Source organism: Salmo trutta, unplaced genomic scaffold (assembly GCF_901001165.1).
Source record: "Salmo trutta unplaced genomic scaffold, fSalTru1.1, whole genome shotgun sequence".
NCBI classification, from domain to species: domain Eukaryota; kingdom Metazoa; phylum Chordata; class Actinopteri; order Salmoniformes; family Salmonidae; genus Salmo; species Salmo trutta.
In genome coordinates, this window is record NW_021822911.1 from 8,794,946 (window position 1) to 8,867,034 (window position 72,089).

Genomic DNA, 72,089 nt, shown 5'->3' on the forward strand with positions numbered 1-72,089 from the left:
CTTCTCACCAAGCCACTTGGCGATGGTCGTGTAGCCCATTCCAGCCTTGTGTAGGTCTACAATCTTGTCCCTGACATCCTTGGAGAGCTCTTTGGTCTTGGCCATGGTGGAGAGTTTGGAATCTGATTGATTGATTGCTTCTGTGGACAGGTGTCTTTTATACAGGTAACAAGCTGTGGTTAGGAGCGCTCCCTTTAAGAGTGTGCTCCTAATCTCAGCTCGTTACCTGTATAAAAGACATCTGGGAGCCAGAAATGTTTCTGATTGAGAGGGGGTCAAATACTTATTTCCCTCATTAAAATGCAAATCAATTTATAACATTTCTGACATGAGTTTTTCTGGATGTTTTTGTTGTTATTCTGTCTCTCACTGTTCAAATAAACCTACTATTAAAATTATAGACTGCTCCTTTCTTTGTCAGTGGGCAAACGTACAAAATCAGCAGGGGATCAAATACTTTTTCCCCCCACTGTATATGGGGCTTTGGTGACAAAACGGATGGCACTGTGATAGACTGCATCCAGTTTTCTGAGTAGGGTATTGGAGGCTATTTTGTAAATGACATTGCCGAAGTCGAGGATCGGTAGGATGGTCAGTTTTATAAGGGTATGTTTGGCAGCATGAGTGAAGGATGCTATGTTGCGAAATAGGAAGCCAATTCTAGATTTAACTTTGGATTGGAGATGCTTATAGTGAGTCTGGAAGGAGAGTTTACAGTCTAACCAGACACCTAGGTATTTGTAGTTGTCCACATATTCTAAGTCAGAACCGTCCAGAGAAGTGATGCTGGACAGGCGGGCAGGTGCAGGCAGCGATCGGTTGAAGAGCATTTAGTTTTACTTGTATTTAAGAGCAGTTGGAGGCCACGGAAGGAGTGTTGTATGGCATTGAAGCTCGTCTGGAGGTTAGTTAACACAGTGTCCAAAGAAGGGCCAGAAGTATACAGAATAATACCAATAACAGAGGGGGTCTGATCTTTGTGCCTCTATAAATTTCTCATTCATCATCATTCTCGATTCATTCTTATTCTTACTGACAATACAAGTAAAGTGACTCCAAAATGACAGGACATTATTCACCATTCAGTTTCTATTAGGAAAAACATAATCCAAAACACAACCAAGACAAACTGCAAATGCATTCAACAAGTTTGTAGAATCACAAGCTTGATGTAATCACTGCAGGCATGGAATATGGGACTAAATACTAAACTTATGACAACTTTAATACAATACAAGTGAATTTCTCCGAATATGTACAACTTTTTCAAATGGGAGAACTAAATACATAAAGTGCTTTCCTTTCTTAACAGTAACACAGCTATGTATGAAAATACCCTCAAATAAAAGGTGACATTCTGTAATCTCACCTAATATGAAACATTCTATCTCAAATCCAAAATGCTGGAGCATAGCACCACATTTAAAACTGTAAGCTTCACTGTCCAAACACATATGGTGTGGACTATGTGTGCCTGGTAAACACATGTGGATCTGGTGAACATTTATCACTTGTTGACCAACTACAGGAATACTGACCTCAGAGTCTCCAGTTTACAGTGTGGATCCTCCAGTCCAGCAGAGAGCAGCTCCACTCCTGAATCCTTCAGGTCATTGTTACTCAGGTCCAGCTCTCTCAGGTGTGAGGGGTTTGACCTCAGAGCTGAGACCAGAGAAGCACAGCCTTTCTCTGTGACTCCACAGCCTGACAGCCTGCAAAGAGTCAAATCATATTAAAATCACACTGCTATGCTTTGGTGGTGAAAATAGTGGCAGTATCATTTTTCAACATATTCAGATATCAGTGTCCTGAAACCTTCCATATATATTCGTAAATGAATGTATCATCATTAAAAATGACAAATGATCAAAGTTTTGCCTGCAGACAGAAACATGTAAAGGACAAATATTTGAGTAGACTGACCAGACCAGTTTAAAAGCAGTATCAGTCAAAAGACAGACAGTGAGGTATCAGATTTAGATTGTATTGAGTATACAGTCCACAGCATATCTATTTTGACAGTGAAGCTAACATTTTAAATGTGGCTCTAAACTCCAACATTTTGGATTTCAGATCAAATGTTTCATATGAGGTGACAGTATATAATGTCACCTTTTATTAGAGGATATTTTAATACATACAGTTGAAGTCAGAAGTTTACATACACCTTAGCCAAATGCATTTCAACTCAATTTTTACAATTCCTGACATTTAATCATAGTAAAAATTCCCTGGCTTAGGTCAGTTAGGATCACCACTTTATTTTAAGAATGTGAAATGTCAGAATAATAGTAGAGAGAATGATTTATTTCAGCTTTTATTTCTTTCATCCCATTCCCAGTGGGTCAGAAGTTTACATACACTCAATTAGTATTTGGTAGCATTGCCTTTAAATGGTTTAACTTGGGTTAAACGTGTCGGGTAGCCTTCCACAAGCTTCCCACAATAAGTTGGGTGAATTTTAGCCCATTCCTCCTGACAGAGCTGGTGTAACTGAGTCAGGTTTGTAGGCCTCCTTTTCTACAGGATTGAGGTCAGGCTTTTGTGATGGCCACTCCAATACCTTGACTTTGTTGTCCTTAATCCATTTTGCCACAACTTTGGAAGTATGCTTGGGGTCATTGTCCATTTGGAAGACCCATTTGTGACCAAGCTTTAACTTCCTGACTGATGTCTTGAGATGTTGCTTCAATATATCCACAATTTTTCTGCCTCATGATTCCATCTATTTTGTGAAGTGCACCAGTCCCTCCTGCAGCAAAGCACCCCCACAACATGATGCTGCCACCGCCGTGCTTCACAGTTGGGATGGTATGACGGCAGTGTGGTCCCATGGTGTTTAGACTTGCGTACTATTGATTGAACAGATGAACGTGTTACCTTCAGGCGTTTGGAAATTGTTCCCAAGGATGAAGCAGACTTGTGGAGGTCTACAATTTTTTTCTGAGATCTTGGCTGATTCCTTTTCATTTTCCCATGATGTCAAGCATAGAGGCACTGAGTTTGAAGGTAGGCCTTGAAATACATCCAAATGATGTCAATTAGTCTATCAGATGCTTCTAAAGCCATGACATATTTTTCTGGAATTTTCCAAGCTGTTTAAAGGCACAGTCAACTTAGTGTATGTAAACTTCTGACCCACTGGAATTGTGATACAGTGAATTATAAGTGAAATAATCTGTCTGTAAACAATTGTTTCAAAAATTACTTGTGTCATGCACAAAGTAGATGTCCTAACCGACTTGTCAAAACTATAGTTTGTTAACAAGAAATTTGTGGAGTGGTTGAAAAACACGTTTTAATGACTCCAACCTAAGTGTATGTAAACTTCCGACTTCAACTGTATGTGTTTCACGATTAAAAACGAAATTCTGATGATGCCATGATTAAGAAGAATCATGAATGAATCATAATGAGTGAGAAAGTTACAGAGGATACAACAAAACATACTAACCTCTCACCATTACCAATAACAGAGGCTACAACAAAACATGCTAACCTCACCATTACCAATAACAGAGGCTACAACAAAACATGCTAACCTCTCACCATTACCAATAACAGAGGTTACAACAAAACATACTAACCTCTCACCATTACCAATAACAGAGGCTACAACAAAACATGCTAACCTCTCACCATTACCAATAACAGAGGCTACAACAAAACATGCTAACCTCTCACCATTACCAATAACAGAGGCTACAACAAAACATGCTAACCTCTCACCATTACCAATAACAGAGGATACAACAAAACATGCTAACCTCTCACCATTACCAATAACAGAGGCTACAACAAAACATGCTAACCTCTCACCATTACCAATAACAGAGGCTACAACAAAACATGCTAACCTCTCACCATTACCAATAACAGAGGCTACAACAAAACATGCTAACCTCTCACCATTACCAATAACAGAGGATACAACAAAACATGCTAACCTCTCACCATTACCAATAACAGAGGATACAACAAAACATACTAACCTCTCACCATTACCAATAACAGAGGCTACAACAAAACATGCTAACCTCTCACCATTACCAATAACAGAGGTTACAACAAAACATACTAACCTCTCACCATTACCAATAACAGAGGCTACAACAAAACATGCTAACCTCTCACCATTACCAATAACAGAGGCTACAACAAAACATGCTAACCTCTCACCATTACCAATAACAGAGGCTACAACAAAACATGCTAACCGCTAACCTCTCACCATTACCAATTTATTTATTTATTTCACCTTTATTTTAAAAGAAATAAAAAAATAATAATCCCCAATGAGTCGTGCACAACCCGTGTCCAAATTAAGCACCTCACATTGTGGTTACTCATGACTTGGTAGATATACCCTCAGCGAAGTATGGCAGTTCCATGAAGGTATCCTCACAAAGTCCATGGCAACACAGCTCCCCATGCAGACAGTCCTCCTTAGTAACCGATATCCCCATGGCAGCACAGCTACCCATGCAGACAGTACTCCTTAGCCCTAACCGATATCCCCATGGCAACACGAACTCGTTAAGCTTCCCAAGCAATTATCTCCCAGTGTCACACGATGCTAGGCTAACCTCTAGGCTGGCTAATACCTCCACGACGAGACGGTAGCTTCAGTCTTTACTAAGTTTTAACTAAATTATAACAACTCTTTTATTAAATAAAACATGTATTTCCCTTCATGTCTTAGTAGCTATGGGTTTTGTTGTAGTTCTGTCGTCTTCTTTTATAATTTTTCTTCACCAATCGTCCTGAGGTAAAACGACCATCCTTTCATCAACGTCTTTTTCCCTCCCGTTAACCAGGTCAACTCCCATTGGCCACAACTTAACAAGCGACCTTATTGGTCAAAACTTAAACTTCAAAGTAAAACAAACTATTCACTTATACATTAAATAAATATTTCTTCAAAAAGCATAATGCATTAACAACATTACAGTTTAGGAGCAATTCAATCATCTTTTAAATATAATACCAATTAATTATAACAAATAAACTCAATACTTGGTTCAAACAAGGGTATTACACAAACATACAGTCAATAATACAGTAGAAAAATAAGTCTATATACAATGTGAGCAAATGAAGTGAAATAAAGGAGGTAAAGGCAAAAAAAGACCATGGTGGCAAAGTAAATACAATATAGCAAGTAAAACACTGAAATGGTAGATATGCAGTGGAAGAAAGTGCAAAGTAGAAATAATGGGGTGCAAAGGAGCTAAATAAATAAATACAGTAGGGGAAGAGGTAGTTGGGCTAAATTATAGATGGGCTATGTACAGGTGCAGTAATCTGTGAGCTGCTCTGACAGCTGGTGCTTAAAGCTAGTGAGGGAGATAAGTGTTTCCAGTTTTAGAGATTTTTGTAGTTGGTTCCAGTCATTGGCAGCAGAGAACTGGAAGAAGAGGCGGCCGAAGGAGGAATTGGCTTTGGGGGTGACCAGAGAGATATACCTGCTGGAGTGCGTGCTACAGGTGGGTGCTGCTATGGTGACCAGCGAGATGAGATAAGGGGGGACTTTACCTAGCAGGGTCTTGTAGATGACCTGGAGCCAGTGGGTTTGGCGACGAGTATGAAGCGAGGGCCAGACAACGAGAGCGTACAGGTTGCAGTGGTGGGTAGTACAGTGGGGGAAAAAAGTATTTGATCCCCTGCTGATTTTGTATGTTTGCCCACTTACAAAGAAATGATCAGTCTATAATTTTAATGGTAGGTTTATTTGAACAGTGAGAGACAGAATAACAGCAAAAAAATCCTGAAAAACGCATGTCAAAAATGTTATACAATTATTTGCATTTTAATGAGGGAAATAAGTATTTGACCCCTCTGCAAAACATGACTTAGTACTTGGTGGCAAAACCCTTGTTGGCAATCATAGAGGTTAGACGTTTCTTGTAGTTGGCCACCAGGTTTGCACACATCTCAGGAGGGATTTTGTCCCACTCCTCTTTGCAGATCTTCTCCAAGTCATTAAGGTTTCAAGGCTGACGTTTGGCAACTCGAACCTTCAGCTCCCTCCACAGATTTTCTATGGGATTAAGGTCTGGAGACTGGCTAGGCCACTCCAGGACCTTAATGTGCTTCTTCTTGAGCCACTCCTTTGTTGCCTTGGCCGTGTGTTTTGGGTCATTGTCATGCTGGAATACCCATCCACAACCCATTTTCAATGCCCTGGCTGAGGGAAGGAGGTTCTCACCCAAGATTTGACGATACATGGCCCCGTCCATCGTCCCTGTGATGCAGTGAAGTTGTCCTGTCCCCTTAGCAGAAAAACACCCCCAAAGCATAATGTTTCCACCTCCATGTTTGACGGTGGGGATGGTGTTCTTGGGGTCATAGGCAGCATTCCTCCTCCTCCAAACACGGCGAGTTGATGCCAAAGAGCTCCATTTTGGTCTCATCTGAACACAACACTTTCACCAGTTGTCCTCTGAGTCATTCAGATTTTCATTGGCAAACTTCAGACGGGCATGTATATGTATTCTTGAGCAGGGGGACCTTGCGGGCGCTGCAGGATTTCAGTCCTTCACGGCGTTGTGTGTTACCAATTGTTTTCTTGGTGACGATGGTCCCAGCTGCCTTAAGATCATTGACAAGATCCTCCCGTGTAGTTCTGGGCTGATTCCTCACCGTTCAAATGATCATTGCAACTCCACGAGGTGAGATCTTGCATGGAGCCCCAGGCCGAGGGATATTGACAGTTCTTTTGTAATTCTTCCATTTGCAAATAATCGCACCAAATGTTGTCACCTTCTCACCAAGCTGCTTGGCGATGGTCGTGTAGCCCATTCCAGCCTTGTGTAGGTCTACAATCTTGTCCCTGACATCCTTGGAGAGCTCTTTGGTCTTGGCCATGGTGGAGAGTTTGGAATCTGATTGATTGATTGCTTCTGTGGACAGGTGTCTTTTTTACAGGTAACAAGTTGCGGTTAGGAGCACTCCCTTTAAGAGTGTGCTCCTAATCTCAGCTCGTTACCTGTATAAAAGACACCTGAGAGCCAGAAATCTTTCTGATTGAGAGGGGGTCAAATACTTATTTCCCTCATTAAAATGCAAATCAATTTATAACATTTATGACATGAGTTTTTCTGGATGTTTCTGTTGTTATTCTGTCTCTCACTGTTCAAATAAACCTACCATTCAAATTATAGACTGATCCTTTCTTTGTCAGTGGGCAAATGTATAAAATCAGCAGGGGATCAAATACTTTTTTCCCCCACTGTATATGGGGCTTTGGTGACAAAACGGATGGCACTGTGATAGACTGCATCCAATTTATTGAGTAGGGTATTGGAGGCTATTTAGTAAATGACATCGCCGAAGTCGAGGATCGGTAGGATAGTCAGTTTTATAAGGGTATGTTTGGCAGCATGAGTGAAGGATGCTTTGTTGCGAAATAGGAAGCCGATTCTAGATTTAACTTTGGATTGGAGATGCTTATAGTGAGTCTGGAAGGAGAGTTTACAGTCTAACCAGACACCTAGGTATTTGTAGTTGTCCACATATTCTAAGTCAGAACCGCCCAGAGTAGTGATGCTGGACGGGTGGGCAGGTGCAGGCAGCGATCGGTTGAAGAGCATGCATTTAGTTTTACTTGTATTTAAGAGCAGTTGGAGGCCACGGAAGGAGAGCTGTATGGCATTGAAGCTCATCTGGAGGTTAGTTAATACAGTGTCCAAAGAAGGGCCAGAAGTATACACAATAATACCAATAACAGAGGGGGTCTGATCTTTGTGCCTCTGTAAATTTCTCATTCATCATCATTAACGATTCATTCATGATTATTCATAATCATGGTAGCATCCACATTAATGTACAAGTGTTCAGAAACATCTTCTATTCTTACTGACAATACAAGTGAAGTGACTCCAAAATGACAGGGCATTATTCACCATTTAGTTTCTATTAGGAAAAACATAATCCAAAACACAACCAAGACAAACTGCAAATGCATTCAACAAGTTTGTAGAATCACAAGCTTGATGTAATCACTGCAGGCATGGAACATGGTACTAAATACTAAACTTATGGCTACTTTAATACAATATAAGTGAATTTGTCTGAATATGTACAACTTTTTCAAATGGGAGAACTAAATACATAAAGTGCTTTCCTTTCTTAACAGTAACACAGCTATGTATGAAAATACCCTCAAATAAAATGTGACATTCTGTACTGTCACCTAATATGAAACATTGTATCTCAAATCCAAAATGCTGGAGCATAGCACCACATTTAAAACTGTAAGCTTCACTGTCCAAACACATATGGTGTGGACTATGTGTGTCTGGTAAACACATGTGGATCTGGTGAACAGTTATCACTTGTTGACCAACTACAGGAATACAGACCTCAGAGTCTCCAGTCTGCAGTGGGGATTCCCCAGTCCAGCAGAGAGCAGCTTCACTCCTGAATCCTTCAGGTCATTGTTACTCAGGTCCAGCTCTCTCAGGTGTGAGGGGTTTAAACTGAGAACTGAGGCCAACACTTCACAGAATGAGTCTGTGAGTTTACAGCCAGCTAGTCTGCCAACACAGAAGAAATACAATGCCAGACAGGTTGTATTAAAAATTATTCTCAGCTTTCCTAGCTTACACAGTTATGGTGCACGAATAATGTACACGCTGTGCATTCATGGCTCAATGCTACAACTTTACTGATCAGTTTGTATTATAGTTTAAGAGTTTTCAGCTGATAGAAAGTTTAGTCAGCCAATGAAAATACTGTTGTTCCTACATACAGTAAAGTTTGTTCCGAGGGATAGTTACATGGGTACTTAGAGCCAGTCAGCCAATGAAAATACTGCTATAATTACAATTTATTTTGGTGTGTGTTATTTACATGAATACTTACAGAGCTTTCCTGCAGCGCTTCACAGCTGGGAGCAGTCTCCTACGACCCTCCTCTGATGTCTTGTATTCCTTTGGGTTAAACACATCCAGAACCTCCTCTGATATCTGCAGCATGTAGGCCAGCGCTGAACACTGAGCATGTGTGAGGTTTTTGGATCTGTTCTCTGACCTCAAGTACTCTTGGATTTCCTCCTGTACTGAATGTTCTTTCATCTCTATCAGACAGTGGAAAAGATTGATGCACCTCTCAGGGGAGATGTTCTTCCTCTTTGTCACCTTAAGAGATCGGATTGTTTCCTTGACACTCTCTGGACTGCTTTCTGTCTGTGTCACCAGACCTCGTAGGAGTTTCTGATTGGACTCCAGTGACATGCCATGAAGGAAGCGGACAAAAAGGTCCAGGTGTCCATTCTTACTCTCCAAGGCTTTATCCACGGTACTCTTCAGCAGCTCATGCAAGGTTAGCTCTTCAGACGCACCTCTAAACTTTCTCTTGAGGAAGGGCTTCAGTGCATCCATGTTCCTGGTTGTGTAACAATGGTACATGTAGACAGCTGAGAGAAACTCCTGAATGCTCAGATGAACAAAGCAGTACACCACTCTCTGAAATAACACAGACTCTTCTTTAAAGATTTGTGTGCACACTCCTGAGTACACTGAGGCTTCTTTGACATCAAGGCCAGCCTCTTTCAGGTCTTCTTCATAGAACATGAGATTACCCTTCTCCAGATTGTCAAACGCCAGCTTCCCCAGCTTCAGAAGAATTTCCTTATCTGACTCCATGAGCTCCTCTTGATCCATCTCATCTCTTCCATGATATTTCTGGTTCTTCAGGCTGGTCTGAATGAGCAGGAAGTGTATGGACATCTCAGTCAGAGTCGTGGGCATCTCTCTCCTTTTGTCTGTACTCAACATGTGTTCAAGGACTATTGCAGAAATCCAACAGAACACCGGCATGTGGCACATGATGTGGAGGCTCCTTGATGTCTTTATGTGTGAGATGATTCTGTTGGCCAGGTCCTCATCACTGAATCTCTTCCTGAAGTACTCCTCCTTCTGTGGGTCATTAAACCCTCGTACCTCTGTCACCTGGTCAATACACTTAGGGGGGATCTGATTGGTTGCTGCTGGTCGGGAGGTTATCCATAGGAGAGCAGAGGGAAGCAGATTCCCCTTGATGAGGTTTGTCAGCAGAACATCAACAGATGATGTCTGGGTGACATCAGACACCTTTTCATTGTGCTGGAAATCCAAAGGAAGTCTGCTTTCATCCAAACCATCAAAGATGAACATAGCTTTACAGGCAGTGAGTTTCTTTGCATTGCCTATGTCTAGTTCTGTGTGGAAGTCATTTAAAAGTCTGAGAAGACTGTACTGGAGATCTTTGATCAAGTTCAGCTCCCGGAAAGGAAGCACAAATATGATCTCCACATCTTGGTTTGCCTTCCCTTCAGCCCAGTCTAGGATGAACTTCTGCACAGAGACTGTTTTTCCGATGCCAGCGATGCCCTTCGTCAGCACAGTTCTGATGCTTCTCTCTTGGCCAGGTAAGGGTTTAAAGATGTCATTGCAGTGGATTGCTGTGTCATGTGAGGTTGGTGTCCTGGATGCTGTCTCTAGCTGCCACACCTCATGTTCATTGTTAACACCTTCACTCTCTCCTTCTGTGATGTAGAGCTCTGTGTAAATCCTGTTGAGGGGAGTTTGGTTCCCTGCTGTTTCCATGCCTTCTATCACACATTCATACCTCCTTTTCAGACTGGCTTTATGGTTTACTATGGCTCTCTGCAGGCTGTCATCCACTACAAGGGAAGTGTAAAAGGATGTAGGGATGTGTATCAGACACATTCATTGACAGGATGAAAAGTGGATCTTCCACAACTACAGTAATTTATATTATCTCATATTATTGTAGTTAACTACATTTAAATCATATTGAGGTATTGACTTAGCACAGGTCTGCAAGTGTTCTTACTGTTTTCAGAGCCTCTTGCATCATTGGGTTCCCTCAGGTTCTGTAGTACAGGAAGTGTTCTGGATCTCTTTCTACACTGAGGACAGTCATAGTCTCCTGAAGGAGCAGGTTTCTCCCAGTAACTGGTGATGCACTGTCTGCAGAACCTGTGTCCACAGGTGATAGAGACTGGATCCCTCAGCACCTGCTGACACACTGCACACCTGGACTGATCCTCTGGCAGAGTAGACCATCCACTACAGAGATAAAGGAGAGAGAGATACTGATCCTCTAACAGAGTAGACCATCCACTACAGAGATAAAGGAGAGAGAGAGAGATACTGATCCTCTAACAGAGTAGACCATCCACTACAGAGATAAAGGAGAGAGAGAGAGATACTGATCCTCTAACAGAGTAGACCATCCACTACAGAGATAAAGGAGAGAGAGATACTGATCCTCTAACAGAGTAGACCATCCACTACAGAGATAAAGGAGAGAGAGATACTGATCCTCTAACAGAGTAGACCATCCACTACAGAGATAAAGGAGAGAGAGATACTGATCCTCTAACAGAGTAGACCATCCACTACAGAGATAAAGGAGAGAGAGATACTGATCCTCTAACAGAGTAGACCATCCACTACAGAGATAAAGGAGAGAGAGATACTGATCCTCTCACAGAGTAGACCATCCACTACAGAGATAAAGGAGAGAGAGATACTGATCCTCTAACAGAGTAGACCATCCACTACAGAGATAAAGGAGAGAGAGATACTGATCCTCTAACAGAGTAGACCATCCACTACAGAGATAAAGGAGAGAGAGATACTGATCCTCTGACAGAGTAGACCATCCACTACAGAGATAAAGGAGAGAGAGATACTGATCCTCTAACAGAGTAGACCATCCACTACAGAGATAAAGGAGAGAGAGATACTGATCCTCTAACAGAGTAGACCATCCACTACAGAGATAAAGGAGAGATACTGATCCTCTAACAGAGTAGACCATCCACTACAGAGATAAAGGAGAGAGAGAGATACTGATCCTCTAACAGAGTAGACCATCCACTACAGAGATAAAGGAGAGAGAGAGATACTGATCCTCTAACAGAGTAGACCATCCACTACAGAGATAAAGGAGAGAGAGAGATACTGATCCTCTAACAGAGTAGACCATCCACTACAGAGATAAAGGAGAGAGAGATACTGATCCTCTAACAGAGTAGACCATCCACTACAGAGATAAAGGAGAGAGAGATACTGATCCTCTAACAGAGTAGACCATCCACTACAGAGATAAAGGAGAGAGAGATACCGATCCTCTAACAGAGTAAACCATGCACTACAGAGATAAAGGAGAGAGAGATACCGATCCTCTAACAGAGTAGACCATCCACTACAGAGATAAAGGAGAGAGAGATACTGATCCTCTAACAGAGTAGACCATCCACTACAGAGATAAAGGAGAGAGAGATACTGATCCTCTAACAGAGTAGACCATCCACTACAGAGATAAAGGAGAGAGAGAGATACTGATCCTCTAACAGAGTAGACCATCCACTACAGAGATAAAGGAGAGAGAGATACTGATCCTCTAACAGAGTAGACCATCCACTACAGAGATAAAGGAGAGAGAGATACTGATCCTCTAACAGAGTAGACCATATACTACAGAGATAAAGGAGAGAGAGATACTGATCCTCTAACAGAGTAGACCATCCACTACAGAGATAAAGGAGAGAGAGATACTGATCCTCTAACAGAGTAGACCATCCACTACAGAGATAAAGGAGAGAGAGAGAGATACTGATCCACTAACAGAGTAGACCATCCACTACAGAGATAAAGGAGAGATACTGATCCTCTGGCAGAGTAGACCATCCACTACAGAGATAAAGGAGAGAGAGAGATACTGATCCTCTGACAGAGTAGACCATCCACTACAGAGATAAAGGAGAGAGAGATACTGATCCTCTAACAGAGTAGACCATCCACTACAGAGATAAAGGAGAGAGAGAGAGATACTGATCCTCTAACAGAGTAGACCATCCACTACAGAGATAAAGGAGAGAGAGATACTGATCCTCTAACAGAGTAGACCATCCACTACAGAGATAAAGGAGAGAGAGATACTGATCCTCTAACAGAGTAGACCATCCACTACAGAGATAAAGGAGAGAGAGATACTGATCCTCTAACAGAGTAGACCATCCACTACAGAGATAAAGGAGAGAGATACTGATCCTCTAACAGAGTAGACCATCCACTACAGAGATAAAGGAGAGAGAGAGATACTGATCCTCTAACAGAGTAGACCATCCACTACAGAGATAAAGGAGAGAGAGATACTGATCCTCTAACAGAGTAGACCATCCACTACAGAGATAAAGGAGAGAGAGATACTGATCCTCTAACAGAGTAGACCATCCACTACAGAGATAAAGGAGAGAGAGATACCGATCCTCTAACAGAGTAAACCATGCACTACAGAGATAAAGGAGAGAGAGATACTGATCCTCTAACAGAGTAGACCATCCACTACAGAGATAAAGGAGAGAGAGATACTGATCCTCTAACAGAGTAGACCATCCACTACAGAGATAAAGGAGAGAGAGATACTGATCCTCTAACAGAGTAGACCATCCACTACAGAGATAAAGGAGAGAGAGATACTGATCCTCTAACAGAGTAGACCATCCACTACAGAGATAAAGGAGAGAGAGATACTGATCCTCTAACAGAGTAGACCATCCACTACAGAGATAAAGGAGAGAGAGATACTGATCCTCTAACAGAGTAGACCATCCACTACAGAGATAAAGGAGAGAGAGATACTGATCCTCTAACAGAGTAGACCATCCACTACAGCGATAAAGGAGAGATAGATACTGATCCTCTAACAGAGTAGACCATCCACTACAGAGATAAAGGAGAGAGAGAGATACTGATCCTCTAACAGAGTAGACCATCCACTACAGAGATAAAGGAGAGAGAGATACTGATCCTCTAACAGAGTAGACCATCCACTACAGAGATAAAGGAGAGAGAGATACTGATCCTCTGGCAGAGTAGACCATCCACTACAGAGATAAAGGAGAGAGAGATACTGATCCGCTAACAGAGTAGACCATCCACTACAGAGATAAAGGAGAGAGAGATACTGATCCTCTAACAGAGTAGACCATCCACTACAGAGATAAAGGAGAGAGAGATACTGATCCTCTAACAGAGTAGACCATCCACTACAGAGATAAAGGAGAGAGAGATACTGATCCTCTAACAGAGTAGACCATCCACTACAGAGATAAAGGAGAGAGAGAGATACTGATCCACTAACAGAGTAGACCATCCACTACAGAGATAAAGGAGAGATACTGATCCTCTGGCAGAGTAGACCATCCACTACAGAGATAAAGGAGAGAGAGATACTGATCCTCTGACAGAGTAGACCATCCACTACAGAGATAAAGGAGAGAGAGATACTGATCCTCTAACAGAGTAGACCATCCACTACAGAGATAAAGGAGAGAGAGAGAGATACTGATCCTCTAACAGAGTAGACCATCCACTACAGAGATAAAGGAGAGAGAGAGATACTGATCCTCTAACAGAGTAGACCATCCACTACAGAGATAAAGGAGAGAGAGATACTGATCCTCTAACAGAGTAGACCATCCACTACAGAGATAAAAGAAAGAGAGATACTGATCCACTAACAGAGTAGACCATCCACTACAGAGATAAAGGAGAGAGAGATACTGATCCTCTAACAGAGTAGACCATCCACTACAGAGATAAAGGAGAGAGAGAGATACTGATCCTCTAACAGAGTAGACCATCCACTACAGAGATATAAGAGAGAGAGAGAGAGAGATACTGATCCACTAACAGAGTAGACCATCCACTACAGAGATAAAGGAGAGAGAGATACTGATCCTCTAACAGAGTAGACCATCCACTACAGAGATAAAGGAGAGAGAGATACTGATCCTCTAACAGAGTAGACCATCCACTACAGAGATAAAGGAGAGAGAGATACTGATCCTCTAACAGAGTAGACCATCCACTACAGAGATAAAGGAGAGAGAGATACTGATCCTCTAACAGAGTAGACCATCCACTACAGAGATAAAGGAGAGAGATACTGATCCTCTAACAGAGTAGACCATCCACTACAGAGATAAAGGAGAGAGAGATACTGATCCTCTAACAGAGTAGACCATCCACTACAGAGATAAAGGAGAGAGAGATACTGATCCTCTAACAGAGTAGACCATCCACTACAGAGATAAAGGAGAGAGAGATACTGATCCTCTAACAGAGTAGACCATCCACTACAGAGATAAAGGAGAGAGAGAGATACTGATCCTCTAACAGAGTAGACCATCCACTACAGAGATAAAGGAGAGAGAGATACTGATCCTCTAACAGAGTAGACCATCCACTACAGAGATAAAGGAAAGAGAGATACTGATCCACTAACAGAGTAGACCATCCACTACAGAGATAAAGGAGAGAGAGATACTGATCCTCTAACAGAGTAGACCATCCACTACAGAGATAAAGGAGAGAGAGAGATACTGATCCTCTAACAGAGTAGACCATCCACTACAGAGATATAAGAGAGAGAGAGAGAGAGATACTGATCCACTAACAGAGTAGACCATCCACTACAGAGATAAAGGAGAGAGAGATACTGATCCTCTAACAGAGTAGACCATCCACTACAGAGATAAAGGAGAGAGAGATACTGATCCTCTAACAGAGTAGACCATCCACTACAGAGATAAAGGAGAGAGAGATACTGATCCTCTAACAGAGTAGACCATCCACTACAGAGATAAAGGAGAGAGAGATACTGATCCTCTAACAGAGTAGACCATCCACTACAGAGATAAAGGAGAGAGATACTGATCCTCTAACAGAGTAGACCATCCACTACAGAGATAAAGGAGAGAGAGATACTGATCCTCTAACAGAGTAGACCATCCACTACAGAGATAAAGGAGAGAGAGATACTGATCCTCTAACAGAGTAGACCATCCACTACAGAGATAAAGGAGAGAGAGATACTGATCCTCTAACAGAGTAGACCATCCACTACAGAGATAAAGGAGAGAGAGAGACTGATCCTCTAACAGAGTAGACCATCCACTACAGAGATAAAGGAGAGAGAGATACTGATCCTCTAACAGAGTAGACCATCCACTACAGAGATAAAGGAGAGAGAGATACTGATCCTCTAACAGAGTAGACCATCCACTACAGAGATAAAGGAGAGAGAGATACTGATCCTCTAACAGAGTAGACCATCCACTACAGAGATAAAGGAGAGAGAGATACTGATCCTCTCACAGAGTAGACCATCCACTACAGAGATAAAGGAGAGAGAGATACTGATCCTCTAACAGAGTAGACCATCCACTACAGAGATAAAGGAGAGAGAGATACTGATCCTCTAACAGAGTAGACCATCCACTACAGAGATAAAGGAGAGAGAGATACTGATCCTCTAACAGAGTAGACCATCCACTACAGAGATAAAGGAGAGAGAGAGATACTGATCCTCTAACAGAGTAGACCATCCACTACAGAGATAAAGGAGAGAGAGATACTGATCCTCTAACAGAGTAGACCATCCACTACAGAGATATAAGAGAGAGAGAGAGAGAGATACTGATCCACTAACAGAGTAGACCATCCACTACAGAGATAAAGGAGAGAGAGATACTGATCCTCTAACAGAGTAGACCATCCACTACAGAGATAAAGGAGAGAGAGATACTGATCCTCTAACAGAGTAGACCATCCACTACAGAGATAAAGGAGAGAGAGATACTGATCCTCTAACAGAGTAGACCATCCACTACAGAGATATAAGAGAGAGAGAGAGAGAGATACTGATCCACTAACAGAGTAGACCATCCACTACAGAGATAAAGGAGAGAGAGAGATACTGATCCTCTAACAGAGTAGACCATCCACTACAGAGATAAAGGAGAGAGAGAGACTGATCCTCTAACAGAGTAGACCATCCACTACAGAGATAAAGGAGAGAGAGATACTGATCCTCTAACAGAGTAGACCATCCACTACAGAGATAAAGGAGAGAGAGATACTGATCCTCTAACAGAGTAGACCATCCACTACAGAGATATAAGAGAGAGAGAGAGAGAGATACTGATCCACTAACAGAGTAGACCATCCACTACAGAGATAAAGGAGAGAGAGATACTGATCCTCTAACAGAGTAGACCATCCACTACAGAGATAAAGGAGAGAGAGATACTGATCCTCTAACAGAGTAGACCATCCACTACAGAGTTAAAGGAGAGAGAGATACTGATCCTCTAACATAGTAGACCATCCACTACAGAGATAAAGGAGAGAGAGATACTGATCCTCTAACAGAGTAGACCATCCACTACAGAGATAAAGGAGAGAGATACTGATCCTCTAACAGAGTAGACCATCCACTACAGAGATAAAGGAGAGAGAGATACTGATCCTCTAACAGAGTAGACCATCCACTACAGAGATAAAGGAGAGAGAGATACTGATCCTCTAACAGAGTAGACCATCCACTACAGAGATAAAGGAGAGAGAGATACTGATCCTCTAACAGAGTAGACCATCCACTACAGAGATAAAGGAGAGAGAGATACTGATCCTCTAACAGAGTAGGCCATCCACTACAGAAATAAAGGAGAGAGAGAGATACTGATCCTCTAACAGAGTAGACCATCCACTACAGAGATAAAGGAGAGAGAGATACTGATCCTCTAACAGAGTAGACCATCCACTACAGAGATAAAGGAGAGAGAGAGATACTGATCCTCTAACAGAGTAGACCATCCACTACAGAGATAAAGGAGAGAGAGAGACTGATCCTCTAACAGAGTAGACCATCCACTACAGAGATAAAGGAGAGAGAGAGATACTGATCCACTAACAGAGTAGACCATCCAATACAGAGATAAAGGAGAGAGAGAGAGAGAGAGATACTGATCCACTAACAGAGTAGACCATCCACTAGAGATATAGGAGGGTGCAGTAATTACTCTAATAAACTCAGTTACAACAAATTACAACAACATAGCTATATGACATCTTGAACATTCTGAAATTACAACAACAAAAATCTGGTGACGTACCTTCGGTCAAAGGTGATTGATCTTCCACCACTGGAATTAACAGGACGATCCATGGAGAAGTCACTGTTCATAGACAGACAGCTGGGAACAGTACACTGTGCTGTCTGAGTGTGGTAGTAGCCTCTGGAATGAATAACATGTCCACAACGCCATTACTAGAATTTTTTATTCTTCACAAACCAGTGTGCCTGAGACCTACCACAATGCCCCGTTCAAAGGGACTTAGATATTTTGATTTGCTCATTCACCCTCTGAATGGCACACATACACAATCCATGTCTCAATTGTCTCAAGGCTTGACGCTAATTATTTAACCTGTAACCTCCCCTTCATCTACACAGATTGAAGTGGATTTAACAAGTGACGTCAATAAGGGATCATTGCTTTCACCTGGATTCACCTTGTCAATCTATGTAATGGAAAAAGCAGGTGTTCATAATGGTTTGTGCACTACAGTGTCTTAAAATATATGATATACACAACAAATGATAAGCAGATGCTTTACAGTAAATACTCAGATACACAAAATACATCTGGTTTCAGATCTTGAAGTTTCTCCTCTTCAATAGTAATATCATCAATTCTGACCAGTAACTTACCTGGGGTCAACGGTCCCTGATCCACTACTAAAATGTATAGGATGATCCATAGAGAAGTCGCTCTTCATGGACAGATGACTGGGTACTGGAGAGACTGATCTCTGGAGAGACTGAGTTTGCTTGGAGATTCTGGAAAACATAATAAATCACCATGAAACTTCATTTTAAAATATGTAGTGTAGCATCTGTGTCATCTGACCACTTCCATATTGAGCGAGTCCCTGGTACTTCCTGCTTTAGTTTTTGCTTGTAATCAGGAATCAGGAGGATAGAATTATGGTCAGATTTGCCAAATGGAGGGCGTGGAAGAGCTTTGTATGCATCTCTGTTTGTGGAGTAAAGGTGGCCTAGGATTTTTTCCCCCCTGGTTACACATGTGACATGCTGGTAAAAATTTTGTAAAACTGATGTAAGTTTGCCTGCATTAAAGTCCCCGGCCACTAGGAGCGCCGCTTCTGGGTGAACATTTAGTTGTTTGCTTATGGCCTTACAGAGTTGCTTGAGAGCGGTTTTAGTGCCAGCTTCGCTTTGTGGTGGTAAATAGACGGCTACAAATACTACAGATGAGAACTCTCTTGGTAGATAGTGTGGTCTACAGCTTATCATGAGGTACTCTACCTCAGGCGAGCAATACCTCGAGACTTCTTTAATATTAGATATCGCACACCAGCTGTTATTGACAAAAAGACACACAACCCCACAGGGATGCTGGCCCATGTTGACTCCTATGATTCCCACAGTTGTATCAAGTTCGCTGCATGTCCTTTGGGTGGTGGACCATTCTTGATACACACGGGAAACAGTTGAGCATGAAAAACCCAGCAGCGTTGCAGTTCTTGACACAAATCGGTGTGCCTGGCAGCAAGTAAGTAAAATAAATAGGTTTTGATTATGTTTTAATGGTAATGGGGAGATACGTAAATACCAACAAAATAACTTTTTGGTCAGTGTGTGTGTGTGTGTGTGATTAAACTATTAAACTGTACAAGAACGCTTAGAAGGCTGCTAAAATTATAAATATCGGTTATCGGTTTCGGGTTGTTTGGTAAGGAAAATACTGGATATCGGGTTGTTTGGCAAGGAAAATATCGGATATCGGTATCGAGTTGTCTGGTAAGGAAAATACTGGATATCAGGTTGTTTGGCAAGGAAAATACTGGATATCGGTATCGGGTTCTTTGGCAAGGGAAATATTGGATATCGGGGTGTTTGGCCAGGAAAATACTGGATATCGGTATCAGGTTGATTGGCAAGTAAAATATCAGATATCGGGTTGTTTGGCAAGGAAAATACTGAATATCGGGTTGTTTGACAAGGAAAATACTGGATATCGGGTTGTTTGACAAGGAAAATACTGGATATCGGGTTGTTTGGCAAGGAAAATATCGGATATCGGTATCGAGTTGTCTGGTAAGGAAAATACTGGATATCAGGTTGTTTGGCAAGGAAAATACTGGATATCGGTATCGGGTTGTTTGACAAGGAAAATATCGGATATGGGTATCGGCCAAAAATGTCATATTGGTGCATCCCTATTAAACCCGTCTCCTCCTCTTCATCTACACTGACTGAAGTGGATTTAGCAAGTGGCATCAATAAGGGATCATTGCTTTCACCTGGATTCACCTTGTCAATTATGTCGTGGAAAAAGCAGATGTTCATAATGTTTTGTACACTCAGTGTCTTCAAATAATTGACATAAACAACAAATTATAAGCAGATGCTTTACAGCAGTGGTTCTCCAACCAGTCAATCTTCAAGGCATTCCTAGTCGATCACCAAATATTTCTGTAGAAAAGCCAACCAACTATAAAGGCTTGCGCTCCTTTTTTAAAATCATGTTGAGTTGTTGCCGGTAGGTGCACTTAATTCAAAAGTCCTGCGCAACGGGTAAGCAAAGTGTTCCCATGAGACAAACTCTGCCTTCCCAGAGGACTGGCAAATCTGTGACTAAATCGAGTGCACCTACTGCGTAGATAGCTCAAATCACTGTGGCTACAGAGCTTCCATGACTCTGGCCACAGCCAAGTTTAATAGGCTTACGTAAGATTTAATATCTTTTAAAACCATGACCACAGAGAGACTGTCAATGAATACAGCAAAGAGCTGCTGTTTTTATGAGAGTTCATGTTTAAGTTTATTTTCAGCACGGTCAGTGTTTACATAAAACTATTTTACAAAACGCACTTCTCCATACTTCTGCTCGGACTGCATCGCCAATGAAAGAGTAGCCAAGTATCGATTTCCCTGCGGTTTATTATTATTAGCAGCTCGTCGTGTCGATTTTAATATTTAGGAATTTTTCGCTTTCTCTGGTCATAGGAACAACATGAATTTGTGCATGAGGCAGATGCGGTGCGACTCGAGTTTCGCCATCAGGTGGAAGACGGTGTCCCCCCTCTCTGGTCAGTCTCACCGGAGGAAAGGAAGGAGAGAGCAGGGACCGTGAGAGGTGGTTGGGAACAATCATTTTGAAATGTCATCCAACTCGGAATTCCATGTCGGAAACTCAGGCATATTTCTAGAGCTCCAACTTTTCGACCTGAAGTTCACTGACCTCGTGATTTGACCTCGTTGACCTTCAGATGCAGATACCATCAGTCCAGTAGAATAAAAAGCTAATGTTTTAAATTCATGCTCCACAGTGCCTCACAAGTGCTAAACCAACTGATCTATTTTGTTATCAAAGCTAGAGTTTTGAAATATAGTATGGTCTGATTAATAACAATATTGGCAGTCCAATCATATAGCCTAATGCTGGGATAATGTATTAGGCCTACTGCCCAAACCTCATTCCTACAAAACTGTTTGTGTGAGGTTAGTGTAAAAAAAACTATCTGAGCAGTAAATCTCAGCCATTTTTCTTTACTGTGAAAGTGATCTAGACTTAGAAAAGGTTGGTGACCACTGCTGTACAGTACATACTCAGATACACAAAATGCATCTGGTTTCAGATCTTGAAGATTCTCCTCTTCAATAGTAATATCATCAATTCTGACCAGTAACTTACCTGCTTCCAACGGTCTCTGATCCATTACTAAAATGTATAGGATGATCCATAGAGAAGTCACTCTTCATGGATAGATGACTGGGTACTGGAGAGACTGGTCTCTGGAGAGACTGAGTTTGCTTGGAGATTCTGAAAAACAAAATGAATCACCATGTAACTACATTTCAAAATATATCCAAATTATATATCAATCGATTACATACATCACATAAAGCATTCAAATATATGACATTCCATAAAGCAAAAAACATACACTGAGTTTACAAAACATTAAGAACACCCTCCTAATATTGTGTCCCTCCACTTTTTGCCCTCAAAACAGCCTCAACTCATCAAGGCATTGACTCTTCAAGGTGTAGAAAGCGTTCCACAGAGATGCTGGCCCACGTTGACTCCTATGATTCCCACAGTTGTGTCAAGTTGGCTGGATGTCCTTTGGGTGGTGGACCATTCTTGAGACACATGGGAAACTGTTGAGCATGAAAAACCCTGCAGCGTTGCAGTTCTTGACACAAATTGGTGCGCATGGCAGCAAGTTAGTAAAATAAATAGGTTTTGATTATGTTTTAATGGTAATGGGGAAATACGTAAATGCCAACAAAATACATTTTTGGTCAGTGTGTGTGTGTGTGTGTGTTTCAACTATTTAACTGTACGAGAATGCTTAGAAGGCTGCTAAAATTGTAAATATCGGTTATTGGTATCGGGATGTTTGGCAAGGAAAATACTGAATATCGGGTTGTTTGGCAAGGAAAATATCAGATATCGGATATCGGGTTGTTTGGCAAGTAAAATATCAGATATCGGGTTGTTTGGCAAGGAAAATACTGGATATCGGGTTGTTTGGCAAGGAAAATATCAGATATCGGGTTGTTTGGCAAGGAAAATACTGGAAATCGGGTTGTTTGGCAAGGAAAATATCAGATATCGGGTTGTTTGGCAAGAAAAATACTGGATATTGGTATCGGGTTGATTGGCAAGGAAAATATTGGATATCAGGTGGTTTGGCAAGGAAAATATCAGATATCGGGTTGTTTGGCAAGGAAAATACTGGATATCGGGTTGTTTGGCAAGGAAAATACTGGAAATCGGGTTGTTTGGCAAGGAAAATATCAGATATCGGGTTGTTTGGCAAGAAAAATACTGGATATTGGTATCGGGTAGTTTGGCAAGAAAAATATCGGATATCAGGTGGTTTGGCAAGGAAAATACCAGATATCGGTTTCGGGTTGTTTGGCAAGGAAAATATTGGATATCGGTATCGGGTTGTTTGGCAAGAAAAATACTGGAAAATATCGGATATCGGGTGGTTTGGCAAGGAAAATACCAGATATCGGTTTCGGGTTGTTCGAAAAGGAAAATATCTGATATCGGTATCGTGTTGTTAGGAAAGGAAAGTATTGAACATTGATATCGGGTTGTTTGACAAGGAAAATATTGGATATGGGTATCGGCCAAAAATGTCATATCGGTGCATCCCTATTAAACCCGTCTCCTCCCCTTCATCTACACTGACTGAAGTGGATTTAACAAGTGACATCATTAAGGGATCACTGCTTTCACCTGGATTCACCTGGTCAGTCTATGTCCTGGAAAAAGCAGGTGTTCATAATGTTTTGTACACTCACTGTATAAAAAATATATGACATAAACAACAAATGATACGCAGATGCTTTACAGTATATACTCAGATACACAAAATACATCTGGTTTCAGATCTTGAAGGTTCTCCTCTTCAATATAAATATCATCAATTCTGACCAGTAACTTACCTGGGGTCAAAGGTCCGTGATCCACTACTAAAATGTATAGGATGATCCATAGAGAAGTCGCTCTTCATGGACAGATGACTGGGTACTGGAGAGACTGATCTCTGGAGAGACTGAGTTTGCTTGGAGATTCTGAAAAACAAAATGAATCACCATGTAACTGCATTTCGAAATGTATCAAAATTATATATCAATAGATTACATACATTACATAAAGCATTAAAATATATGCCATTACATAAAGCAAAAGACATACACTGAGTGTACAAAACATTAAGAACACCCTCCTAAGTGCCCCCCCCCCACCTTTTTGCCCTAAAATTTGCCTCAACTTGTCAAGGCATTGACTCTTCAAGGTGTAGAAAGCGTTCCACAGAGATGCTGGCCCACGTTGACTCCTATGATTCCCACAGTTGTGTCAAGTGGGCTGGATGTCCTTTAGGTGGTGGACCATTCTTGAGATACACGGGAAACTGTTGAGCATGAAAAACCCTGCAGCGTTGCAGTTCTTGATACAAATCGGTGCGCCCGGCAGCAAGTAAGTAAAATATATAGGTTTTGATTATGTTTTAATGGTAATGGGGACATACGTAAATGCCAACAAAATAACTTTTTGCTCAGTGTGTGTGTGTTTCAACTATTTAACTGTACTAGAATGCTTAGAAGGCAGCTAAAATTGTAAATATCGGTTATCGGTATCGAGTTGTTTAGCAAGGAATATACTGGATATCGGGTTGTTTGGCAAGGAAAACACTGGATATCGGTATTGGGATGCTTGGCAAGGAAAATACTGGATATCGGGTTGTTTGGCAAGGAAAATACTGGATATTGGTATCGGGTTGATTGGCAAGGAAAATATTGGATACCGGGTAGTTTGGCAAGAAAAATATCGGATATCAGGTGGTTTGGCAAGGAAAATACCAGATATCGGTATCGGGATGTTCGAAAAGGAAAATATCTGATATCGGTATCGTGTTGTTAGGAAAGGAAAGTATTGAACATTGATATCGGGTTGTTTGACAAGGAAAATATTGGATATGGGTATCGGCCAAAAATGTCATATCGGTGCATCCCTATTAAACCCGTCTCGTCCCCTTCATCTACACTGACTGAAGTGGATTTAACAAGTGACATCATTAAGGGATCACTGCTTTCACCTGGATTCACCTGGTCAGTCTATGTCCTGGAAAAAGCAGGTGTTCATAATGTTTTGTACACTCACTGTATAAAAAATATATGACATAAACAACAAATGATAAGCAGATGCTTTACAGTATATACTCAGATACACAAAATACATCAGGTTTCAGATCTTGAAGGTTCTCCTCTTCAATAGAAATATCATCAATTCTGACCAGTAACTTACCTGGGGTCAAAGGTCCCTGATCCATTACTAAAATATATTTGATGATCCATAGAGAAGTCGCTCTTCATGGACAGTTGACTGGGTACAGGAGAAACTGATCTCTGGAGAGACTGAGTTTGGTTGGAGATTCTGAAAAACATAATGAATCACCATGTAACTACATTTCAAAATATATCAAAATGATATATCAATAGATTACATACATTACATAAAGCATTAAAATATATGCCATTACACAAAGCAAAAGACATACACTGAGTGTACAAAACATTAAGAGCACCCTCCTAAGTGTCCCCCCCCCCCCTTTTTACCCTCAAAACAGCCTCAACTTGTCAAGGCATTGACTCTTCAAGGTGTAGAAAGCGTTCCACAGAGATGCTGGCCCATGTTGACTCCTATGATTCTCACAGTTGTGTCAAGTGGGCTGGATGTCCTTTAGGTGGTGGACCATTCTTGAGATACACGGGAAACTGTTAAGCATGAAAAACCCAGCAGCGTTGCTGGCGGAGATCTTTGTGGGCTATACTCGGCCTTGTCTTAGGATGGTAAGTTGGTGGTTGGAGTCATCCCTCCAGTGGTGTGGGGGCTGTGCTTTGGCAAAGTGGGTGGGGTTATATCCTGCCTGTTTGGCCCTGTCCGGGGGTATCATCGGATGGGGCCACAGTGTCTCCTGACGCCTCCTGTCTCAGCCTCCAGTATTTATGCTGCAGTAGTTTATGTGTCGGGGGGCTAGGGTCAGTCTGTTACATCTGGAGTATTTCTCTTGTCTTATCCGGTGTCCTATGTGAATTTAAATACACTCTCTCTAATTCTCTCTTTCTCTCTTTTTTTTCTCTCTCTCGGAAGACCTGAGCCTTAGGACCATGCCTCAGGACCACCTGGAATGATGATTCCTTGCTGTCCCCAGTCCACCTGGCCGTGCTGCTGCTCCAGTGTCCAACTGTTCTGCCTGCGGCTATGGAACCCTGACCTGTTCACCGGACGTGCTACCTGTCCCAGACCTGCTGTCCCAGACCTGCTGGAACCCTGACCTGTTCACCGGACGTGCTACCTGTCCCAGACCTGCTGTTTTCAACTCTCTAGAGACAGCAGGAGCGGTAGAGATACTCTCAAAGATCGGCTATGAAAAAGCCAACTGACACTTACTCTTGAGTTGCTGACTTGTTGCACCCTCGACAACTACTATGATTATTATTATTTGACCATGCTGGTCATTTATGAACATTTGAACATCTTGGCCATGTTCTGTCATAATCTCCACCCCGGCACAGCCAGAAGAGGACTGGCCACCCCTCATAACCTGGTTCCTCTCTAGGTTTCTTCCTAGGTTTTGGCCTTTCTAGGGAGTTTTTCTTAGCCACCGTGCTTCTACACCTGCATTGCTTGCTGTTTGGGGATTTAGGCTGGGTTTCTGTACAGCACTTTGAGAATATCAGCTGATGTAAGAAGGGCTATATAAATAAATGTGATTTGATTAACACAAATCTGTGCACCTGGCAGTGATTGGTGTGGATTCAACAAGTGACATCAACAAGGGATCATAGCTTTTCATGTTTCAAGGAGCGGGAGTCTAACCTGGAAGCCTATAAGAAATCCCTCTATGCCCTCCGACGAACCATCAAACAGGCAAAGCATCAATACAGGACTGAGATCGAATCAAACTACACCAGCTCTTCCAGACGACTGTGTGATCACGCTCTCAGCAGTCGATGTAAGACCTTTAAACAGGTCAACATTCACAAGGCCGCAGGGCCAAACGGATTACCAGGATGTGTACTGCGAGCATGCGCGGACCAACTAGCAAGCGTCTTCACTGACATCTTCAACCTCTCCCTGTCCGAGTCTATAATACAAACATATTTTAAGCAGACCATCATAGTCCCTGTGCCCAAGAACACTAAGGTAGCCTGCCTAAATGACTACCGACCCGTAACACTCATGTCTGTTGCCATGAAGTGCTTTGAAAGGCTGGTCATGGGTCACATCAACACCATTAACCCAGAAACCCAAGACCCACTGCAATTTGCATACCGCCCCAACAAATCCACAGATGATGCAATTTCTATTGCACTCCACACTGCCCTTTCCCAGCTGGACAAAAGGAACACCTTTGCGAGAATGCTATTCATTGACTACAATTCAGCAATCAACACCATAGAGCCTTCTAAGCTAATCAACAAACTAAGGACCCTGGGACTAAACACCTCCCTCTGCAACTGGTTCCTGGACTTCCTGATAGGCCGCACCCAGGTGGTACGGGTAGGTAACAACACATCCGCCACACTGATCCTCAACACAGGGGCCCCTCAGGGGTGCGTGATCAGTCCCCTCCTGTACTCCTTTTCATTCATGGCTGCACAGCCAGGCACGACTCCAACACCATCATTAAGTTTGCTGATGACACAACAGTGGTAGGCCTGATCACTGACAACGATGAGACAACCTATAGGGAGGTCAGAGACCTGGCCGTGTGGTCCCAGGACAACAACCTCTCCCTCAACGTGATCAAGACAAAGGAGATGATTGTGGACTACAGGAAAAGGAGGACCGAGCAGGACCCCCATTCTCATCGACAGGGCTGTAGTGGAGCAGGTTGAGAGCTTCAAGTTCCTTGGCATCCGCATCACCAACAAACTAACATGGTCCAAGCACACCAAGTCAGTCGTGAAAAGGGCACGGCAAAACCTATTCCCTCTCAGGAGACTGAAAAGATTTGGCATGGGTCCTCAGATCTTCAAAAGGTTCTACAGCTGCACAATCAAGAGCATCCTGACTGGTGGCATCACTGCATGGTATGGCAACTGCTATCCAGGACCTCTATACCAGGCGGTGTCAGAGGAAGGCCCTAAAAATTGTCAAAGACTCCAGCCACCGTAGTCATAGACTGTTCTCTCTGCTACCGCACAGCAAGCGGTACCGGAGTGCCAAGTCTAGGCCCAAGAGGCTTCTAAACAGCTTCTACCCCAAAGCCATAAGACTCCTGAACATCTAATCAAATGGCCACCCAGACTATTTGCATTGCCCCCCCCCCATATGCCGCTGCTACTCTCTATTATCATCTATGCATGGTCACTTTAATAACTCTACCTACATGTACATATTACCTCGACTAACCGGTGCCCCCGCACATTGACTCTGTACCGGTACCCCCCTCTATATAGTCTAGCAATTGTTATTTTTACTGCTACTCTTTACTTTTATCTCTTATTCTTATTCATACTTTTTTAAACTGTATTGTTGGTTAGGGGCTTGTAGGAAAGCATTTCACTGTAAGGTCTACACCTGTTGTATTCGGCACATGTGACTGATAAAATTTGATTTGATTCACCTTGTCAATCTACGTCATGGATAAAGCAGGTGTTCATAATGTTTTGTACACTCAGTGTCTTAAAATATATGACATAAACAACAAATTATAAGCAGATGCTTAACAGTATATACTTGAGGTTGACCGATTAATCGGAATGGCCGATTAATTAGGGCCGATTTCAAGTTTTCATAACAATCGGAAATCGGTATTTTTGGACACCGATTGTGGCCGATTTCTTTTTACACCTTTGTTTAACTAGGCAAGTCAGTTAAGAACAAATTCTTATTTCCAATGACGGCCTAGCAACAGTGGGTTAACTCCCTTGTTCAGGGGCAGAATGACAGATTTTTACCTTGTCAGCTCGGGGATTCATTTTTGCAGCCTTCTGGTTACTAGTCCAACGCTCTAACCACCTGCCTTACATTGCACTCCACGAGGAGCCTGTGTGGCAGGCTGACTACCTGTTACGCGAGGGCAGCAAGAAGCCAAGGTAAGTTGCTAGCTAGCATTAAACTTATCTTATAAAAAACAATCAATCTTAACATAATCACTAGTTAACTACACATGGTTGATGATATTACTAGTTTATCTAGCTTGTCCTGCTTTGAATATAATCGATGCGGTGCCTGTTAATTTCTCATCGAATCACAGCCTACTTTGCCAAACGGGTGATGATTTAGCACTGTCATTGCACCAATGTGTACTTAACCATAAACATCAATGCCTTTCTTTAAAATCAATACACAAGTATATATTTTTAAACCTGCATATTTAGTTAATATTGCCTGCTAACTTGAATTTCTTATAATTAGGGAAATTGTGTCACTTCTCTTGCGTTCCGTGCAAGCAGTCAGGGTATATGCAGCAGTTTGGGCCGCCTGGCTCGTTGCAAACTGTGTGAAGTCCATTTATTCCTAACAAAGACCGTAATTAATTTGCTAGAATTGTACATAATTATGACATAACATTGAAGGTTGTACAATGTAAAAGTAATATTTACACTTAGGGATGCCACCCGTTAGATAAAATACGGACCGGTTCCGTATTTCACTGAAAGAATAAACGTTTTGTTTTCGAAATGATAGTTTCCAGATTCTACCATATTAATGACCAAAGGCTTGTATTTGTGTGTGTTATTATGTTATAATAAGTCTATGATTTGATATTTGATAGAGCAGTCTGACTGAGCGATGGTAGGGAGCAACAGGCTCGTAAGCATTTATTCAAACAGCACTTTTGTGCGTTTGCCAGCAGCTCTTCACTGTGCTTCAAGCATTGAGCTGTTTATGACTTAAAGCCTATCAACTCACGAGATTAGGCTGGTTTAACTGATGTGAAATGGTTAGCTAGTTAGCCGGGTGCGCGCTAATAGGTTTTCAATCGGTGATGTCACTCGCTCTGAGACCTTGAAGTAGTTGTTCCCCTTGCTCTGCAAGGGCCGCGGCTTTTTGTGGAGCGATGGGTAACGATGCTTCGAGGGTGGCTGTTGTCGATGTGTTCCTGGTTCGAGCCCAGGTAGGAGCGAGGAGAGGGACGGAAGCTATACTGTTACACTGGCAATACTAAAGTGCCTATAAGAACATCCAATAGTCAAAGGTATATGAAATACAAATCGTATAGAGAGAAATAGTCCTATAATAACTACAACCTAAAACTTCTTACCTGGGAATATTGAAGACTCATGTTAAAAGGAATCACCAGCTTTCATATGTTCTCATGTTCTGAGCAAGGAACTTAAACGTTAGCTTTTTTACATGGCAAATATTACACTTTTACTTTCTTCTCCAACACTTTGTTTTTGCATTATTTAACCCAAATTGAACATGTTTCATTATTTATTTGAGGCTAAATTGATTTTGTTGATGTATTATAATAAGTTAAAATAAGTGTTCATTCAGTATTGTTGTAATTGTCATTATTACAAATAAAAAATCCTCCGATTAATCGGTATCTGCTTTTTTCGGCCCTTCAATAATCGGTATCGGCGTTGAAAAATCATAATCGGTCGACCTCAAGTATATACTCAGATACACTAAATACATCTGGTTTCAGATCTTGAAGATTCTCCTCTTCAATAGTAATATCATCAATTCTGACCAGTAACTTACCTGGGGTCAAAGGTCCCTGATCCATCACTAAAGTGTATAGGATGAGCCATAGAGAAGTCACTCTTCATGGACAGATGACTGGGTACTGGAGAGACTGATCTCTGAGGTGGTTGGAGATTCTGGAAAAAATTATAAATCACCATGAAACCACATTTTAAAATATATCCAAACTATATTTCAATAGATAAAATACATAACATAAATCATTCAAATCTGTGCCATTACATAAAGTAACATTAAGAACACGCTCCTAATATTGAGTGTCCCCCCTCTTTTTTGTCCTGAACAGCCTCAACTCATTAAGAAATGGACACTACAAGGTGTAGAAAGCGTCCCACAGAGATGCTGGCCCCATGTTGACTCCAATGCTTCCCACAGTTGTGTCAAGTTGGCTGGATGTCCTTTGTGTGGTGGACCATTCTTGATTCCTACCTGTCTCCTCCCCTTCATCTACACTGATTGAAGTGGATTTAACAAGTGTAACTTAATTGTAACATAATCACATAGGCCTACAGATTCACTTCCTCATCTCAGTTCCACTTGAATCCTTAAGAGTCTATTGATGCACATACTTTATAGTATGTCCATATGTACAGTACTAGACAAAAGTTTAGACACACCTCCTCATTCCAGGGATTTTCTTTATTTTTTACTATTTTCTACATTGTAGAATAACAGTGAAGACATCAAAACTATGAAATAACATATGTGGAATCATGTAGTAACCAAAAAAGTGTTAAACAAATCAAAATATATTTTATATTTGAGTTTCTTCAAAGTAGCCACCTTGATGACAGCTTTGCACACTCTTGGCATTCTCTCAACCAGCTTTTTGAGGTAGTCACCAGGGGCAGAATGACAGATTTGTACCTTGTCAGCTCAGGGATTTGAACTTGCAACCTTACAGTTACTAGTCCAACGCTCTAACCACTAGGCTACCTGCCACAATAAGTGTTTTATATTACCATACAGTATCAAATATGATCATTCAAGTCTCCCTATTTAATAATGGTTTAATGGGGGGTACTATATAAACCTTATGGTCATTTTAATGGGGTTGAACATCCATCCCATCAGATTGTCTAAAGGATTTTATGAGTTCAGAAAAATAGTGACTTGGAAACATCTCTCTGACCTCACCCTGCTGAAACACACTCAAGTAAAGACCACATTGCTACAGTTATATGCTTGTCTGTTTCTACCCACTTTTACAGCCAATGTATGGACGGGTATCCATAATCTGTTACTAGTCCAACGCTCTAACCACTAGGCTACCTGCCACAATAAGTGTTTTATATTACCATACAGTATCAAATATGATCATTCAAGTCTCCCTATTTAATAATGGTTTAATGGGGGGTACTATATAAACCTTATGGTCATTTTAATGGTAACTCTTTACACAATCCCATCAGATTGTCTAAAGGATTTTATGAGTTCAGAAAAATAGTGACTTGGAAGCATCTCTCTGACCTCACCCTGCTGAAACACACTCAAGTAAAGACCACATTGCTACAGTTATATGCTTGTCTGTTTCTACCCACTTTTACAGCCAATGTATGGACGGGTATCCATAATCTGTTACTAGTCCAACGCTCTAACCACTAGGCTACCTGCCACAATAAGTGTTTTATATTACCATACAGTATCAAATATGATCATTCAAGTCTCCCTATTTAATAATGGTTTAATGGGGGGTACTATATAAACCTTATGGTCATTTTAATGGTAACTCTTTACACAATCCCATCAGATTGTCTAAAGGATTTTATGAGTTCAGAAAAATAGTGACTTGGAAGCATCTCTCTGACCTCACCCTGCTGAAACACACTCAAGTAAAGACCACATTGCTACAGTTTAAGGCGCACTGATCAAAAATCATTCAGCCATTTCCTGGTTGCTAACATTTTAATAGTGAGCCTAATTTCAGTTTATGTGACAAAACAAGTACAGTGTAGAGAATCATTGTACCATTTAAACCGCTGTTGTAACTAGCAGCACAGAGTGTTTAACTGTATTGTAACTGTATACTGATCCGTGTCCTGGGGACAGAAAAGGCATGGTAGGAATGACTCAGCAGAACTCCAACACTAGTTTAGTGGATTCCAAATGTTCCCTCTACTTTATTCTACATTATTAACCTGAAATACTCACTTTACTTGGAAACTGCGTTACAGTTTAGAGATGAAACTATGAGCTGCTCTGTCATCTCAAAATGGTTCTGTACAGATCATTTTTTATTTTCAGTTTCAACAACAGTCACGTTACCCGTTTATATAACAACAGTAACCAGAGCTTACTAACAGTCAGATGCATTCAACAGCTGTCACGTTACCCGTTTATATAACAACAGTAACCAGAGCTTACTAACAGTCAGATGCATTCAACAACAGTCACGTTACCCGTTTATATATCAACAGTAAGCAGAGCTAACTAACAGTCAGATGCATTCAACAACAGTCACGTTACCCGTTTATATAACAACAGTAACCAGAGCTTACTAACAGTCAGATGCATTCAACAACAGTCACGTTACCCGTTTATATAACAACAGTAACCAGAGCTTACTAACAGTCAGATGCATTCAACAACAGTCACGTTACCCGTTTATATAACAACAGTAACCAGAGCTAACTAACAGTCAGATGCATTCAACAACAGTCACGTTACTCGTTTATATAACAACAGTAACCAGAGCTAACTAACAGTCAGATGCATTCAACAACAGTCACGTTACCCGTTTATATAACAACAGTAACCAGAGCTTACTAACAGTCAGATGCATTCAACAACAGTCACGTTACCCGTTTATATATCAACAGTAAGCAGAGCTTACTAACAGTCAGATTTCATTCAACAACAGTCACGTTACTCGTTTATATAACAACAGTAACCAGAGCTAACTAACAGTCAGATGCATTCAACAACAGTCACGTTACCCGTTTATATAACAACAGTAACCAGAGCTTACTAACAGTCAGATGCATTCAACAACAGTCACGTTACTCGTTTATATAACAACAGTAACCAGAGCTTACTAACAGTCAGATGCATTCAACAACAGTCACGTTACCCGTTTATATAACAACAGTAACCAGAGCTAACTAACAGTCAGATGCATTCAACAACAGTCACGTTACCCGTTTATATAACAACAGTAACCAGAGCTTACTAACAGTCAGATTTCATTCAACAACAGTCACGTTACTCGTTTATATAACAACAGTAACCAGAGCTTACTAACAGTCAGATGCATTCAACAACAGTCACGTTACCCGTTTATATAACAACAGTAACCAGAGCTAACTAACAGTCAGATGCATTCAACAACAGTCACGTTACCCGTTTATATAACAACAGTAACCAGAGCTTACTAACAGTCAGATGCATTCAACAACAGTCACGTTACCCGTTTATATATCAACAGTAAGCAGAGCTTACTAACAGTCAGATTTCATTCAACAACAGTCACGTTACTCGTTTATATAACAACAGTAACCAGAGCTAACTAACAGTCAGATGCATTCAACAACAGTCACGTTACCCGTTTATATAACAACAGTAACCAGAGCTTACTAACAGTCAGATGCATTCAACAACAGTCACGTTACTCGTTTATATAACAACAGTAACCAGAGCTTACTAACAGTCAGATGCATTCAACAACAGTCACGTTACCCGTTTATATAACAACAGTAACCAGAGCTAACTAACAGTCAGATGCATTCAACAACAGTCACGTTACCCGTTTATATAACAACAGTAACCAGAGCTTACTAACAGTCAGATTTCATTCAACAACAGTCACGTTACTCGTTTATATAACAACAGTAACCAGAGCTCACTAACAGTCAGATGCATTCAACAACAGTCACGTTACTCGTTTATATAACAACAGTAACCAGAGCTAACTAACAGTCAGATGCATTCAACACCAGTCACGTTACCCGTTTATATAACAACAGTAACCAGAGCTTACTAACAGTCAGATGCATTCAACAACAGTCACGTTACCCGTTTATATATCAACAGTAACCAGAGCTTACTAACAGTCAGATGCATTCAACAACAGTCACGTTACCCGTTTATATAACAACAGTAACCAGAGCTTACTAACAGATTTCATTCAACAACAGTCACGTTACTCGTTTATATAACAACAGTAACCAGAGCTCACTAACAGTCAGATTTCATTCAACAGCAGTAACTCATGACGTTGTACTGAAACTTGCTTCAGTTATTGGCTGCTAACTCATGACGTTGTACTGAAACTTGCTTCAGTTATTGGCTGCTAACTCATGACGTTGTACTGAAACTTGCTTCAGTTATTGGCTGCTCCTCACTGAGGGAAACAGAACCACAAGACGTCAGTCCTCTTATATTAAGTCCTTCTTCAAGACATCTGGCTTACGATATTTTAGATAAACAAATCATTTACTAGAAACCAGGTTTAGCTGTGTTTTTTCATCAAATATGAATTCATGTAGGCCTTTAATAATTGTAAACAGGCCTTCAAACCCAAAAGGTTTTAATTTGAGAATGTTAATTTGTATGCCTCAAATATTAAACTGTCTTAAAATATTTAATGATTAGTTGAATCAGGTGTGTAAGTGCTGGTAAGAACAAAAGGATGAGAAACCCTGAGATAAACATTAAACCATATAATGTAAAAGCTCCTCCACCATCTTTACCAGACGTTTTACTGATAACATGTAGACCTACTGATTAGTTTCCACTTTGAAAACTGCTGTCTGTCAGCAACTCAGCTCAAGTAGCAGTTCTACTAACTAGTAATATCTCATTCCAGGTATTCATTATCTTACTCTGTCCAATAGAATAAATTATTGTTCAAAGATACTTACTTTATTTGTCAGTAATCTCCATATAGCGTCTTCTGCTCTGTCGTCTCAAAATGGATCCTGAACAAAATAACAACTTTACTTTCGGTTTCAATCAGCCGCCTCCCCACCCTGAAAATAAAGTGTTTTATTGGTATCTTCCACTAGATGGCAGTAAACACCTGCTGTAACTAGATTTAACAACTATGTGTTTGGTTTCATACAGGCAGTGTCCCAGAGGAGGAGTGCTGATATAGTATCAGGTCCCCCCTCTCCATGTTATCTGATTCATTATGATCTAGGATCAGGTCCCCCCTCTCCATGTAATCTGATTCATTATGATATAGGATCAGGTCCTCCTCTCCATGTTATCTGATTCATTATGATCTAGGATCAGGTCCCCCCTCTCCATGTAATCTGATTCATTATGATCTAGGATCAGGTCCCCCCTCTCCATGTAATCTGATTCATTATGATATAGGATCAGGTCCACCCCTCTCCATGTAATGTGATTCATTCTGATCTAGGATCAGGTCCCCCCTCTCCATGTAATCTGATTCATTATGATCTAGGATCAGGTCCCCCCTCTCCATGTCATTTGATTCATTATGATCTAGGATCAGGTCCCCACCTCTCCATGTAATCTGATTCATTATGATCTAGGATCAGGTCCCTCCTCTCCATGTAATCTGATTCATTATGATCTAGGATCAGGTCCCTCCTCTCCATGTAATCTGATTCATTATGATCTAGGATCAGGTCCCCCTCTCCATGTAATCTGATTCATTATGATCTAGGATCAGGTCCCCCCTCTCCATGTAATCTGATTCATTATGATCTAGGATCAGGTCCCTCCTCTCCATGTAATCTGATTCATTATGATCTAGGATCAGGTCCCTCCTCTCCATGTAATCTGATTCATTATGATCTAGGATCAGGTCCCCCCTCTCCATGTTATCTGATTCATTTTGATCTAGGATCAGGTCCCCCCTCTCCATGTAATCTGATTCATTATGATCTAGGATCAGGTCCCTCCTCTCCATGTAATCTGATTCATTATGATATAGGATCAGGTCCCCACCTCTCCATGTCATCTGATTCATTATGATCTAGGATCAGGTCCCCACCTCTCCATGTAATCTGATTCATTATGATCTAGGATCAGGTCCCCCTCTCCATGTAATCTGAATCATTATGATCTAGGATCAGGTCCCTCCTCTCCATGTAATCTGATTCATTATGATCTAGGATCAGGTCCCTCCTCTCCATGTAATCTGATTCATTATGATCTAGGATCAGGTCCCCCCTCTCCATGTAATCTGATTCATTATGATCTAGGATCAGGTCCCTCCTCTCCATGTAATCTGATTCATTATGATCTAGGATCAGGTCCCTCCTCTCCATGTAATCTGATTCATTATGATCTAGGATCAGGTCCCCCCTCTCCATGTAATCTGATTCATTATGATCTAGGATCAGGTCCCTCCTCTCCATGTAATCTGATTCATTATGATCTAAAAGGCTAAACTGATCCTAGATCAGCTCTCCTACTCTTTATGAATACTGTCACAGGTGACTCCTCAAAATGAGGCTCATGATATATAAGTTATAATCTATAAGAATCAATTAGGATCATTCATTGATCTGCTTTGCCATGAACAGATCTGTGAGGGTTAACTTAAAGGTTCTATATAGACCTTATGGTCATTTTAATGGGGTTGAACATCCATCCCATCAGATTGTGTAAAGGATTTTTTGAGTTCAGAAAAATACAGATTTGGAAGCATCTCTCTGACCTCACTCTGCTGAAACACACTCAAGTAAAGACCACATAGCTACAGTTTAAGGCGGACTGTTCAGAAATCGTTCCGTCATTTCATGATTGCTAAAATTGTAGTAGTTAGCCTCATTTCAGTTTATGTGACAAAACAACCAAGTACAGTGAAGAGAACCGCTGTTGACCAAAAAAGTTACATACTGAGCTAAAGTAGCAGCACTCACAAACTACATTTTTTACATTTTAGTCATTTAGCAGAGGCTCTTATCCAGAGCGACTTACAGTAGAGCGCATACATTTTTACATACCGGCCCCCCCGTGGGAAACGAACCCACAACCCTGGCGTTGCAAGCGCCATGCTCTACCAACTGAGCTACAATGTTCCCTCTGCTTTACTTTAACACTGAGTTGCAGTTTAGAGATGAAACTATGAGCTGCACTGTCATCTCAAAATGGTTCTGTACAGATACTTTCTTATTTTCAGTTTCAACTGCAGCCACTAGTGATGGGTCGTGAAGAGCCAGCTCTTATAGGTGAACGTTGGGAGCCGGCTCGCATATCAGAAGAGCCAAATCTATTTATAAAAATATTTTTTAAATGAAGATATGAATAATCAAAAGATTTAATTGAATAGAATTAACTAATTTAAAGAACGAAAAAATATAATAATAATATATGCCTAAATGCTCAAACATTCATTCTGTCTGCTCAGACTAACAGCCTCACCTGTTGTTCCTGTCAATCAGACACGCAGTGTCAACCAATGAACCAAAGACGCGTGAGGGAGGGCCGAACCAACTCACTTACAGTCACACACTTAGCAGCCGAGGAGAGAGAGGAAGGACAGCTGTGAAAACAACAGCTGGAAAATGAGTCGGAAGCAGAGTAGCATTTGGATGCATTTTAATAATGAAGACAATGTTAGAACACAGTGTAGAATTTGCCAAAACAAAATCTCATATTAAGCCGGTTCTATCCACAACCTACACCGGCATATGAGAACTGTGCACCCACCTGTGAAGCTAGCTGTAGCGGAGCTTGGAGAAACTAGCGGGCCTGCTAGTGATAGTGGTGGAGCCAGCACCTCCACACGTGGAGATGTACCCACTCAGTCAAGTAGGCCTACTCCACGACCCACAGCAACGCAGTCTTCTATGGACCAGTTTATGCCAAAGTCTATGTCTGTAGCAAAACAAGGCCAAATTAATATTGCGTTGGCTAAAATGATTGTCACAGCTTTCCAGCCATTTTAGATTGTGGAGGTTTTAGAAACTATAGCAATAGTCTAAATCCAATGTACACAATTCCAAGCAGGAAAACCCTTTCAAAATCTCTTTTCCACAAATGTACGAGAGCACACAGGCTTCAGTGCGGGAAAGAGTCCAAAAAGCTACTGCAGTTTGCCTTACCACTGACTGCTGGACATCAAGGGTAACCACTTCTTACATGTCGGGTACATGTCACTTCATTGAAGATTTTTTCGATGTCTAGCTGTCTTCTGGACTGCTTTGAGTTCAGCGACAGACACACCTCAGAGAACTTGGCAGAGGAATTGTTGAGAGTGGCCAGAGAAGGACAAGTAGATGGAAAAGTGGTCTGTTGTGTTAGCGACAATGCAGCTAACATAATCAAAGCCATGAACATTTTTAATAAATTGACCATTCTTCCATGTCTTGTCTACACAATCAACCTGATTGTAAGAGATGCTCTGAAGGTGATGAAGCCCACTGTGGACAAAGTGAAAGCAGCTGCTGAATACTTCCACAGGATCACAGTAGATGCTAAAAAACTAAAGTCTACACAACGTCAGATGGGGATGCCTGAGCTGAGGCCTAACAAGACTGCACTACAAGGTGGAATTTAACATTTTATATGTTGAAGCGGTTTCTTGAGTCAAACGATGCCATCATCTCTACCCTGGGCATTGTCAATGCACCTGTTGATGCTCTGACCCAAGAGGAATGGGAGGTGGTGGAGGAGGTGTGCAGAGTCCTGGAGCAGGTCACTGTGGAGATCAGTGGAGAGAGGTACAGTAAGCAGTTATTACTGCATCATTATTTAATCCAGTATTATATATGTATATGAGCAGTAGATGAGAATGTAGTATCAGTAGACTAAACATGAAGCTGAACTAATAAGTTACTGTTCTCTCTTTTCAGCTATGTGACCACCTCAACAATGATACTCCTGTGTAAGGGTCTGCAGCGAATCACAGCCAGCCGCCAGAGAGAAGCAAATTTAACCACAGGACATGTGACAGAGTTGATGGACACCATATGTTCATCAATGGACAGAAAGTTCCACAGAATGGAATATAATCACGTGCTATCAGAAACCACTGCACATGACCACAGGTTTAAGAAGTTAGTCTTCAGTGATGCCAGAGAGATTGATGAGGCTCTTCAAAGAATAACCTCAGCAGCAGGGAGGGACAGCCTCAGCAGTCAGCTGGCTCAGGCACCAGGGCAACAGGAAGAAGAGGGATCAGATGGAGGGACAGCCCCAGCAGTCAGCTGGCTCAGGCACCAGGGCAACAGGAAGAAGAGGGAGGGACAGCCCCAGCAGTCAGCTGGCTCAGGCACCAGGACAACAGGAAGAAGAGGGATCAGATGGAGGGACAGCCCCAGCAGTCAGCTGGCTCAGGCACCAGGGCAACAGGAAGAAGAGGGAGGGACAGCCCCAGCAGTCAGCTGGCTCAGGCACCAGGGCAACAGGAAGAAGAGGGATCAGATGGAGGGACAGCCCCAGCAGTCAGCTGGCTCAGGCACCAGGGCAACAGGAAGAAGAGGGAGGGACAGCCCCAGCAGTCAGCTGGCTCAGGCACCAGGGCAACAGGAAGAAGAGGGAGGGACAGCCTCAGCAGTCAGCTGGCTCAGGCACCAGGGCAACAGGAAGAAGAGGGATCAGATGGAGGGACAGCCCCAGCAGTCAGCTGGCTCAGGCACCAGGGCAACAGGAAGAAGAGGGAGGGACAGCCCCAGCAGTCAGCTGGCTCAGGCACCAGGTCAACAGGAAGAAGAGGGATCAGATGGTGCAGAAGCACCAGCAGTAGTGTCACAAACGTCTGCGGTTTGGATGCTGTTTGACGAGAGAGCAACTGGGGATGCAGCACGAAGGAATCCCTCAGCAGGTGCCATAATGGAGGTCCGATCCTATTTGGAGGAGCCCCTCCTCCAAAGATCTGCAGATCCTCTGAGCGGGTGGAAGAACAAGGCCTCTGTCTATCAACGGCTTACTAAAGTCATGACAGGGAGACTCTGCATAGTGGCCACATCCGTTCCCTCTGAGAGGGTCTTCTCGAAAACGGGGCAAATAATTACTGAGAGAAGAAACCGCACCAGCCCCTCGAAAGTGAGGCAGCTTGCATTTCTGAATGCAAATCTCTGATAAAAGCAAAATATGGTCAGTAATAAAGAAGAGAGAGAAAAGAGGGACCAGTTTAATGTTTTAAGTGGGATCCTGCAGTTTTGCACATTGTTATTTATTTTTCTTTGATATTGTTAAATATTCTATTATTATGTTGTTCAGATTGTATTCATTTTGAATGGTTAGATTTATATGCACTTTGTTTATATACATTAAAAAGTTATACTTTAAATGCAAATGTTTAAGAGCATTATTTTTCAAAACAAACAAATGCATTTTTAAATACATTGTTGTTAAGGTAGAGTATGATTTCATTTAATAATTTAATTAGAATTGTTTTAACACCAATCATAGTCAAACACGTCACCACCCATTTATATAACAACAGTAACCAGAGGGTGGGGCTAACAGTCAGTTGCATGTGACAGCAGTAACTCATGACATTGTACTGAATCTTGCTTCAGTTTTTATATTTTTGTCCTTCTTCAAGACATCTCTTTTACATTATTTTAGCTAAACATATCATTTACTAGAAACCAGGTTTAGCTGTGTTTTTTTCATCAAATATGAATTCATGTAGGCCTTTAATAATTGTAAACAGGCCTTCAAACCCAAAAGGTTTTCATTTGAGAATGTTCATTTGTTGGCCTCAAATATTAAACTGTCTTAAAATATTTAATGATCAGTTGAATCAGGTGTGTAAGTGCTGGTAAGAACAAAAGGATTGAGAAACCCTGAGATAAACATAAAACCATATAATGTAAAAGCTCCTCCGCCATCTTTACCAGACGTTTTACTGATGTAGACCTACTGATTAGTTTCCACTTTGAAAACTGCTGTCTGTCAGCAACTCAGCTCATATAACAGTTCTACTAACTACTACTATATATATCTTACTCTGTCCTTTAGAATGTATTACTGTTCAGAAATACTGAGAAATACTCACTTTATTTGTCAGTAATCTCCATATAGCGTCTTCTGCTCTGTCGTCTCAAAATGGATTCTGTACAAAAGAACAACTTAACTTTCTGTTTCACTCAGCCGCCTCCCCACCCTGATTATAAAGTGTTTTATTGGTATCTTCCACTAGATGGCAGTAAACACCTGCTGTAACTAGATTTAACAACTATGTGTTTGGTTTCATACAGGCAGTGTCCCAGAGGAGTGCTGACCTTGGATCAGGTCCCCCCTCTCCATGTAATCTGATTCATTATGATCTAGGATCAGGTCCCCCCTCTCCATGTAATCTGATTCATTATGATCTAGGATCAGGTCCCCCCCTCTCCATGTAATCTGATTCATTATGATCTAGGATCAGGTACTCCTCTCCATGTAATCTGATTCATTATGATATAGGATCAGGTCCTCCTCTCCATGTAATCTGATTCATTATGATCTACAAGGCTAAACTGATCCTAGATCAGCTCTCCTTCTCTTTATGAATACTGTCACAGGTGACTCCTCAAAATGAGGCTCATGATATATAAATTATAATCTATAAGAATCAATTAGGATCATTCATTGATCTGCTTTGCCATGAACAGATCTGTGAGGGTTAACTTAAAGGTTCTATATAGACCTTATGGTCATTTTAATGGGGTTGAACATCCATCCCATCAGATTGTGTAAAGGATTTTTTGAGTTCAGAAAAATACAGATTTGGAAGCATCTCTCTGACCTCACTCTGCTGAAACACACTCAAGTAAAGACCACATAGCTACAGTTTAAGGCGGACTGTTCAGAAATCGTTCCGTCATTTCATGATTGCTAAAATTGTAGTAGTTAGCCTCATTTCAGTTTATGTGACAAAACAACCAAGTACAGTGAAGAGAACCGCTGTTGACCAAAAAAGTTACATACTGAGCTAAAGTAGCAGCACTCACAAACTACATTTTTTACATTTGAGTCATTTAGCAGAGGCTCTTATCCAGAGCGACATACAGTAGAGTGCATACATTTTTACATACCGGCCCCCCCCGTGGGAAACGAACCCACAACCCTGGCGTTGCAAGCGCCATGCTCTACCAACTGAGCTACAATGTTCCCTCTGCTTTACTTTGACACTGAGTTGCAGTTTAGAGATGAAACTATGAGCTGCTCTGTCATCTCAAAATGGTTCTGTACAGATACTTTCTTATTTTCAGTTTCAACTGCAGCCACTAGTGATGGGTCGTGAAGAGCCGGCTCTTATAGGTGAACGTTGGGAGCCGGCTCGCATATCAGAAGAGCCAAATCTATTTATAAAAATATTTTTTAAATGAAGATATGAATAATCAAAAGATTTAAATGAATAGAATTAACTAATTCAAAGAACGAAAAAATATAATAATAATATATGCCTAAATGCTCAAACATTCATTCTGTCTGCTCAGACTAACAGCCTCACCTGTTGTTCCTGTCAATCAGACACGCAGTGTCAACCAATGAACCAAAGACGCGTGAGGGAGGGCCGAGCCAACTCACTTACAGTCACACACTTAGCAGCCGAGGAGAGAGAGGATGGTCAGCTGTGAAAACAACAGCTGGAAAATGAGTCGGAAGCAGAGTAGCATTTGGATGCATTTTAATAATGTAGACAATGTTAGAACACAGTGTAGAATTTGCCAAAACAAAATCTCATATTAAGCCGGTTCTATCCACAACCTACACCGGCATATGTGAACTGTGCACCCACCTGTGAAGCTAGCTGTAGTCGGAGCTTGGAGAAACTAGCGGGCCTGCTAGTGATAGTGGTGGAGCCAGCACCTCCACACGTGGAGATGTACCCACTCAGTCAAGTAGGCCTACTCCACGACCCACAGCAACGCAGTCTTCTATGGACCAGTTTATGCCAAAGTCTATGTCTGTAGCAAAACAAGGCCAAATTAATATTGCGTTGGCTAAAATGATTGTCACAGCTTTCCAGCCATTTTAGATTGTGGAGGTTTTAGAAACTATAGCAATAGTCTAAATCCAATGTACACAATTCCAAGCAGGAAAACCCTTTCAAAATCTCTTTTCCACAAATGTACGAGAGCACAAAGGCTTCAGTGTAGGAAAGAGTCCAAAAAGCTACTGCAGTTTGCCTTACCACTGACTGCTGGACATCAAGGGTAACCACTTCTTACATGTCGGGTACATGTCACTTCATTGAAGATTTTTTCGATGTCTAGCTGTCTTCTGGACTGCTTTGAGTTCAGCGACAGACACACCCAGAGAACTTGGCAGAGGAACTGTTGAGAGTGGCCAGAGAAGGACAAGTAGATGGAAAAAGTGGTCTGTTGTGTTAGCGACAATGCAGCTAACATAATCAAAGCCATGAACATTTTTTATAAATTGACCCATCATCCATGTCTTGTCTACACAATCAACCTGATTGTAAGAGATGCTCTGAAGGTGATGAAGCCCACTGTGGACAAAGTGAAAGCAGCTGCTGAATACTTCCACAGGAGCACAGTAGGTGCTGAAAAACTAAAGTCTACACAACGCCAGATGGGGATGCATGAGCTGAGGCCTAACAAGACTGCACTACAAGGTGGAATTTAACATTTTATATGTTGAAGCGGTTTCTTGAGTCAAACGATGCCATCATCTCTACCCTGGGCATTGTCAATGCACCTGTTGATGCTCTGACCCAAGAGGAATGGGAGGTGGTGGAGGAGGTGTGCAGAGTCCTGGAGCAGGTCACTGTGGAGATCAGTGGAGAGAGGTACAGTAAGCAGTTATTACTGCATCATTATTTAATCCAGTATTATATATGTATATGAGCAGTAGATGAGAATGTAGTATCAGTAGACTAAACATGAAGCTGAACTAATAAGTTACTGTTCTCTCTTTTCAGCTATGTGACCACCTCAACAATGATACTCCTGTGTAAGGGTCTGCAGCGAATCACAGCCAGCCGCCAGAGAGAAGCAAATTTAACCACAGGACATGTGACAGAGTTGATGGACACCATATGTTCATCAATGGACAGAAAGTTCAACAGAATGGAATATAATCACGTGCTATCAGAAACCGCTGCACATGACCACAGGTTTAAGAAGTTAGTCTTCAGTGATGCCAGAGAGATTGATGAGGCTCTTCAAAGAATAACCTCAGCAGCAGGGAGGGACAGCCTCAGCAGTCAGCTGGCTCAGGCACCAGGGCAACAGGAAGAAGAGGGATCAGATGGAGGGACAGCCCCAGCAGTCAGCTGGCTCAGGCACCAGGGCAACAGGAAGAAGAGGGAGGGACAGCCCCAGCAGTCAGCTGGCTCAGGCACCAGGACAACAGGAAGAAGAGGGATCAGATGGAGGGACAGCCCCAGCAGTCAGCTGGCTCAGGCACCAGGGCAACAGGAAGAAGAGGGAGGGACAGCCCCAGCAGTCAGCTGGCTCAGGCACCAGGGCAACAGGAAGAAGAGGGATCAGATGGAGGGACAGCCCCAGCAGTCAGCTGGCTCAGGCACCAGGGCAACAGGAAGAAGAGGGAGGGACAGCCCCAGCAGTCAGCTGGCTCAGGCACCAGGGCAACAGGAAGAAGAGGGAGGGACAGCCTCAGCAGTCAGCTGGCTCAGGCACCAGGGCAACAGGAAGAAGAGGGATCAGATGGAGGGACAGCCCCAGCAGTCAGCTGGCTCAGGCACCAGGGCAACAGGAAGAAGAGGGAGGGACAGCCCCAGCAGTCAGCTGGCTCAGGCACCAGGTCAACAGGAAGAAGAGGGATCAGATGGTGCAGAAGCACCAGCAGTAGTGTCACAAACGTCTGCGGTTTGGATGCTGTTTGACGAGAGAGCAACTGGGGATGCAGCACGAAGGAATCCCTCAGCAGGTGCCATAATGGAGGTCCGATCCTATTTGGAGGAGCCCCTCCTCCAAAGATCTGCAGATCCTCTGAGCGGGTGGAAGAACAAGGCCTCTGTCTATCAACGGCTTACTAAAGTCATGACAGGGAGACTCTGCATAGTGGCCACATCCGTTCCCTCTGAGAGGGTCTTCTCGAAAACGGGGCAAATAATTACTGAGAGAAGAAACCGCACCAGCCCCTCGAAAGTGAGGCAGCTTGCATTTCTGAATGCAAATCTCTGATAAAAGCAAAATATGGTCAGTAATAAAGAAGAGAGAGAAAAGAGGGACCAGTTTAATGTTTTAAGTGGGATCCTGCAGTTTTGCACATTGTTATTTATTTTTCTTTGATATTGTTAAATATTCTATTATTATGTTGTTCAGATTGTATTCATTTTGAATGGTTAGATTTATATGCACTTTGTTTATATACATTAAAAAGTTATACTTTAAATGCAAATGTTTAAGAGCATTATTTTTCAAAACAAACAAATGCATTTTTAAATACATTGTTGTTAAGGTAGAGTATGATTTCATTTAATAATTTAATTAGAATTGTTTTAACACCAATCATAGTCAAACACGTCACCACCCATTTATATAACAACAGTAACCAGAGGGTGGGGCTAACAGTCAGTTGCATGTGACAGCAGTAACTCATGACATTGTACTGAATCTTGCTTCAGTTTTTATATTTTTGTCCTTCTTCAAGACATCTCTTTTACATTATTTTAGCTAAACATATCATTTACTAGAAACCAGGTTTAGCTGTGTTTTTTTCATCAAATATGAATTCATGTAGGCCTTTAATAATTGTAAACAGGCCTTCAAACCCAAAAGGTTTTCATTTGAGAATGTTCATTTGTTGGCCTCAAATATTAAACTGTCTTAAAATATTTAATGATCAGTTGAATCAGGTGTGTAAGTGCTGGTAAGAACAAAAGGATTGAGAAACCCTGAGATAAACATAAAACCATATAATGTAAAAGCTCCTCCGCCATCTTTACCAGACGTTTTACTGATGTAGACCTACTGATTAGTTTCCACTTTGAAAACTGCTGTCTGTCAGCAACTCAGCTCATATAACAGTTCTACTAACTACTACTATATATATCTTACTCTGTCCTTTAGAATGTATTACTGTTCAGAAATACTGAGAAATACTCACTTTATTTGTCAGTAATCTCCATATAGCGTCTTCTGCTCTGTCGTCTCAAAATGGATTCTGTACAAAAGAACAACTTAACTTTCTGTTTCACTCAGCCGCCTCCCCACCCTGATTATAAAGTGTTTTATTGGTATCTTCCACTAGATGGCAGTAAACACCTGCTGTAACTAGATTTAACAACTATGTGTTTGGTTTCATACAGGCAGTGTCCCAGAGGAGTGCTGACCTTGGATCAGGTCCCCCCTCTCCATGTAATCTGATTCATTATGATCTAGGATCAGGTCCCCCCTCTCCATGTAATCTGATTCATTATGATCTAGGATCAGGTCCCCCCCTCTCCATGTAATCTGATTCATTATGATCTAGGATCAGGTACTCCTCTCCATGTAATCTGATTCATTATGATATAGGATCAGGTCCTCCTCTCCATGTAATCTGATTCATTATGATCTACAAGGCTAAACTGATCCTAGATCAGCTCTCCTTCTCTTTATGAATACTGTCACAGGTGACTCCTCAAAATGAGGCTCATGATATATAAATTATAATCTATAAGAATCAATTAGGATCATTCATTGATCTGCTTTGCCATGAACAGATCTGTGAGGGTTAACTTAAAGGTTCTATATAGACCTTATGGTCATTTTAATGGGGTTGAACATCCATCCCATCAGATTGTGTAAAGGATTTTTTGAGTTCAGAAAAATACAGATTTGGAAGCATCTCTCTGACCTCACTCTGCTGAAACACACTCAAGTAAAGACCACATAGCTACAGTTTAAGGCGGACTGTTCAGAAATCGTTCCGTCATTTCATGATTGCTAAAATTGTAGTAGTTAGCCTCATTTCAGTTTATGTGACAAAACAACCAAGTACAGTGAAGAGAACCGCTGTTGACCAAAAAAGTTACATACTGAGCTAAAGTAGCAGCACTCACAAACTACATTTTTTACATTTGAGTCATTTAGCAGAGGCTCTTATCCAGAGCGACATACAGTAGAGTGCATACATTTTTACATACCGGCCCCCCCGTGGGAAACGAACCCACAACCCTGGCGTTGCAAGCGCCATGCTCTACCAACTGAGCTACAATGTTCCCTCTGCTTTACTTTGACACTGAGTTGCAGTTTAGAGATGAAACTATGAGCTGCTCTGTCATCTCAAAATGGTTCTGTACAGATACTTTCTTATTTTCAGTTTCAACTGCAGCCACTAGTGATGGGTCGTGAAGAGCCGGCTCTTATAGGTGAACGTTGGGAGCCGGCTCGCATATCAGAAGAGCCAAATCTATTTATAAAAATATTTTTTAAATGAAGATATGAATAATCAAAAGATTTAAATGAATAGAATTAACTAATTCAAAGAACGAAAAAATATAATAATAATATATGCCTAAATGCTCAAACATTCATTCTGTCTGCTCAGACTAACAGCCTCACCTGTTGTTCCTGTCAATCAGACACGCAGTGTCAACCAATGAACCAAAGACGCGTGAGGGAGGGCCGAGCCAACTCACTTACAGTCACACACTTAGCAGCCGAGGAGAGAGAGGATGGTCAGCTGTGAAAACAACAGCTGGAAAATGAGTCGGAAGCAGAGTAGCATTTGGATGCATTTTAATAATGTAGACAATGTTAGAACACAGTGTAGAATTTGCCAAAACAAAATCTCATATTAAGCCGGTTCTATCCACAACCTACACCGGCATATGTGAACTGTGCACCCACCTGTGAAGCTAGCTGTAGTCGGAGCTTGGAGAAACTAGCGGGCCTGCTAGTGATAGTGGTGGAGCCAGCACCTCCACACGTGGAGATGTACCCACTCAGTCAAGTAGGCCTACTCCACGACCCACAGCAACGCAGTCTTCTATGGACCAGTTTATGCCAAAGTCTATGTCTGTAGCAAAACAAGGCCAAATTAATATTGCGTTGGCTAAAATGATTGTCACAGCTTTCCAGCCATTTTAGATTGTGGAGGTTTTAGAAACTATAGCAATAGTCTAAATCCAATGTACACAATTCCAAGCAGGAAAACCCTTTCAAAATCTCTTTTCCACAAATGTACGAGAGCACAAAGGCTTCAGTGTAGGAAAGAGTCCAAAAAGCTACTGCAGTTTGCCTTACCACTGACTGCTGGACATCAAGGGTAACCACTTCTTACATGTCGGGTACATGTCACTTCATTGAAGATTTTTTCGATGTCTAGCTGTCTTCTGGACTGCTTTGAGTTCAGCGACAGACACACCCAGAGAACTTGGCAGAGGAACTGTTGAGAGTGGCCAGAGAAGGACAAGTAGATGGAAAAAGTGGTCTGTTGTGTTAGCGACAATGCAGCTAACATAATCAAAGCCATGAACATTTTTTATAAATTGACCCATCATCCATGTCTTGTCTACACAATCAACCTGATTGTAAGAGATGCTCTGAAGGTGATGAAGCCCACTGTGGACAAAGTGAAAGCAGCTGCTGAATACTTCCACAGGAGCACAGTAGGTGCTGAAAAACTAAAGTCTACACAACGCCAGATGGGGATGCATGAGCTGAGGCCTAACAAGACTGCACTACAAGGTGGAATTTAACATTTTATATGTTGAAGCGGTTTCTTGAGTCAAACGATGCCATCATCTCTACCCTGGGCATTGTCAATGCACCTGTTGATGCTCTGACCCAAGAGGAATGGGAGGTGGTGGAGGAGGTGTGCAGAGTCCTGGAGCAGGTCACTGTGGAGATCAGTGGAGAGAGGTACAGTAAGCAGTTATTACTGCATCATTATTTAATCCAGTATTATATATGTATATGAGCAGTAGATGAGAATGTAGTATCAGTAGACTAAACATGAAGCTGAACTAATAAGTTACTGTTCTCTCTTTTCAGCTATGTGACCACCTCAACAATGATACTCCTGTGTAAGGGTCTGCAGCGAATCACAGCCAGCCGCCAGAGAGAAGCAAATTTAACCACAGGACATGTGACAGAGTTGATGGACACCATATGTTCATCAATGGACAGAAAGTTCAACAGAATGGAATATAATCACGTGCTATCAGAAACCGCTGCACATGACCACAGGTTTAAGAAGTTAGTCTTCAGTGATGCCAGAGAGATTGATGAGGCTCTTCAAAGAATAACCTCAGCAGCAGGGAGGGACAGCCTCAGCAGTCAGCTGGCTCAGGCACCAGGGCAACAGGAAGAAGGGGGAGGGACAGCCCCAGCAGTCAGCTGGTTCAGGCACCAGGGCAACAGGAAGAAGAGGGATCAGATGGAGGGACAGCCCCAGCAGTCAGCTGGCTCAGGCACCAGGGCAACAGGAAGAAGAGGGATCAGATGGAGGGACAGCCCCAGCAGTCAGCTGGCTCAGGCACCAGGGCAACAGGAAGAAGAGGGAGGGACAGCCCCAGCAGTCAGCTGGCTCAGGCACCAGGGCAACAGGAAGAAGAGGGAGGGACAGCCCCAGCAGTCAGCTGGCTCAGGCACCAGGACAACAGGAAGAAGAGGGATCAGAGGGAGGGACAGCCCCAGCAGTCAGCTGGCTCAGGCACCAGGGCAACAGGAAGAAGAGGGAGGGACAGCCCCAGCAGTCAGCTGGCTCAGGCACCAGGGCAACAGGAAGAAGAGGGATCAGATGGAGGGACAGCCCCAGCAGTCAGCTGGCTCAGGCACCAGGGCAACAGGAAGAAGAGGGAGGGACAGCCCCAGCAGTCAGCTGGCTCAGGCACCAGGGCAACAGGAAGAAGAGGGAGGGACAGCCCCAGCAGTCAGCTGGCTCAGGCACCAGGTCAACAGGAAGAAGAGGGATCAGATGGTGCAGAAGCACCAGCAGTAGTGTCACAAACGTCTGCGGTTTGGATGCTGTTTGACGAGAGAGCAACTGGGGATGCAGCACGAAGGAATCCCTCAGCAGGTGCCATAATGGAGGTCCGATCCTATTTGGAGGAGCCCCTCCTCCAAAGATCTGCAGATCCTCTGAGCGGGTGGAAGAACAAGGCCTCTGTCTATCAACGGCTTACTAAAGTCATGACAGGGAGACTCTGCATAGTGGCCACATCCGTTCCCTCTGAGAGGGTCTTCTCGAAAACGGGGCAAATAATTACTGAGAGAAGAAACCGCACCAGCCCCTCGAAAGTGAGGCAGCTTGCATTTCTGAATGCAAATCTCTCATAAAAGCAAAATATGGTCAGTAATAAAGAAGAGAGAGAAAAGAGGGACCAGTTTAATGTTAAAAGTGGGATCCTGCAGTTTTGCACATTGTTATTTATTTTTCTTTGATATGGTTAAATATTCTATTATTATGTTGTTCAGATTGTATTCATTTTGATTGGTTAGATTTATATGCACTTTGTTTAAATACATTAAAAAGTTATACTTCAAATACAAATGTTTAAGAGCATTCTTTTTCAAAACAAACAAATGCATTTTTAAATACATTGTTGTTAAGGTAGAGTATGATTTCATTTAATAATTTAATTAGAATTGTTTTAACACCAATCATAGTCAAACACGTCACCACCCATTTATATAACAACAGTAACCAGAGGGTGGGGCTAACAGTAACCAGAGGGTGGGGCTAACAGTAACCAGAGGGTGGGGCTAACAGTAACCAGAGGGTGGGGCTAACAGTAACCAGAGGGTGGAGCTAACAGTAACCAGAGGGTGGGGCTAACAGTAACCAGAGGGTGGAGCTAACAGTAACCAGAGGGTGGAGCTAACAGTAACCAGAGGGTGGAGCTAACAGTAACCAGAGGGTGGAGCTAACAGTAACCAGAGGGTGGGGCTAACAGTAACCAGAGAGTGGGGCTAACAGTAACCAGAGGGTGGGGCTAACAGTAACCAGAGGGTGGGGCTAACAGTAACCAGAGAGTGGGGCTAACAGTAACCAGAGGGTGGAGCTAACAGTAACCAGAGGGTGGGGCTAACAGTAACCAGAGAGTGGGGCTAACAGTAACCAGAGGGTGGAGCTAACAGTAACCAGAGGGTGGAGCTAACAGTAACCAGAGGGTGGAGCTAACAGTAACCAGAGAGTGGGGCTAACAGTAACCAGAGGGTGGAGCTAACAGTAACCAGAGGGTGGAGCTAACAGTAACCAGAGGGTGGAGCTAACAGTAACCAGAGAGTGGGGCTAACAGTAACCAGAGGGTGGGGCTAACAGTAACCAGAGAGTGGGGCTAACAGTAACCAGAGAGTGGGGCTAACAGTAACCAGAGAGTGGGGCTAACAGTAACCAGAGAGTGGGGCTAACAGTAACCAGAGAGTGGGGCTAACAGTAACCAGAGGGTGGGGCTAACAGTAACCAGAGGGTGGGGCTAACAGTAACCAGAGGGTGGGGCTAACAGTAACCAGAGGGTGGGGCTAACAGTCAGTTGCATGTGACAGCAGTAACTCATGACATTGTACTGAATCTTGCTTCAGTTTTTTTATTTTTGTCCTTCTTCAAGACATCTCTTTTACATTATTTTAGCTAAACATATCATTTACTAGAAACCAGGTTTAGCTGTGTTTTTTTCATCAAATATGAATTCATGTAGGCCTTTAATAATTATAAACAGGCCTTCAAACCCAAAAGGTTTTCATTTGAGAATGTTCATTTGTTGGCCTCAAATATTAAACTGCCTTAAAAAATATTTGATGATTAGTTGAATCAGGTGTGTAAGTGCTGGTCAGAACAAAAGGATGAGAAACCCTGAGATAAACATAAAACCATATAATGTAAAAGCTCCTCCACCATCTTTACCAGACGTTTAACTGATAACATGTAGACCTACTGATTAGTTTCCACTTTGAAAACTGCTGTCTGTCAGCAACTCAGCTCATATAACAGTTCTACTAACTACTACTAGTACTATATCTTACTCTGTCCTTTAGAATGTATTACTGTTCAGAAATACTGAGAAATACTCACTTTATTTGTCAGTAATCTCCATATAGCGTCTTCTGCTCTGTCGTCTCAAAATGGATTCTGTACAAAAGAACAACTTAACTTTCTGTTTCACTCAGCCTCCTCCCCACCCTGAAAATAAAGTGTTTTATTGGTATCTTCCACTAGATGGCAGTAAACACCTGCTGTAACTAGATTTAACAACGATGTGTTTGGTTTCATACAGGCAGTGTCCCAGAGGAGGAGTGCTGATATAGTATCAGGTCCCCCCTCTCCATGTACTCTGATTCATTATGATCTAGGATCAGGTCCCTCCTCTCCATGTAATCTAATTCATTATGATCTAGGATCAGGTCCCCCCTCTCCATGTAATCTGATTCATTATGATCTAGGATCAGGTCCTCCTCTCCATGTAATCTGATTCATTATGATCTAGGATCAGGTCCCTCCTCTCCATGTAATCTGATTCATTATGATCTAGGATCAGGTCCCCCCTCTCCATGTAATCTGATTCATTATGATCTAGCATCAGGTCCCTCCTCTCCATGTAATCTGATTCATTATGATCTAAAATCAGGTCCCCCCTGTCCATGTAATCTCATTCATTATGATCTAGGATCAGGTCCCTCTCTCCATGTAATCTGATTCATTGTGATCTAGGATCAGGTCCCTCCTCTCCATGTAATCTGATTCATTATGATCTAGGATCAGGTCCCTCTCTCTATGTAATCTGATTCATTATGATCTAGCATCAGGTCCCCCCTCTCCATGTAATCTGATTCATTATGATCTAGGATCAGGTCCCCCCTCCTCTCCATGTAATCTGATTCATTATGATCTAGGATCAGGTCCCCCCTGTCCATGTAATCTGATTCATTATGATCTAGGATCAGGTCCCCCCTCTCCATGTAATCTGATTCATTATGATCTAGGATCAGGTCCTCCTCTCCATGTAATCTGATTCATTATGATCTAGGATCAGGTCCCTCCTCTCCATGTAATCTGATTCATTATGATCTAGGATCAGCTCCCCCTCTCCATGTAATCTGATTCATTATGATCTAGGATCAGGTCCTCCTCTCCATGTAATCTGATTCATTATGATCTAGGATCAGGTCCCCCTGTCCATGTAATCTGATTCATTATGATCTAGGATCAGGTCCCCCTCTCCATGTAATCTGATTCATTATGATCTAGGATCAGGTCCCCCTCTCCATGTAATCTGATTCATTATGATCTAGGATCAGGTCCCCGCCTCTCCATGAAATCTGATTCATTATGATCTAAAAGGCTAAACTGATCCTAGATCAGCTATCCTACTCTTTATGAATACTGTCACAGGTGACTCCTCAAGATGAGGCTCATGATTTATAAGTTATATTAACTTAAAGGTTCTATATAGACCTTATGGTCATTTTAATGGGGTTGAACATCCATCCCATCAGATTGTCTAAAGGATTTTATGAGTTCAGAAAAATAGTGACTTGGAAACATCTCTCTGACCTCACCCTGCTGAAACACACTCAAGTAAAGACCACATTGCTACAGTTATATGCTTGTCTGTTTCTACCCACTTTTACAGCCAATGTATGGACGGGTATCCATAATCTGGGCTGATAGTCAGGAACACTTGGGTCCATCTGCATCTCAGTGCTTGATTCGTCACTACAGACACCCTGGTTTGAATCCAGGCTGTATCACAACCGGCTGTGATTGGGAGTCCCATAGGTTCGAAACCCAGTGTTGTCCGGGTTTGGCCAGTGTAGGCTATCATTGTAAATAAGAATGTGTTCTTAACTGACTTGCCTAGTTAAATAAAGGTTCAATGTAAAAATCAAATATAAAGCCATTATCCTGACGACGCTTGTGGAAGGGTGGGTAGGCTCTGCACACGGAGCTAACTGGAGCTCTGGACACGGAGCTAACTGGAGCTCTGGACACTGAGCTAACTGGAGCTCTGGACACGGAGGTAACTGGAGCTCTGGACACGGAGCTAACTGGAGCTCTGCACACGGAGCTAACTGGAGCTCTGGACACGGAGCTAACTGGAGCTCTGCACACGGAGCTAACTGGAGCTCTGCACACGGAGCTAACTGGAGCTCTGCACACGGAGCTAACTGGAGCTCTGCACACGGAGCTAACTGGAGCTCTGCACACGGAGCTAACTGGAGCTCTGCACACGGAGCTAACTGGAGCTCTGCACACGGAGCTAACTGGAGCTCTGGACACGGACCTAACTGGAGCTCTGGACACGGAGCTAACTGGAGCTCTGGACACGGACCTAACTGGAGCTCTGGACACGGAGCTAACTGGAGGTCTGGACACAGAGCTAACTGGAGCTCTGGACACGGAGCTAACTGGAGCTCTGGACACGGAGCTAACTGGAGCTCTGCACACGGAGCTAACTGGAGCTCAGCACACGGAGCTAACTGGAGCTCTGGACACGGAGCTAACTGGAGCTCTGGACACGGAGCTAACTGGAGCTCTGCACACGGAGCTAACTGGAGCTCTGCACACGGAGCTAACTGGAGCTCTGCACACGGAGCTAACTGGAGCTCTGCACACGGAGCTAACTGGAGCTCTGGACACGGAGCTAACTGGAGCTCTGCACACGGAGCTAACTGGAGCTCTGGACACGGAGATAACTGGAGCTCTGCACACAGAGCTAACTGGAGCTCTGGACACGGAGCTAACTGGAGCTCTGGACACGGAGCTAACTGGAGCTCTGGACACGGAGCTAACTGGAGCTCTGCACACGGAGCTAACTGGAGCTCTGCACACGGAGCTAACTGGAGCTCTGGACACGGAGGTAACTGGAGCTCTGCACACGGAGCTAACTGGAGCTCTGGACACGGAGCTAACTGGAGCTCTGGACGCGGAGCTAACTGGAGCTCTGGACACGGAGCTAACTGGAGCTCTGCACACGGAGCTAACTGCAGCTCTGGACACGGAGCTAACTGGAGCTCTGCACACGGAGCTAACTGGAGCTCTGGACACGGAGATAACTGGAGCTCTGCACACGGAGCTAACTGGAGCTCGGCAGCTTCATCACTGTTGGTCTTGCTGGCAGCCTCACTTGTTTGATGATGCTGCTGCTGCTGCTCATCACTCTCCTTTGGCTTTGTTTGGCTACTTTTTGTCCATTGTCTGAAGAAGCCTATTGTGGTGAAATGTCAGGAGCACATTTTTTAAATGTACTTTTTATCTTTTTAGAAACTTTTAAATGAACCACATGGATTCTAACTGGGGACTCAACTAAAACTAGACAAATACACTTTTCTTTATGTCTTTTTGGGACCAAATAAATTCATACCAACAGTGGACAATTCCCATCAAAAGCATGGGGCTACAACTGTCAAGAGGGGAATAGAGGGAGTATTCCCCTTGGAGAACCCAGTGTGCAACTCTGAAGAAAAACATGTCGGAGAATAACAACAATCTCAATCTGAAGCTCTTCAATTAGTTGGCATCTAATTGAAGAACATACTGCTTTATAGATCCCAGCCTGAACAAACAATTGTTTGGGCCTGACTTTGAGCACTTACACTGGGCATCCATTGAGTCTCCATGTGTCAAGCAGTACAGAGAAACCCCCTCTAGATGACAGCAGAGGCTCTTGGATCTACCCTGTCTAACCACCAGTTTAGTGACCTTGTTCCATCAATATGTCCATACTACTTCACAACCCATTTCAGGTCTTGACCAGCAATGTCCCATTGGGCTCAACCAAGCCGAGAGTGAGGTTCTAGAAAGAGGACTGACTTTCATACCAACTCCTAAACAGGTGGACTGACTTTCATACCAACTCCTAAACAGGTGGACTGGCTTTCATACCAACTCCTAAACAGGTGGACTGACTTTCATACCAACTCCTAAACAGGTGGACTTACTTTCATACCAACACCTAAACAGGTGGACTTACTTTCATACCAACTCCTAAACAGGTGGACTGACTTTCATACCAACTCCTAAACAGGTGGACTGACTTTCATACCAACTCCTAAACAGGTGGACTGACTTTCATACCAACTCCTAAACAGGTGGACTGACTTTCATACCAACTCCTAAACAGGTGGACTGACTTTCATACCAACTCCTAAACAGGTGGACTGACTTTCATACCAACTCCTAAACAGGTGGACTGACTTTCATACCAACTCCTAAACAGGTGGACTGACCTTCATACCAACTCCTAAACAGGTGGACTGACTTTCATACCAACTCCTAAACAGATGGACTGACTTTCATACCAACTCCTAAACAGGTGGACTGACTTTCATACCAACTCCTAAACAGGTGGACTGACTTTCATACCAACTCCTAAACAGGTGGACTGACTTTCATACCAACTCCTAAACAGGTGGACTGACTTTCATACCAACTCCTAAACAGGTGGACTGACTTTCATACCAACTCCTAAACAGGTGGACTGACTTTCATACCAACTCCTAAACAGGTGGACTGACTTTCATACCAACTCCTAAACAGGTGGACTGACTTTCATACCAACTCCTAAACAGGTGGACTGACTTTCATACCAACTCCTAAACAGGTGGACTGACTTTCATACCAACTCCTAAACAGGTGGACTGACTTTCATACCAACTCCTAAACAGGTGGACTGACTTTCATACCAACTCCTAAACAGGTGGACTGACTTTCATACCATCTCCTAAACAGGTGGACTGACTTTCATACCAACTCCTAAACAGGTGGACTGACTTTCATACCAACTCCTAAACAGGTGGACTGGGAGGAGCTCCGGAGGGGATCTACACGTCTATCATAGAAGATTGAAGTTATCAGATCATTGTGAAAATGAAACAGATTTTCCTCAGATACTATTTCCAAACCCCTCACATTGGGAACCTCAGTTGGAGTCAGAAACTAGTCAGACTCTGATACGTAGGGATGTGACTTCCTTTTCACAATTCAGAACCAGTCCTTTTTATCAGCTTAACCTTACAAATGGTTAAAAATGAAGCTCTAGAAATATAGTGATTAAACCAGCAGATAAGGGGCTCAGATTGTTGTAATGGATAAAGTGAATATCTTCTTGAAGCCAATAGACAATAGGATCATGTTAAACACTATGTTCCATTGTCCCACTCAACACAACCGGAAAACACAAAGATTAATCCAGGAGATAAACTGTATGAGGATAAGTACATTACAGATAAACAGATGGTCTGTCTTTTTGGGCCAGATTCTCCAAGGCCTAGGCAGTTTTACTTACTGCCTAAAACACATATCTCCTGAGACGTGGGCGGTTCCCTGCGGCTGACCAATAGGAAGTGATTGTGTCTCAGAGACGTGGGCGGTTCCCTGCAGCTGACCAATAGGAAGTGATTGTGTCTCAGAGACGTGGGCGGTTCCCTGCGGCTGACCAATAGGAAGTGATTGTGTCTCAGAGACGTGGGCGGTTCCCTGCGGCTGACCAATAGGAAGTGATTGTGTCTCAGAGACATGGGTGGTTCCCTGCGGCTGACCAATAGGAAGTGATTGTGTCTCAGAGACGTGGGTGGTTCCCTGCAGCTGACCAATAGGAAGTGATTGTGTCTCAGAGACGTGGGCGGTTCCCTGCGGCTGACCAATAGGAAGTGATTGTGTCACAGAATCTTACTGTATTGCTGAATATATAGACTTTTATTGCTGAATATATAGACTTTTATATCAACCCTCTATCCCAGAAACACCCAGCTATGTTCAGGATACTGATGAATGAAGGGTTTATTACTATTGTAGTACTGACTTTAATATCAACCCTCTATCCCAGAAACACCCAGCTATGTTCAGGGTACTGATGAATGAAGGGTTTATTACTATTGTAGTACTGACTTTAATATCAACCCTCTATCCCAGAAACACCCAGCTATGTTCAGGGTACTGATGAATGAAGGGTTTATTACTATTGTAGTACTGACTTTAATATCAACCCTCTATCCCAGAAACACCCAGCTATGTTCAGGATACTGATGAATGAAGGGTTTATTACTATTGTAGTACTGACTTTAATATCAACCCTCTATCCCAGAAACACCCAGCTATGTTCAGGATACTGATGAATGAAGGGTTAATTACTATTGTAGTACTGACTTTAATATCAACCCTCTATCCCAGAAACACCCAGCTATGTTCAGGGTACTGATGAATGAAGGGTTTATTACTATTGTAGTACTGACTTTAATATCAACCCTCTATCCCAGAAACACCCAGCTATGTTCAGGATACTGATGAATGAAGGGTTTATTACTATTGTAGTACTGACTTTAATATCAACCCTCTATCCCAGAAACACCCAGCTATGTTCAGGATACTGATGAATGAAGGGTTAATTACTATTGTAGTACTGACTTTAATATCAACCCTCTATCCCAGAAACACCCAGCTATGTTCAGGATACTGATGAATGAAGGGTTTATTACTATTGTATTACTGACTTTAATATCAACCCTCTATCCCAGAAACACCCAGCTATGTTCAGGATACTGATGAATGAAGGGTTTATTACTATTGTAGTATTGACTTTAATATCAACCCTCTATCCCAGAAACACCCAGCTATGTTCAGGATACTGATGAATGAAGGGTTTATTACTATTGTAGTACTGACTTTAATATCAACCCTCTATCCCAGAAACACCCAGCTGTGTTCAATATACTGATGAATGGAGGGTTTATTACTATTGTATTACTCTTTTTATTAATTTAGCTACTGACTTGTTCTATTGTTGTTGCATTGTCAAGAGGTTAACCTGCAAGGAAGCATTTCAGTACATAATACTTGTATTGTACTTTATATTATTATAGATATTTTAGGGTTGCCATGGATTTCAAGCAGGCAATGCCATCAGGTCCAAACCCAAAACAAGGAAATTGTAGGAGACAGGCATGTTGGGGTTTTCTGCCAGCTTGACCACCCGCTTCACTTCCTGAACATGAAAAAGGCTGCAAGGTGGGATGCAGTAATAATATAACAGTCATTTTTTCAGTTCCTTTTTCAGTATTTTATTTCAGTGTTGATTAATTTAGTTAATTTAGTAAATTGTATTTAGTTATTTAGTGCAGATAATGATGTACTTCTTCTGTAGTTTGTCAAATGCAGTGAACCTGCTGAGAGATGAAGGAGGGGATGAGAGCCTTCCCTGTAGCTCAGTTGTAGCCCTGTAGCTCAGCTGGTGTTTGCAACGCCAGGGTTGAGGGTTCGATTCCCACGGGGGGCCAGCACAGAAAACTGAAAACAATGTAAAAAAAATGTATGAAATGTATGCATTCACTACTGTAAGTTGCTCTGGATAAGAGTGTCTGCTAAATGACTAAAATGTAAATGTAAAATGAGAGGCCAGAACATCAATCTCATCTTCATGGAGGACATTGATGCCAGATGCAGTGAACCTGCTGAGAGATGGATGAGAGGTATTGATTATCTGTTATCAATAGATGGTCAAGGTATTGATTATCTGTTATCAATAGATGGTCAAGGTATTGATTATCTGTTATCAAAAGATGGTCAAGGTATTGATTATCTATTATCAATAGATGGTCAAGGTATTGATTATCTGTTATCAACAGATGGTCAAGGTATTGATTATCTGTTATCAATAGATGGTCAAGGTATTGATTGTCTGTTATCAATAGATGGTCAAGGTATTGATTATATGTTATCAATAGATGGTCAAGTTATTGATTATCTGTTATCAACAGATGGTCAAGGTATTGATTGTCTGTTATCAATAGATGGTCAAGGTATTGATTATCTGTTATCAATAGATGGTCAAGGTATTGATTGTCTGTTATCAATAGATGGTCAAGGTATTGATTATATGTTATCAATAGATGGTCAAGTTATTGATTATGTGTTATCAATAGATGGTCAAGGTATTGATTATCTGTTATCAATAGATGGTCAAGGTATTGATTATCTGTTATCAATAGATGGTCAAGGTATTGATTATCTGTTATCAATAGATGGTCAAGGTATTGATTATCTGTTATCAATAGATGGTCAAGGTATTGATTATCTGTTATCAATAGATGGTCAAGGTATTGATTATCTGTTATCAATAGATGGTCAAGGTATTGATTATCTGTTATTAATTGATGGTCAAGGTATTGATTATCTGTTATCAATAGATGGTCAAGGTATTGATTATCTGTTATCAATAGATGGTCAAGGTATTGATTATCTGTTATCAATAGATGGTCAAGGTATTGATTATCTGTTATCAATAGATGGTCAAGGTATTGATTATCTGTTATCAATAGATGGTCAAGGTATTGATTATATGTTATCAATAGATGGTCAAGGTATTGATTATCTGTTATCAAAAGATGGTCAAGGTATTGATTATCTGTTATCAATAGATGGTCAAGGTATTGATTATATGTTATCAATAGATGGTCAAGGTATTGATTATATGTTATCAATAGATGGTCAAGGTATTGCCAACTGCCTGTCCAAAAGGCCACGGTCGGTAGTAGCATAAAAACACATGTGAAGGACTACAACCTGAGGAGACAAGGTTTGTCCTCACAGCTCCTACAGGCCCTGGTGTATGAGGATGCAGTGCAGGTGGACAGCACTGATTGGTCCTGGAGAGCAGGAGGAGCAGAGGACACAGTGCAGGAACTGATCGTGGAGGCCTTACAACATTACACAGAGCAGGAACTGATCGTGGAGGCCTTACAACATTACACAGAGCAGGAACTGATCGTGGAGGCCTTACAACATTACACAGAGCAGGAACTGATCGTGGAGGCCTTGCAACATTACACAGAGCAGGAACTGATCGTGGAGGCCTTACAACATTACACAGAGCAGGAACTGATCGTGGAGGCCTTACAACATTACACAGAGCAAGATGGATGTTGTCTTGGGGAAAGAGCTGTCCTTGCTGGAAAGCTTGATGAGCTACAGCAGGCAGAAGGACAATGTGAATCGTTCAGAAGGGCTTTTATTGAGGGCAGAAACTATGAAGAGGAGGAGGATGAAGACTATTATGATGTCGACGATGACGACGATAACAATGGTGATATTGATGGAGGAACAGATGAATGAGGCTGAGGGTGATGACTACAACAACGATGGTGATATTGATGGAGGAACAGATGAATGAGGCTGAGGGTGATGACTACAACAACGATGGTGATATTGATGGAGGAATAGATGAATGAGGCTGAGGGTGATGACTACAGCAACGATGATGATATTGATGGAGGAACAGATGAATGAGGCTGATGGTGTGTTGTTTTTAACATGTCCATTCTGTTTTAATTGATGTCATTGTATTCCTGCCCTTTGTTTATAATGGTATGTTTTATTGCTCTTTTGGGGTTAAAAGAAGCACATTTCATGTTAATTGTTAGATGTGATACAGGCCATGGTTGCATGTCATTTACTATTGATGTCACGGTGAGGAGAACCTGACTTGAGCCTGATATACCCCAAGAGTCTAATGGAATAGACAGGTTTGCTTCCTCCAAAGTATTGTCTTTTCATTGACCTGTTATTTGTGGAGTTTGTAAATATATTTTATTTCACCTTTATTTAACTAGGCAAGTCCATGTAGATTATTGTGTAAAGATTGTCATTTGAATATCTAGATCACCATCATCAATGTAGATTATTGTGTAAATATTGTCATGTGAATATCTAGATCACCATCATCAATGTAGATTATTGTGTAAATATTGTCATGTGAATATCTAGATCACCATCATCAATGTAGATTATTGTGTAAATATTGTCATGTGAATATCTAGATCACTATTGTCATCTTTAAATAAATTAATAACTTCTGCAGCTGATCCTGCCTGGCACCCGCAAAATTTAACCGTCCAATAATGGAATTAGTAACTAAGGATTGTAGCTTTAAGGTTTCAGTATGTAGCCTACAGAGAAACACATTCAGAGATCAAGCCTTGTCATTTCAGATAAATTCACTTTGCAGGAGAGGGGAGACTGGAGGACATGGTGGGGTCAAAGTAGCACATTTAATAAATAATTATTCTAAACAAAAACATTGTTTCTATTGAACATGTTCATACTAATAAAGGCATTTTAATCAATTATATGAAGAGTGCCTTGGTCCTCCTTTCTGTTTGATGACCTACTCAGCCCTTTTACCAAAGAGCACCTTCTGTCTACCAACATTTACTATTGTGGACCTTAGTAGCTCTTCCCTTCTTCCTCTTTCTACTAAACCACAAAGGGGTTAGAACTACAATTCCGCCGCCATTTCCGGTTGCCGTCGCTGGACGCGATGCAACGTGAAACAGGGAGTTGTAGTTCTTCACAGAAAGCCCAGGTATATTCAAACCATTACAGTTTTACATTTACATTTTAGTCATTTAGCAGACGCTCTTATCCAGAGCAACTTACAGTAGTGAATACAGACATTTCATACATTTTTCTTTTCCTGTACTGGGAAAAAATGACACACAGTTCCTCAGCACTGGAACATTTTGGAATCACAGTCATGAAACCCCCCTTAAACATATGACACAATGTTCTCACTACAACTGAGGACTCTTCCAGTGGTGGACTTTATGTTAATAAATAGGTCTCAAATCAAATCAAAGTTTATTTGTCACGTGCGCAACAGACCTTAGAGTGAAATGCTTACTTACAGGCTCTAACCAATAGTGCTAAAAAAAGGTATGTGTGTGTGTGTGTGTGTGTGTGTGTGTGTGTGTGTGTGTGTGTGTGTGTAGGTAAGTAAAGAAATAAAACAACAGTAAAAATACATTTGAAAATAAGAGTAGCAAGGCTATATAAAGACATCGGTTAGTCAGGCTTAAGAGTTGTGAACTACAAATATGGCGTCTTTTTGTAGTTTTCTTCCTAACTCTAACCCTAGCTCAGTTGATCTGCTTTATCAATGGTGCAACATTCAACCCCTCCAAAATGCCTTAATTCATCTGATGCATCCCTCACGCAGATCCACTGACGTCTGAATCACCATTTCAATTTGTCTACAGACTCAATAGTATTTGCATTTCAAAAAGCAATATTCTCATTCATTTTGATAATTCTTTCTCATTAAGGGACATTCACTAAGAGGATTTGTTCAGACCAATGTGCTGCTCTAACATTTTAACACTGAGCCATGTGACTATACAGTAGCCTACATCTATAGTCAACTGTAAAATCATATGCTGCTTTAGGCTAAATACTATAGTTTTCTGTGTGTTTCAAAAGGACAAATGGAAAGAGGTCCTACTGTATTCTAGATGGTGGTGTAGTGTATCTACAATGTGACCTCCCTAAATAATGGTGGTGTAGAGTATCTACAATGTGACCTCCCTAAATAATGGTGGTGTAGTGTATCTACAATGTGACCTCCCTAAATAATGGTGGTGTAGTGTATCTACAATGTGACCTCCCTAAATAATGGTGGTGTAGTGAATCTACAATGTGACCCCCCTAAATAATGGTGGTGTAGTGTATCTACAATGTGACCTCCCTAAATAATGGTGGTGTAGAGTATCTACAATGTGACCTCCCTAAATAATGGTGGTGTAGAGTATCTACAATGTTACCCTCCCTAAATAATGGTGGTGTAGTGTATCTACAATATGACCTCCCTAAATAATGGTGGTGTAGAGTATCTACAATGTGACCTCCCTAAATAATGGTGGTGTAGAGTATCTACAATGTGACCTCCCTAAATAATGGTGGTGTAGTGTATCTACAATGTGACCTCCCTAAATAATGGTGGTGTAGAGTATCTACAATGTGACCTCCCTAAATAATGGTGGTGTAGAGTATCTACAATGTGATCTCCCTAAATAATGGTGGTGTAGAGTATCTACAATATGACCTCCCTAAATAATGGTGGTGTAGTGTATCTACAATGTGACCTCCCTAAATAATGGTGGTGTAGAGTATCTACAATGTGACCTCCCTAAATAATGGTGGTGTAGTGTATCTACAATGTGACCTCCCTAAATAATGGTGGTGTAGTGAATCTACAATGTGACCTCCCTAAATAATGGTGGTGTAGTGTATCTACAATGTGACCTCCCTAAATAATGGTGGTGTAGAGTATCTACAATGTGACCTCCCTAAATAATGGTGGTGTAGTGAATCTACAATGTGACCTCCCTAAATAATGGTGGTGTAGTGTATCTACAATGTGACCTCCCTAAATAATGGTGGTGTAGTGTATCTACAATGTGACCTCCCTAAATAATGGTGGTGTAGAGTATCTACAATGTGACCTCCCTAAATAATGGTGGTGTAGAGTATCTACAATGTGACCTCCCTAAATAATGGTGGTGTAGTGAATCTACAATGTGACCTCCCTAAATAATGGTGGTGTAGTGTATCTACAATGTGACCTCCCTAAATAATGATGGTGTAGTGTATCTACAATGTGACCTCCCTAAATAATGGTGGTGTAGTGAATCTACAATGTTACCCTCCCTAAATAATGGTAGTGTAGTGTATCTACAATGTTACCCTCCCTAAATAATGGTGGTGTAGAGTATCTACAATGTGACCTCCCTAAATAATGGTGGTGTAGTGTATCTACAATGTGACCTCCCTAAATAATGGTGGTGTAGAGTATCTACAATGTTACCCTCCCTAAATAATGGTGGTGTAGTGTATCTACAATGTGATCTCCCTAAATAATGGTGGTGTAGAGTATCTACAATGTTACCCTCCCTAAATAATGGTGGTGTAGAGTATCTACAATGTGACCTCCCTAAATAATGGTGGTGTAGAGTATCTACAATGTTACCCTCCCTAAATAATGGTGGTGTAGTGAATCTACAATGTGACCTCCCTAAATAATGGTGGTGTAGAGTATCTACAATGTTACCCTCCCTAAATAATGGTGGTGTAGTGTATCTACAATATGACCTCCCTAAATAATGGTGGTGTAGAGTATCTACAATGTGACCTCCCTAAATAATGGTGGTGTAGAGTATCTACAATGTGACCTCCCTAAATAATGGTGGTGTAGTGTATCTACAATGTGACCTCCCTAAATAATGGTGGTGTAGTGAATCTACAATGTGACCTCCCTAAATAATGGTGGTGTAGTGTATCTACAATGTGACCTCCCTAAATAATGGTGGTGTAGAGTATCTACAATGTGACCTCCCTAAATAATGGTGGTGTAGTGAATCTACAATGTGACCTCCCTACGTAATGGTGGTGTAGTGTATCTACAATGTGACCTCCCTACGTAATGGTGGTGTAGAGTATCTACAATGTGACCTCCCTACGTAATGGTGGTGTAGTGTATCTACAATGTGACCTCCCTACATAATGGTGGTGTAGTGTATCTACAATGTGACCTCCCTAAATAATGGTGGTGTAGTGTATCTACAATGTGACCTCCCTAAATAATGGTGGTGTAGTGAATCTACAATGTGACCTCCCTACGTAATGGTGGTGTAGTGTATCTACAATGTGACCTCCCTACGTAATGGTGGTGTAGTGTATCTACAATGTGACCTCCCTACATAATGGTGGTGTAGTGTATCTACAATGTGACCTCCCTAAATAATGGTGGTGTAGTGTATCTACAATGTGACCTCCCTAAATAATGGTGGTGTAGTGAATCTACAATGTGACCCCCCTAAATAATGGTGGTGTAGTGTATCTACAATGTGACCTCCCTAAATAATGGTGGTGTAGAGTATCTACAATGTGACCTCCCTAAATAATGGTGGTGTAGTGTATCTACAATGTTACCCTCCCTAAATAATGGTGGTGTAGAGTATCTACAATGTGACCTCCCTAAATAATGTTGGTGTAGAGTATCTACAATGTGACCTCCCTAAATAATGTTGGTGTAGAGTATCTACAATGTTACCCTCCCTAAATAATGGTGGTGTAGTGTATCTACAATGTGACCTCCCTAAATAATGGTGGTGTAGTGTATCTACAATGTGACCTCCCTAAATAATGGTGGTGTAGTGTATCTACAATGTGACCTCCCTAAATAATGGTGGTGTAGTGAATCTACAATGTGACCTCCCTAAATAATGGTGGTGTAGTGTATCTACAATGTTACCCTCCCTAAATAATGGTGGTGTAGAGTATCTACAATGTGACCTCCCTAAATAATGTTGGTGTAGAGTATCTACAATGTGACCTCCCTAAATAATGTTGGTGTAGAGTATCTACAATGTTACCCTCCCTAAATAATGGTGGTGTAGTGTATCTACAATGTGACCTCCCTAAATAATGGTGGTGTAGTGTATCTACAATGTGACCTCCCTAAATAATGGTGGTGTAGTGTATCTACAATGTGACCTCCCTAAATAATGGTGGTGTAGTGTATCTACAATGTGACCTCCCTAAATAATGGTGGTGTAGTGTATCTACAATGTGACCTCCCTAAATAATGGTGGTGTAGTGAATCTACAATGTGACCTCCCTAAATAATGGTGGTGTAGAGTATCTACAATGTGACCTCCCTAAATAATGGTGGTGTAGTGAATCTACAATGTGACCTCCCTAAATAATGGTGGTGTAGTGAATCTACAATGTGACCTCCCTACATAATGGTGGTGTAGTGTATCTACAATGTGACCTCCCTAAATAATGGTGGTGTAGTGTATCTACAATGTGACCTCCCTAAATAATGGTGTTGTCGAGTATCTACAATGTGACCTCCCTAAATAATGGTGGTGTAGAGTATCTACAATGTGACCTCCCTAAATAATGGTGGTGTAGTGTATCTACAATGTGACCTCCCTAAATAATGGTGGTGTAGTGAATCTACAATGTGACCTCCCTACATAATGGTGGTGTAGTGTATCTACAATGTGACCTCCCTAAATAATGGTGGTGTAGTGAATCTACAATGTGACCTCCCTAAATAATGGTGGTGTAGTGAATCTACAATGTGACCTCCCTACATAATGGTGGTGTAGTGTATCTACAATGTGACCTCCCTAAATAATGGTGGTGTAGTGTATCTACAATGTGACCTCCCTAAATAATGGTGTTGTCGAGTATCTACAATGTGACCTCCCTAAATAATGGTGGTGTAGAGTATCTACAATGTTACCCTCCCTAAATATTGGTGGTGTAGAGTATCTACAATGTTACCCTCCCTAAATAATGGTGGTGTAGTGAATCTACAATGTTACCCTCCCTAAATAATGGTGGTGTAGTGTATCTACAATGTGACCTCCCTACATAATGGTGGTGTAGTGTATCTACAATGTGACCTCCCCAAATAATGGTGGTGTAGATTATCTACAATGTGACCTCCCTAAATAATGGTGGTGTAGAGTATCTACAATGTGTCCTCCCTAAATAATGGTGGTGTAGTGTATCTACAATGTGACCTCCCTAAATAATGGTGGTGTAGTGTATCTACAATGTGACCTCCCTAAATAATGGTGGTGTAGTGTATCTACAATGTGACCTCCCTAAATAATGGTGGTGTAGAGTATCTACAATGTTACCCTCCCTAAATAATGGTGGTGTAGAGTATCTACAATGTGACCTCCCTAAATAATGGTGGTGTAGTGTAGCAACAATGTGACCTCCCTAAATAATGCACAAATTACATTTTAACTTCATTCAAGAGGAGAGAATGTAGGAGACTAATAAAGCAGGCAGAGGACCATTTTGTGGTGCTGAAATGTAAAGCTGCAACCGCAGCGCAATCAATAGGAGGTGAACAGCACCTGGTGCTGAAAATATAGCAGCACAATCAATAGGAGGTGAACAGCACCTGGTGCTGATAATATAGCAGCACAATCAATAGGAGGTGAACAGCACCTGGTGCTGATAATATAGCAGCACAATCAATAGGAGGTGAACAGCACCTGGTGCTGATAATATAGCAGCACAATCAATAGGAGGTGAACAGCACCTGGTGCTGATAATATAGCAGCACAATCAATAGGAGGTGAACAGCGTCTGGTGCTGAAAATATAGCAGCACAATCAATAGGAGGTGCACAGCACCTGGTGCTGATAATATAGCAGCACAATCAATAGGAGGTGAACAGCACCTGGTGCTGAAAATATAGCAGCACAATCAATAGGAGGTGCACAGCACCTGGTGCTGATAATATAGCAGCACAATCAATAGGAGGTGAACAGCACCTGGTGCTGAAAATATAGCAGCTGGATTGAGGAGAAAACCTACACCAGTCGAGTAATTAATTTCAACAATAATCTTCATTTTAATTTGACTTTAAAAACAACAAGAGGGCTTAATTGGAGTCTATTTCTTCAGAGTGAAGGCCCATATAAATAACTTAACTGTCTGAGCTAGGCTATGTGGGGGCGAACGCCCATATAAAATAACTTAACTGTCTGAGCTAGACTGTGTGGGGGCGAAGCCCATATAAATAACTTAACTGTCTGAGCTAGGCTATGTGGGGGCGAAGGCCCATATAAATAACTTAACTGTCTGAGCTAGGCTATGTGGGGGCGAAGCCCATATAAATAACTTAACTGTCTGAGCTAGGCTATGTGGGGGCGAAGGCCCATATAAATAACTTAACTGTCTGAGCTAGGCTATGTGGGGGCGAAGGCCCATATAAATAACTTAACTGTCTGAGCTAGGCTGTGTGGGGGCGAAGCCCATATAAATAACTTAACTGTCTGAGCTAGGCTGTGTGGGGGCGAAGGTCCATATAAATTAACTTAACTGGCTGAGCAAAGCTATGTGGGGGCGAAGGCCCATATAAATAACTTAACTGTCTGAGCTAGGCTATGTGAGGGCGAAGGCACATATAAATAACTTAACTGTCTGAGCTAGGCTGTGTGGGGGCGAAGGCACATATAAATAACTTAACTGTCTGAGCTAGGCTGTGTGGGGGCGAAGGCACATATAAATAACTTAACTGTCTGAGCTAGGCTGTGTGGGGGCGAAGCCCATATAAATAACTTAACTGTCTGAGCTAGGCTGTGTGGGGGCGAAGGTCCATATAAATTAACTTAACTGGCTGAGCAAAGCTATGTGGGGGCGAAGGCCCATATAAATAACTTAACTGTCTGAGCTAGGCTATGTGAGGGCGAAGGCACATATAAATAACTTAACTGTCTGAGCTAGGCTGTGTGGGGGCGAAGGCACATATAAATAACTTAACTGTCTGAGCTAGGCTGTGTGGGGGCGAAGTCCCATATAAATAACTTAACTGTCTGAGCTAGGCTATGTGGGGGCGAAGGCCCATATAAATAACTTAACTGTCTGAGCTAGGCTATGTGGGGGCGAAGGCCCATATAAATATCTTAACTGTCTGAGCTAGGCTATGTGGGGGCGAAGGCCCATATAAATAACTTAACTGTCTGAGCTAGGCTATGTGGGGCGAAGGCCCATATAAATAACTTAACTGGCTGTGCTAGGCTATGTGGCTTAACAGCATCTTTCACAAGACAACAACATGGCCTAATAGAAGAGGGATTTGTATTTATTTATTAGGCCGACTTACAACTGCAACATGGCCAAAAAGGCAGCATCCTACATAAAACAGTCATTTAAAGAAAAACAGGTGATGTCTGTGTCTGAATGTCTGTATCAGGAGTCTGGGATAACCTGCTCCTGTAACGACAAAACAAACAGAAAATACTGTCAGCATGAGACCTAAAATAGCCATTGATAAGCACTAATAATCACAATAATAATAAAAACAATAATAACAATTATAATAATAATAATAATAATTACAACAATGTTAGTAGCCTATATGACTATTTATTAAATACTAAGTTATTTACTTAATGGGAAAAGTTGCATTTCCCCTCGGACACGATCTTGTGGATGTCAGGTGAGAGGGATGTGATGTTGATGTCCAGGCAGTCCTCGGTTGTCTTATGTGAAAGCCGGTTCCTGTCGTGAGTCGATTGCATTCATAGAGGAAAAGGAGGACTCACAGGTGTAAGTTGATCCAAACATTGTTAGCACATAAAAGGAATTCCTCCATTTCCAAAATACCAAGGTGGTCAGCTGCTGCCCTCATTGGGTATAGCGAGCACCATCCCCCTCTCTCTAACACCATCCCCCTCTCTCTCCCTCCATCCCCCTCTCTTACATCCAGGTTCTGTTATCTCAGGTCATAAATTCCTGGAGGAGACTCTCTCCCTCGTGCAGTATAGAGAGAGGGTTTCACACTCTGATGAATGAGACAATGCAAGCCATTCATTAGTGGGGCGATTTCCTTCAACCTGCTGACCAGGCCCCTGTGTCTGTCCACCATAGCAGGAGCCCTGACGGTGACCACAAAGTTGACTTTTTCGAATGACAGGCCATGCTACGTAAACAATTGTTCCAGCTTTGTGAATAGGACGTCCCCGGTGGTGTGTCCTTCCAGGGGAACGTCCCCGGCGGTGTGTCCTTCCAGGGGAACGTCCCCGGTGGTGTGTCCTTCCAGGGGAACGTCCCCGGTGGTGTGTCCATCCAGGGGAACGTCCCCGGTGGTGTGTCCTTCCAGCGGAATCAGTGCCAGTAGCTCTTCTTTAAAGTCATGTCCATTAAAATAACAGACATAAACACACAACTGTGCTACATCAGTGTTGTCAGTACTCTCATCAATAGCCAGGGGAAAATGCTCAGCCTGACTGAGCCCCTCCAGAACAATCCTATGCACATCATCCGCCAGAGCACAGACACGGCGTCCGGCTGATGTCACAGACAGGGGCACCTGTTTGACAGACGCAATTATGCTGTCCATAGACTTGTCTGTAGCCAATTCCTCCAAAATTGTCACCATGCAGTTTTTAAACAGCTCTGCGTCTGTGAAGGGCATGTTGTGTTTGGTTAGAACCCAGGATGCTTTTAGGAAGCACTTGTGACCTTCTGTTGTTGGGTCAGCCCATGAAGGAGGATTCTACTGCCGTGTTTGTAGCTTGTAGTTAATGCTTCAGTGTTTCTGCTTCAGGCCTCTGTCTGGGGCGGGAAGACCACTTTGAAAGTACCATGTTTAGATTCATAATGCCGTCTGAGATTGAATTCTTTGCAAACAATGACATTTTCATTGCAAACAAGACACTCTGGCTTGGCATTGGAGAAAGATGGTCAGATGAATGGATATCTCTCTGTCCGTTCTTCCCTGAAACGTTGATTTTCATTATCCACCTTTCTTTTGCTACTTTTTGAGAGTGACATGTTCTCTTGCTATCAAGCTCATTGTTCTGAATGAATGTTGATATTAATAAAGTAGTGTAGACTACAGTAGGCTACGTAGACCTGTTTTTCCCCACCAATCAACACACAGAGAAATAAAGAAAAAGTTATAATTAAATAAAGATATTGGTGATTTTATGAACTTAATCAGATCTAAATTATTTTATTGGCACTCAATGTACTATGTACTAATCAAATGTGTTAAACATGTTGTTAAATTTGTAGTGTAGGCCTATTAATTGTGCTAATATTATATGCTAATTATGTTCTGGCCCGCCGACTTTAACTCAGAAACAAATTCTCCCGATGTCACGTCCTGACCATAGAAAGCTGTTATTTTCTATGCTAGAGTAGGTCAGGGCGTGACAGGGGGTTTTCTAGTTTAGTTTTTCTATGTTGTTTTCTAGTTTTGTATTTCTATGTTGGGTTTTGTTTGGGATGATCTCCAATTAGAGGCAGCTGGTCATCGTTGTCTCTAATTGGAGATCATACTTAAGTAGGGGTTTTTCCCACCTGGGTTTGTGGGAGATTGTTTTTGAGTAGTGTATGTTTCACCTCTGCATCACGGTTTGTTGTTTTTCTGTTCTTTAGTTTATGTGTATGTATCGCATAGTTTCACAGTTCAATAAAATATGTGGAACGATAATCACGCTGCACTTTGGTCCACTCCTCTCTATGACAACCGTGACACCCGAAGCCAAATCTAGTTGACAAACCCTGTTTTATAGTATGCCATGGCCTTTACTGGCCAACTGCTGTTATGTTTATGATATACTATGGTGTTGTGTCACTAGACTTTGACCAGATATTATTGCATCCAAAGATCAACTGTACCTAGAACATAGATACAGAGCCACTTGTTATCAGGAAGCTGCTCTCTCAGCACAACGGAAAATATCTCAATGACTTGACATGTTCTGGTTGTGAATTCAGGCTAAAAGGTAAGAATCTTCCCAGTGATTATTGTAAAGTGTGTAGAGAAATTAAATGTATGGTGTTATTTTAGTATAGTGACTGA

At 41.9% G+C, this 72,089-nt stretch overlaps 1 protein-coding gene across 1 annotated transcript; it reads right to left on the bottom strand.

The window, feature by feature from the left end:
- Positions 1-8,861: 8,861 nt before the first annotated feature.
- Positions 8,862-52,284, bottom strand: LOC115186346 (NLR family CARD domain-containing protein 3). Its single transcript, XM_029746015.1, has 12 exons — positions 51,989-52,284; positions 46,094-46,201; positions 41,067-41,174; positions 35,002-35,058; positions 30,140-30,258; positions 24,722-24,850; positions 23,359-23,487; positions 21,587-21,715; positions 18,577-18,705; positions 17,978-18,100; positions 10,840-11,075; positions 8,862-10,666 (listed from the first exon to the last, which is right to left on the bottom strand). Exons 5-12 carry the CDS (start codon positions 30,205-30,207, stop codon positions 8,862-8,864), a joined length of 2,748 nt encoding a protein of 915 aa, XP_029601875.1. The 5' UTR covers positions 30,208-30,258; positions 35,002-35,058; positions 41,067-41,174; positions 46,094-46,201; positions 51,989-52,284.
- Positions 52,285-72,089: the final 19,805 nt, after the last annotated feature.

Coding starts and splice junctions, on each gene's coding strand:
- LOC115186346 (XM_029746015.1), bottom strand. CDS start 30,207: ATGAAGAGTGACTTCTCTATGGCTCATCCTATACACTTTAGTGATGGA. Junction 18,101..18,576: donor TCAGGGACCGTTGACCCCAG/GTAAGTTACTGG, acceptor TATTCATTCCAG/AGGCTACTACCACACTCAGA. Junction 11,076..17,977: donor TCAATCACCTTTGACCGAAG/GTACGTCACCAG, acceptor TTATCTCTGTAG/TGGATGGTCTACTCTGCCAG.